We start from the raw sequence: 72,089 nt of genomic DNA on the forward strand, positions 1-72,089 counted from the left end.
TAACTGAGTTTACAGCTCTTCACAAAATTCATCATCTTGTGAAAGTCTCTAGACTGAGGAATCTCCTAATTCACAAGAGCTACAAAGTTGTTCTTTTCATAGATATATCCAGATTGAGACATGATTTTGACTACTGGTGCCATTGTTAGAGAATGGGAAATTTACAGAGAGAATATTTGCTTTGGAGAAGAAAGGAAGTTAGAGCAATTGATTTGAGAATGATAAAAGAGTAGAATAAAAATGAATTATGCTTTTATACTATCTCAAAAATAAACTATCAAAACTAATAAAGTGAAGTAAAGTAACCAATCAAAATAGCCCAAAATAGCTGTTTAAAAATAAATAAAATGTAAAAATTATGTCACTTATCCGTCGTGTTATACTTACAAACTGTAAGTATACCCGTTGGATAACGTTCAGAGTTTTAACGAATAAGAATGAGATAATTCCACGGATGAGGATAAATCAATTATCCTTCGGGTTATAAAATAATCCAGAAAAGTAATTGATTTTTATTAACAAATAATATTCCGACGGATGATCAAACTCGATGGATAACGAACATCCGTCGGGATGTAAATTTTGACTTAACCAAAATTTTATCCATTACAGAAAAATCAATTAAGTTTATGGATGCATTATAACTTGCAAAAATATCTGAAATAATTCAAGAATAATTAAGCATACCTAACTCACTTACCAACCTTGAAAAGGTGGATTCATCAAGTGGCTTGGTAAAGATATCTGCAAGCTGGTTTTCACTTGGAACAAAATGAAGTTCCACAATACCATTCATCACATATTCCCTAATGAAGTGATACTTGATGTCTATTGCTTTGTTCTTGAATGCTATACTGGATTTTCAGTGATGGAAATTGCACTTGTGTTATCACAGAAAATGAAAATTCTATCCACTTGTAGACCATAGTCCAACAATTGGTTTTTCATCCATAAAATATGTACACAACAACTACCAACAACAATATATTCAACTTCACCTATAGAGGTAGAAACTGAATTTTTCTTTTTACTGAACCAGGACACAAGCTTGTTCCCTAGAAATTGACAGATTCATGTTGTACTTTTTCTGTCTATTTTACAACCTACATAATCTGCATCTGAATAACCAGTTAGATCAAAACCAGAATCTCTAGGGTACCAAATGCCAAGTTTTAGTGTTCCCTTGAGATATCTGAAAATTCTCTTAATAGCTACTAAGTGAGATTCTCTAGGATCAGCCTGAAATCTAGCACAAAGACATGTAGCAAACATTATATCTGGCCTACTAGCTGTTAAGTACAGAAGTGAGCCAACCATGCCCCTATAGCTTGAAATATCCATATAGTTTCAGTAATGTTTAATTCAAGCTTAGTTGTAGTGGCCATGGGAGTTTTTGCAGATGTGCAATCCATTAGATCAAACTTCTTTAAAAGATCATGAATATATTTAGTTTGACTAATAAATATTCCATCACTAACTTGCTTAACTTATAAACCAAGAAAGTAAGTTAGTTCTCCCATCATGCTCATTTCATACTTACTTTGCATCAATTTGGCAAACTTTTTACAAAGTTTTTCATCTGTAGAGCCAAATATAATATCATCTACATAAATTTGAACCAGTATACTAGATCCATTAACATTTCTAAAGAATAAAGTTTTATCAATAGTACCTCTTGTGAAGTGATTTTCTAAAAGAAACTTTGATAAAGTGTCATACCAGGCTCTAGGTGCTTGCTTTAGTCCATAAAGTGCTTTCACAAGATAGTAGACATATCCTAAAATATTTGGATCTTCAAAACCAGGAGGTTGACTGACATAGACTTCCTCCTCCAAATCTCCACTCAGAAAGGCACTTTTGACATCCATTTAATAGACCTTGAAATTGGCATGGGCTGCATAGGCTAAGAAAATTCTGATGGCTTCAAGTCTTGCAACAGGAGCAAATATTTCATCAAAATCTATTCCTTCTTATTGGCAATAGCCCTTAGCAACCAATCTAGCCTTATTTCTGACCACTATGCCATTTTCATCCATCTTGTTTCTGAATACCCACTTGGTGTCAATTAGATTCTTTCTTTTAGGTTTGGGTACCAGCTTCCATACCTTGTTCCTTTCAAATTGGTTTAGGTCCTCCTGCATAGCTAAAATCCAATCAGGATCCAACAAATCTTCTTCTACCTTCTTTGGTTCTTCCTTAGATAGAAAGCTGTTATATAGACATTCTTCTTGAGTCCATTTTCTTTGTTGAGGTAGATTAGCTCTAGATGAAGAGACCTCATTATTGTCTTGATGTGTGACTGAGTTTTGATTATAAGAAATTCCCCCTGAGTTTGTGAATCTTTGATTTGAGAAAGGAAAACTTTCTGCAGGTGATCTATTCTGACTTTTAGCTTCTCTCAATGTTCCGACGGATGATGCACTTTGTGTCCCGATGTATGAAGCTGATTGTCTCCCGACGGATAAGGCAGATTGTCTCCCGACGGATGAAGTATTTTGTAACTCGACAGATGTTGAATTATGTGCTTCATTAGTTGTAGATTTTTCTTCATTATCCTTAGTCACTGTTTCTTGATCACTTTCATTATCACTGTCATCATTAACCATCTCCACATTATCAAACTTAAGGCTTTCATGGAAATCTCCATCTTGTAGTCCTTCAATCTTATTATCATCAAACACAACTTGTACTGATTCCATAACAATGTTGGTTCTCAGATTGTAGACTCTATATGCCTTTCCCACAACATATCCAACAAAAAATTCTTCATCTGCTTTAGCATCAAACTTCCCATGTTGGTCAGTTTGATTCCTTAAGATATAACATTTGCAACCAAAGACGTGAAGGAAATTTAGAGTTGGCTTCCTATTCTTGAACAATTGGTAGGGTGTCATGCACTTTGCTTGATTAACCAAAGAAATGTTTTGAGTGTAGCAGGCAGTATTCACAACTTCAGCCCAAAAATATGTTGGTAATTTTGATTCTTCAAGCATTGTCCTTGTAGTTTCAATAAGAGATCTGTTCTTTATTTCCACTACACCATTTTGTTGTGGAGTTCTTACTACAGAAAACTCTTGCGTAATCCCATTCACTTTACAAAATGATCTCATCACAGAATTCTTGAACTCAGTTCCATTGTCACTCCTGATTCTTCTTACTTTAAAATCAGGATGATTGTTGACTTGCCTAATGTGATTGATGATGATTTCACTAGCTTCATCTTTAGACTTTGAGAAATATGACCAAGAAAACTTTGAGAAATCATCCACAAGTACTAGGCAAAATCTTTTCCTTAAGATGGACAACACATTGACTGGTCCAAACAAATCCATGTGTAGAAATTGCAAATGTTCTTCAATTGTTGAATTAAGATTCTTCTTGAATGGTGCTTTGATCTGCTTTCCCTTTTGGAAGGCATCATATAATCCATCCTTAGTAAACTCCACTTGAAAAAATACCTCTAACCAGTTCTTTCTTGACAAGTTCATTCATGGCTTTGAAGTTTAGATGAGACAGCTTCTTGTGCCATAGCCAACTTTCATCTTGACTTGCTTTACTGAGAAGACAAGTGACAGATTCTGTATTTGATGAGTTGAAGTCAGCTAGATATACATTCTCTTTTCTCACTCCAGTGAGAACCACTTTTGTAATAACCCCAATTTTTGAGAAATTTTGAAACCCTTATGAATAGTGTTTTTGCTGAACGAGAAAACTTTTCATGCCACGCTATGTAGGGGTTCTGTTATTGATCTTATGGGATATTATTAGTACTCTATGTGGTATATAAGTGTATGTAAAGATCGTCAGAATCCAATTCCGAACACTTTGATTTTTTCCCAGAAATCCACAAGATACGGAGAGAATTGAGTATAAGGTAACAGGATAAAAAGGATTTAAATTAAAGGATTATAGGAGAGGATCATAAAAGGAATATAATATATTGAGAAAGGTTAAGGGAACCTAAGTAATAAGATCCCGGGTATGATCCCTCAAACGATAAACGAGAACGAAAGATAAGCGAACCGTAAAACAAATAAGTGACCAAGAGACAAGCTTGTACAAGAAGCCAGGGATTGTGACATCATCAAACCACAAGGTGTGGACAAGTGGGAGCATTATGACATGTGCAAGGTGACACAAGCATGACATGGGAAGGAAGGAGGTGTGGTGGCTTTGTAACCACACAAATTCAAGGGCAAGAAGGTAATTGACTAAATCAAACACAAAAGCAAGCCAACCAAGCCAAGCAAAATCATTTTCATCAAAATCAAAAAGAAACCAAGGCATGGTTCATCATGCTCTCGGCTTTTTACTATTGCAAATGGGCAAGAATTCAAAAACTCAAGATCCAAGCCTCCTAAATTGGTGAGTTAATTCCCTAATCATCTTCATGCTTAGTTAGGGCTATATCATGAGTTTAAGCCATCAATTCCTTCTCCATCTTCTCCATTTAATCAAAGAAGAAGACTATGAATAGTGTTTTCAAGTTTTTAACTTGAAGTTTTTCTTGTTTTTCTTGAAGATCCAAGCATTCTTAAGACTTCTCAAAGCTTCTTAAGGCTTCCTAGCTCCTCCCACCACTCAAAGGAAGGTATACCATCTCCAAACCCTAGATTCCTATATATTATAAGATGATTTTGATTAGTAGGATGATATTGTAGCTTGTTGTTGTGATTAGAGTTTGGGATTTGAAATGGTAGTGAAATGGAATGGTAAATGTTGAGGTTTTGATGAAAAGAACTTAAGTATGATTAAAGTTAAGCTTAGGCATAAGTATGAATGATTAAATTGAATTGGTTGGGGTTGTTATGATGTGATGAGGATGGATGTTGGTTTTATGTTGGATTTGAGGTTGATTTGGAATGGGTTTGAATGGTTTAAAATATTGGAAATCGCGTAAACATAGCCGTCGTAACGTCCGATTTTCTTTGGACTGTTTTTGTGCATAACATTAGGATCCGAGAACCCCCTGCTAGATTATGACCATTGCCATGTTTAGATAGCTCATGTTACGAGCTTCGTTTTGATATGTAGTTCGTTCGATTCCGATGCACGGTTTAGGAGAAACGACCGTTTCAAGTAACGGCGTTTCGCGAACGAAACTTTTCCCCTCGCCTTACTTTGAAACATAGGTTAAAGACCAAAAAGGGTTAATAGTGTATGAAACAATTATGGTAAGTGTGTTAGGAAGTTGGTAAGACACTCGCGAAGGAATCGCCTTAAAACTCGTAAAGGTTAAATTATTAAAAATGGTGGAGCCGAGGGTACTCGAGTGACTTAAGAGAATCAGTAAGCGCAAAACAAGCGTTAGAGTCTAAGTTAGTTAAAGTATAGATTTACAAGTGACTTTGGTTTAATTCCAACTTACTTGTTGTTTATAGGTTACCAGACTCGTCCCGAGCCATTCGTAACCCCCAGTTGCTCAGGCAAGTTTTCTACCCGTTATACTGTTGTTGTGATGTAAATATATGTATATGCATGATCTTGCGATAAATGCATATTTGTTATTAGCAAATTCTTGCGATATATTGTATCATGTGATATGGTATATATGCATGCCTGTTTCGTATTCTTTTCATATATATCTGTTGATTCAGTTGTTAATACCTATGCTAGAGAATAACGGTAATTTGCATATACCCTTGGTATAGGGACCCAAAGGTGAAAACATTTTCTAAAACCGGGAGTCGAGGATCCCGAGTAGATTTTATATATATATATATATACTTATATATATATATGGTCATAGTTTTCAAAACTATTAATCGAATAAGGTTTATTCGATAACTTTAACTTTATTTTATTAATGAATATTATCTTGAATATTCATTCGAGGACTTATGACTCCTTTATTTTATTTAATGAATATTATTTCGAATATTCATTCGAGGGCTTATGACTCAGCTTATTTTATTCATTGAATATTATTTGAATATTCATTTGAGGATCTATGACTCCGATTATTTTCTGAGATATATTCTTTATTTTATTAAAGAATAAGGTGTCGATAATCAAACTCACTTTTGATTATTCAAATAAAGATAGTAGTTTCGTATAGGCATATCTTTGGATATTTAATATTCATTTCAAGTATAAGTTTCAAAACTTCTACTTCAATTATTTTTATAAAGATTATTCTTTATGGAAATATTATTTAAATAATAATATTCAGATATTTTCTAATATATTGGGACTGATTTATTTTGTTAAATCAGCATTACTCCAAACATTCTTAAAAAAATGTTTTGCGAGTCTTCAAAATGATTTTTAAAAGTTAGAGCGGATCCCAAAACTCATTTTTATATTTAAGATCCTCCTTTCGAAGGGGATTTAAATACTCGCTCAAAACCTGAGGGATCCGGCTCTGTGGTGTGTTTTATATTCGCAACAAGGTTGCTGTTTTGATAAATGAATTGATTACTTACCCAACACTCGGGAAGTAAAATTCTTGGAAGAAGTTAATCCATTAACAGGCATCGCCTGGGAAATATCGGTGAGTTCTCCTTTCCAACTAGATACGACTTCTTGGTGGAGCCGTATCAACAAGTTTCTACTTGGGGAAAGGGGGAACGAGCTTTACGTTTCAGAGTCATGGATTTCATCTGAACCAGGAGTGGCGTAAGTGGCCGAGTAGCGCCGGCCCAGCCTTATTATATTGGCCCAAATGGCCTGGAAGTTCCGCTAAGGCGGTCCATTCCTTAGGAGTTCAATGTTCGGTTGACAAGTAAATCCGACAGGTTCTCCTCTACATGTAGAAAATGGTGGGGTTGTACTACTACGACTGATCATCGTAAGTGGTCTTCCTGGCGCGGCAAACTCCCGTAATGAGTTCATCATCCAATTGGATAATTTCTGCAACACTACCCAGAGCACTTCGATAGAAAGGCTACGGTTGGGCGATTGTTGAGTGTTGGCAGGGTCAAGTTTTCAAAATGATGTTTACATCAAATGAAGTATCTCGTAACTTCATTTTATTTTGATAATATTTTAAAGATTTAATCTATTCAAATCTTGTCTTATAGTCTCATCTATGTGATGAACTTTTGAAGCTAATTATAACTTGAACGGTGGTAGTTCAAGTAGTATTTGGGAAAGATATAAGTATATTGGGGTATCTTGTAACTTCATCTTTTAAACTTATATCTAATTAATGATTATCTTATGCATGACAAAGATTTTCAGAAAAACGTTGAGACAAGGTTAGATATATGAGATCACCTTGCAACGATATTTTTATAAAGTTATACACTGGAACTCTGTGTATATTATGCATGGAAGAGGACTTCCAATATTTTGAAAAGTATATATGTATATATATACTGAATATTTTGCGACTTCATCGCATTAAGATATCAACTTGGTTCATTTCTTTTGACCAAGACTTTCATGAGTATTATGAGTAGGCTCATATATTGTTAATCATTATACATATTATTTTGGTGGGCTTGCTGCTCACCCTTGCTTTCTTCTTTCATCACACAACATCAGATAGACAAGATGAACAGGACCAAGCTCCCAATTCTTGAGCGGATAGGAAACATTCTGCAGCTTCTTATAGGCATTGAAGTCGCTGTAGCTAAGGTGGGAACTACCAATAGACTAGGCTTCAACTTTTGATGTACCAGATTTATGTATACTTATGAATTGTAATAATGGCAAAGAAAATGTAAATTTATTCAGAAAACCTTTTAAGGTGTATTGGCAGATAATTGTGGAATAAAATGACTTGTGATTATTTTTGGATGTTCATCTCTGAGACTATAACGTGTGGTGTGTGTGTTTATTGTGGGGTCACAGTGCAGAGTAGTTGATTAATTATTAAGATTGGGTGTTATTAAGGGAAATGGAACTCATGACAACCCGGATCCCCGACCCCGGATTTGGGGGTGTTACAACTTTGTTGCTCTTTTTGTTTGTCACAACACAGGCTTCAGAATTGAAGGTTACTGAATTGCCCTTATCACAAAGCTGGCCGATACTCAACAAATTATGCTTAAGACCATCCACTAGGGCAACCTCTTCAATGATGACATTGTCTTTTGAAATCAAGCCATATCCCACAGTATAACCCTTGTTGTCATCTCCAAAAGTAATACTTGAGCCAGCTCTTTCCTTGAACTCAGTGAGCAGGGTAGAATCTCCAGTCATGTGCCTTGAGCAACCACTATCCAGATACCAAAGATTCTTTCTATTTCCCTGCACACATCAAAATTAAATAAAGTTGATTTTGGTACCCAAGTTTCCTTGGGTCCCGCCTTGTTAGCTTTCTTCTTTGGTTTCTTAGGTTTGATCTCATTTGACTTGGGAATATCTGATTCATCCTTAGTCATCTGAGTTGGACCTTTGAAACCAGTCATTAAAACAGAATTGTCATGCACATTTTGATTAACAGGAAAAGGCATGCTATTTATAAACATGTTATTCCAGTAAGGCATGCTAAATGGCATTTGAGGCATACTAAATGCAACATAATAAGGATTAGGTGTGTTAGATATGAATACAACACGGAGGGGGGGAGGGGTGAATGTGTTTTGGCTTAAATGTTTACTTTTTGATCAACTTTGGCTTTAGCAGTTGGTTGTTATCAATGATTGGGTAGAATAGATGTTAAACATAAATAACAATGCAAATATGTAAAATAAAGATCTTCAAAACTCACTTAATTTTATATTAAAAATCAAGCAGTGTTTTGCTACAAAATCTCTAAGTTCTTGGTTTAGAACTTAGCTTCGTTCTTGAGAGAGAATACATGATTTACTATCTAGATTGTTACAACTGACTAAGGACCAGTGTTAACTTTGTAACTCAGTTAACTGCTGGTTTACACAGTGTGTAATAAGACATGCTATTAGCTTTTCTAAACTGTCACTTGTCATTTCTATTTATAGAAAAACAGATCTTCCATTTCTGGCTTAGCATATCTTTAGCATCCCGTGTTCTGACTAAGGACCAGTGTTAACTTTATAACTCAGTTAACTGTTGGTTTACACAGTGTGTAATAAGACATGCTATTAGCTTTTCTAAACTGTCACTTATCATTTCTATTTATAGAAAAACAGATCTTCCATTTCTAGCTTAGCATATCTTTAGCATCCCGTGTTCTCTTTAATCTTCCTTTATCAGTTAATCTTTACCATTAATCTTGCACATCTCTCAAGCTGCTTTTTGTTGACTTGTCAATCCAGCTGTGTGAATTGTTTGTTGATTTGCAACCTTGGATATTGAACAGTTCTGCAATTCTGTACTTAGAGAAATTTCTTCACTTCGAGATCTCCAATTAAGCTGTAGAGAACTCGACATCTCGATAGGCATGTTGGCTTGTCAATATCTCTGAAACTTCATTGTTGACTTGACTTATCGACAACTCTGAGTTCTCTAGTGAATTTTGGTTTATCGATAACTCAGAGTTCTCTAATGGACTTTGGCTTATCGATAACTCAGAGTTCTCTAATGAATGTATACTTGTCGATATCTCTGAGTTCTCGAATGAGTATCTGACTTATCAATATCTCCAATAGCATTTCCTGAGTTCTCGATAGACAATTCCTGAGTTCTCGATAGGTCTTTCTGAGTTCTCGAATGATTTCTCTATAACACTAATTCTGTGACTTGTAGAGATCATGACTTAGAATATTTTTCACCAAACCGAATTATTCAACTCCAAGCTTCTTCATAATTCTTCTGAGGCATGACCTTCTTGATCTTCTTCCAGATAGAATTCTTAGTCTTGACACTGTTTAGGGAAAAATGCTCCAGTCTGCTCCATTTATATTTTATAGACATTGAGTGTTACAAGTATAGATTACAGATTAAGGTTACAATACAACTTACTTAGGGTTAGCCCCAAGCTTAACTGATTGCTAATGACATTGTCAGCATCAGTAATCTTTGACATCATCCATTATATATTACAATCTCCCCCAACTTGTTCATTATGAAATTATGCACAAGTTCTGGTTGATGATGTTAAAACTTTAACTAAATGCAGAAACCAATCTTCCCATCTGGTCTTCTTTTATTGAGTTACATTTAGATTTATTCAACATCCATTAGCTGTTTTGGCATTTATCTCCAGGAAGAAGGGTCCAGCTAGATGCACATTGTTCAAGCTGCTGTCATTGTCCATTTGGAACGCTGTCTGCAGCTTCAAGCTTCAGTGAGATTTATGGTGATGAGTTTATCAAATAGAATAGAAATTTCACTTAGATCTGCAAAAAAAGTCTGTCAACGATAAAAGTCATAAGTTCTCTGTTCTTTTGAATAAGTAGTCTCACTACTTCTCACTGCACTAGTCTCAGGACTTTTGAGAGTCAGAGTTCCCTCACAAGGATTACTAAATCTATACACTCATCTACCTCTCCTTTTGCCAGGAAGGATCATGCCTCTCTTATTCTCTATTTTTCTCTCAATCTGTTCTCTTATTCTCACATGAAAGTCTCAAATGTTGTTTGACCTACAGAAATAAGAGGTGGCTGAGAAGAGTTAATCTGTGATCATATGATTATAGGAAGGCCATATAGGGCTAATCATACTCATTTCACCAGAAAAATGAGTGCATAAGCATCTATGACTGGGGTCACAGTTTGACTCACATATTGCTATGTGGTTGTGATGGTGTGTTGTCCTCCACTTGTAGTGGGAACCTCTAATTGAATTGGAGGGGATTTGACTGGGTTACTGCCATGTGCACCAGCCTCAAACCCTTGTGTGTCTTGCAACACATTGGCACTTGAATGTGCTAAGATTGCCCTTCTTATGACATTGTCATAGGCAATTGTACTTCTAGCTTTGACTGGTAAGACAGCTTCTGCTAGAGTTATGAGGGGAGTTGTTCCTTCTTGAGGAACCTCCAATTGAATTGGAGAGGATTTAGATAGCTCCCCCTCAGGAGTACTACCCTCAAACCTTTCAGTTTATGAAGACTATTTTGCACATGAAGGTGCATAAGGAATACTCATGAAATATTCAGTAAACTGATAAATTTTCATGTTTGGTGGATTCTTTTCTCAAACAACAGAACAATCTGAAGAAAATCATGAAATTGCTGTCCTTTTGTAAAATAGGTGGCTTTTGAGAGTCACCTGAGTGGGATTATGTTTGAGTTTGTGTTTTGTTGCTGCATTTGGGAGTACTGCAGCTTGGTTTAGAGATATTTTAGCTACATTTTAACACAAATACCTGTTGATTGAAACTTTGAGTCTCCTGTTATTGTCTGAGTGGAATGTGTTGAACCTGTAATGCATTGAATATATTTATTTGTTTTGATTAGGCATAACCATTGAGACATATAGTTGCAAGCATTATGACAGGAAAACTAATAATCAATTAATTTGTAAACACAAGGCAATCATGACATAAACAATCAAGCAACAAAAACAAATTGATAAAGAAGAAGATAATTTCATTAATATTAAACATATAGTACATTAAGATTCAGATACCTCAAGTAAATCTTAATCCTAACTACTCTAATTTAGACTTCTTCTTCTCGGCCTTCAACCTCCTTGCCCTGCGCTGGTAAGGTCTGGACATGGAGTGTGCAAGAGAGATGATCCTCTCCTGCAACTCCAAAGCATCAAGGCGTTGCTGCTCAGCCACCCTTGCACGTCTCTCCATCTCCAGAGAGACTTCCTCTTCAAAGAAAAGAATGCTGATTTGATCATTCCACGAGAGTTCGTAAAAGACCTCAAGTGAAATATCAAAGGGGCTGTAAACAACCTCCTTGAGACGGACACGAAGTCCGATAGGATCAAAATAAACTAGGTCATCATCCAAATGATGGACCGGTTGGTAAACTCCATGAATAAGTCTTTAAAAGACTGGGGCATCCATTTGAGAAAGAGAGAGATGAACAAGAGGTGAGTTTGAAAGTGGATGTTTGTTGAGAATAAGAGTAGCGATAAATGATAAAGAGTGAAGCGTTTTAATTTATAGAGGGAGTAAAGATAGAAACCAAGAGACTCTTGAGTTGCCCGGATAATAAGAGTAATAATCACATAAGCATACTTGACAGTTAGAAATTACTAGTTACTATTCCCCATGCAAGTACTCAAGAATATTAGTTTATTTTAAAGAGCAAATAAGCACGTACTCCCTACACAAAAAGTAACTCATCCTATCAACATTTAGTCAAATAAATTAACCACTATCAGTATACTCAAAACATCACAAATAATGTACTAGTCTACTAACATTGGACTAACCTATTTTCATGTAAACAAGAAATCATATAAGCATGTAAATGTGTCAATAAGTCAGAGAAATTAGAGACAAAGTATGTCAAAAGTATTTTTATGAACATAATTTATGAATTAAATTTGTTCAGTTTTTCATAAAAAAAATTTGCTTCTTTTGATCTGTTATTTATTAAGTTCATATACTGAAGATATGAAGTAATAAATATTCAGTTTACTTAGAATTTTAAAAAATTCCAAGTTCAAATTAATCGAGAAGTCTGGGTATTTATAGAAAAAGTAAAATACTTATCGAGAAGTCTAATAAACGGTTGCTATTAAACTTATCGAGAAGTAATTTTGAATTTGAAAAAGGTACATTCGATAAGTCATTTTATTAATTCTTTTCGAGAACGAAGAAATGATTTATCGAGAACTCTGATAAATGCCCAGTTTGTCCGAAAATGGACTAAAAAAGATTCTAATTTATTTGAATTGAATCAAATTGAAATCAGAATAAATTTTCCAAAAGTATTTGTCTAAAATAATTCATTGAATTAAATTATTTTAGTTCTAAGTTATTGATAAGTCTCAAAATATCCTTGTCGAGAACTCTTTGAATTAACACTATTAGAGAACTCTATATGGTCTTATCGATAAGTCATAATAGAGCTTATCGAGAAGTCATTCGAGAAGTCTGTAAATAGACTTATCGAGGACTCACTCGAGAACTCTAGAATGACTTGTCGATAAGTCATCTTGACTTATCGAGAACTCAGTTCTCTATACCTTCGAGTACTGTTATTTTGCCTTGTGTTAATTTTACACATTTAAGATGTAAATTAACAACTAAGCAATTTACTTAGAATTTGAAATATTCTAAGTTAATTTTTGAGTTTTTTTTAAAAAAAAAATATACAGAGATTCTGAAATATTTATAATTCATATTTCAGTTATTTTCCAATTAAATCAAACTAGGTTGATTTATTAGAAATTAAGCTGCTGCAACACATTAGCTGAGTTCTTGCCTTAGAATGAAGAATTGAGCATTCCAATTTCACTCACAAGTCTAGTGAAGGTTGCTTCATCCAAAGGTTTAGTAAAAATGTCGGCTAATTGTTTCTCTGTTGGAACAAAAATGAGCTCAATGGTACCATTTGCTGCATGTTCCCTGATAAAATGGTACCTAACATCAATGTGCTTTTTTCTAGAATGATTAACTGGATTAGCTACTATAGATATGGCACTAGTATTGTCACACATAATATGAATTTTGTATAACACTAGACCATAGTCCATTAGCTGGTTTATAATCCAAAGCACCTGAGCACAACAACTTCCAACAGCTATATATTCAGCCTCAGCTGTGGAAGTTGACACAGATTGTTATTTCTTATTATACCAGGATACAAGTCTTTGACCAAGAAATTGACAGCTTCCACTAGTACTTTTCATATCAACCCTGCATCCAGCAAAATCTGCATCTGTGTATCCAACAGCTTCAAAACCAGTTCCCTTAGAATACCATAATCCCAAGTTTGGAGTTCCCTTTAAGTATATGAAAATCATTTTCACAGCCATCAAATGTGATTCCTTTGGATTGGCTTGAAATCTAGCACATAGACAAGTAGCAAACATGATGTCTGGTCTACTAGCAGTCAAATAAAGCAATGATCCAATCAATCCTCTATAGCTTGAAATATCCACACTCTTGCCTTTCTTGTCTTCATCCAACTTGGTTGCAGTAGACACTGGTGTAGATGCAGGTGAGCTATCCACCATACCAAATTTCTTCAATAAGTCATTCACATATTTAGTTTGGCTGATGAAAATACCATCACTCCTTTGACTAACTTGAAGGCCAAGGAAGTAACTCAATTCTCCCATCATGCTTATTCATACTCACTCTGCATTATCCTAGAGAATCTTTGACAAAGCTTTTCATTTGTAGATCCAAAGATGATATCATCCACATAGATTTGAACTAGGATCATATCTTCACCATGCTTCTTGTACAAGAGAGTCTTATCAATAGTACCTCTGGTAAAACCATGTTTGAGTAGAAATTCTGATAGTGTGTCATACCAGGCTCTAGGTGCCTGTTTCAATCCATATAGAGCCTTGAGTAATTTGTAAACAAAGTTAGGAAATTCTGGATCTTTAAAGCCAGGTGGTTGTTGTACATAAACTTTTTCTTCTAGTTCGCCATTAAGAAAAGCACTCTTGACATCCATTTGATACACCTTGAAATTTGAGTGTGCAGCAAATGCCAGAAAAATTCTTATTACTTCTAGTCTTGCAACAGGAGCAAAAGTCTCATCATATTCAATTCCCTCTTCTTCTGAGTAGCCTTTAGCAACTAGCCTTGCTTTGTTTCTAATATCAATTCCATTTTCATCCATTTTGTTCCTCTACACCCACTTAGTTCCAATTATGCTTCTGTTCTTTGGTGCAGGGACTAATTTCCAAACTTTGTTTCTCTCAAACTGATTCAGCTCCTCCTGCATAGCACATATCCAATCAGGATCCAATAGGGCTTCTTCAGTTTTCTTGGGCTCTACTTGAGATAGAAAACATGCATGTAGGCATTCATTAGCGGTTGCACTTCTAGTTCTCACACCAGCTGAGGGATCACCAATAATAGCTTCTACTGTATGACTCCTATCCCACTTTCTATTATGTGTCTGTTGACTAGTGTCTTCATCATTTTCTTCAGTATTACCATGACTGTCATTTCCATTCTCTCCTTCTCCCCCTGAGTTTGTGCCATCAAATTCAGGTGTCTGAAGAGAGCTTTCATTCCCATGATTTTGTTCAGAGGTCTCTTCATTTGTCATTTGGTGTGCCACAACTTCATCTTCCTCATCAGAATCACTATCAATGGTTAGATTCTCAAATGCAAAGGCTTCAGCATCATTTACATCAAGGCATTCCAAGCCTAGACACTTGTCATCATCAAAAGTCACATCTGTGCTTTCTATAATTTTCTTTTGATCAATCACATAAACTTTGTAGGCTGTTCTTTCCAATGAATATCCCAGAAAAATTGCTTCAAAAACTTTAGAGTCAAATTTTCCCACATATTCAGAGTTGTCTTTTAGAATATAACACTTGCTTCCAAACACATGTAGATGCTTCACTGTAGGCTTCCTGTTAGACATGATTGATTAAGGTGATTTTCCATGAGCTTTGTTGATGAGATATCTGTTTTGAGTGTAGCATGCAGTATTAACAGCCTCTTCCCAAAAACTAGTTGGCAACTGAGCATCTTGTAGCAAGGTTCTAGCAGCTTCAACCAATATTCTATTTTTCCTCTCAACTACTCCATTCTGTTGAGGTGTTCTAGCTGCTGAAAATTCTTGAACAATGCCTTTGCTTTTGCAGAATTCACGTAATGTTGAGTTTCTGAATTTTGTTCCATTATCACTCCTCAATCTTTTCACACTAACTTTTCCTTCAGCTTGCTTCTCAATTTTCTTGATGTGCTCAATTATAATGTTTGGAGTTTCATCTTTAGAGTACATGAAGTCAACCCAAGTGTATCTTGAAAAATCATCAACCATGACAAGGGCATATTTGTTCCTTGAAATGGATAAGACATTTACTGGCCCAAACAAGTCCATGTGAATAAGTTGTAGAGGTGCACTTATAGAATTCACAGATTTTGACTTGTGACTTGATCTTTTCATTTTTCCTTTCTGACAAGCTTCACAAACTTCCAGTTGAGCAAATTCCAGACTGGGCATGTCACTCACAAGCTCCTTTTTGACTAAGGTGTTGATTGCTTTGAAATTCAAGTGAGATAGCTTCTAATGCCACAATTTGCTTGGCTCTTCTGATGCCTTGGTGTAGAAACAACACACTCCATCCTTATTTGTTGAGTCTAAGTCTACAACAAACAAGCTTCCCTTTCTTACTCCTTTAAGATCAATTTCACCAGTCTTTTTGCTAATAAAAGCACAATCTTCTTTGTTGAAAACAACTTGAAAACCTCTGTCTGCAAATTGACTAACACTTAGAAGATTTACTTCTAATCTAGCAACTAGTGCTACATCTTCAATGACAACATTTCTAGAAACAATCATGCCATATCCCATTATGAATCTTTTATTGTTGTCTCCAAAGGTCACCAAAGGGCCAGCCATCTCCTCAAATTGTGATAGCAGGGCCTTATCACCTGTCATATGCCTGGAACATCCACTATCAATGATCCATATTACCTTCTTTCCTTTGCCCTGCACACAATGAGGATTAAGTGTGTTTAGCTACCCAAGCTGTGTTGGGCACTTTCTTCTTGTTAACTGATTTTGCAGAAGTAGAATGAGAAATTTCAGATAAAATGGAATTCATAGACTGTTGAGCATTTTCCCTTTCAGATATAGAACCAACTTTTGATTCTATGAGATCAATTCTCAATTTATGGCAACTCTTTATCACTTTCATGTTGCAGGGAATGCAGTCAAACTTGTCACAGAATGAATAGGGATCATTAGCCTTAGCTTCATTGTACTTGCAGACTCCTTCAGGTGGATTGCTAACAATCTTTTACAAAGGTGAGTTAGGTGATTCATTGATCCATAATTCTCACACCTCTTGCTAGGAGCATCTGCAACATAAGCAAAATTATTGCTTTTGTTTATCCCAATCTTTCCATTTCTATTCTTCTTTTTCTTTTTGACCACTTCAGCTTTAATCTCCTTCACAGGCTCCTTAGTTTCTTGATTGGCTTTTAGTGTTTCAACAGAGATGGAAGACTGGGTTGTCTCATCATTTTTCTTTTCCTTGTCCTCATCAGCTATCTCCTGTTTGATGATCAACTCTTCTTCACTGAAGTTCACCTCACATGCCTTGAACAAAGGTGATTCAACTTTCTTCAAAATAATTGGAACATTCTCAGTTTCAATTGATTTTCCTTTGTCACTGTCAGACTTCTTTTTGTTGTTCAAACCCTCATAATTAAGACCAATGGCAATGTTTACATATGGCCTGTTCTTTTCATGATATTGGCCAATCAACTCAGAAGCATTTTTGAAGGATTTCAGCTTCACTTCATTCTTCTCCAGCCTTTCTCTCAATACTGCTTCAATTTCACTTGCACACTTTAATTTGTTCTTTAAGTATGCATTTTCTTGCTTAGCAGCATCAAGCTCAACAAGCAACAATTCAGTCTCTTGTTTTTCACTCTCAAGTTTTTCATTGATCTTTTTCAATCTGCTAACTTCCTCATTTGCAGCAACCATGCTTGTATGAATGTGGAACATTTCTGTGCTCATCTTTTCAATAGTTTCCGTATATTGACTCACATTTAAATCAATTGTGGTAAGAGTCGGTACCTGTGATTTAGATGATGAAGAATCTCCTTGCTCCAAGGCCATGAGTGCATAGTTTCCAACTTCTTTATTTTCATCATTATCTGAATCATCCCATCTTTTGCCCTCAGCAATATAAGCTTTCCCTTGTTGCTTCTTTAGAAGAGCATCATACTTTGCTTCCAATTCAAGATAGGCTTTGTCTTTCTTTGCCTTCTTGGGTTTCCTACATTCTGTAGCAAAATGGCCCAACTCATCACAGTTAAAGCACCTTATGTTTGATTTGTCAACAGATCCAATTTTATAGCCAGTTTTGCTATCAGGAGTGTACTTTCCTTTTCCTTTCCAGCTGCTGTCTTTGTTGAAGGACTGTCCTTTGCTCTTGAAAAATCTTGGTTTCTTCACTCTAATGTTAGAGAATTTTTTATCCAAGTAAGCCATTGATTTTTCTAGCTCATCAAGCTCATCAAGAGTGTAGAACTCATCTTCTTCATCCAATTCCAGTATGACTTGCTCTTTAGTGTCATTGACTCTTTTCTCACTTGTAGAAATTTCTGGAGTTTGGGATCTTTGCTCATCATTAGAGGTCTGACCATCATTCACAATCAGTGCACTTGAGCCATCCAATACATATCCTTGACCAACCCTTAATGATTTCTTTTGAATCATTTCAAGTTCATAAGTTTTCGAAACCCCATAGAGCGCTTCCAGTGTGATTCTACTCAAATCCCTTCCTTCTCTGATTGCAGAGATCTTTTGTTCCAAATGATCAGGGAGAGTGAGCAAGAACTTCAAATTCACTTCTTCAACATTATAAAATTTATCATGAAGCCGCAAGTCATTTATTAGCTTATTAAACCTTTTAAACACATCAGTAATACCTTCCTTTGGTTTAGCCATAAAACCCTCATACTGAGAAATCAATATCCTTCTTTGATTTGACCTAACCTCCTCAGTTCCTTCACAGAGTATCTCAATCTTTTCCCAGATCTGTTTAGCAGTGTCATAGTTGACAATGTTATTATACATTACATTGTCAAGTGACTCAATTAGTATCAGTTGCAAAGCACTGTCTAGGGAAACTTTCTCTCTTTCAATATCAGAATACTCACAGGCATCTTTGGGAGCAAAATGAGCTGGAATAACCATGTCTCCATCTGTGGTTTCCTCAACTCTAACCATAGGAGTGAAGGGCCCATTCTTGAGGATCTGAATGTAAAGGTGATTGGCCATTCTTATAAACAGCAACATTTTCTTTTTTCCATAAAGTGTAGTGGGCCTTATCAAAGGGAGGAATCTTGATACTACTGATTTTCTGTGTAATCATTTTTCCAAGATCTAATCTGTTTGCTTTCATATTTTGCTCTGATACCACTTGTTAGATATGAATACAACACAAAGGGGGGGGGTGAATGTGTTTTGGCTTAAATGTTTACTTTTTGATCGACTTTGGGTTTAGCAGTTGGTTGTTATCAATGATTTTGTAGAACATATGTTAAACATAAATAACAATGCAAATATGTAAAACAAAGATCTTCAAAACTCACTTAATTTTATATTAAAAATCAAGCAGTGTTTTGCTACAAAATCTCTAAGTTCTTGGTTTAGAACTTAGCTTCTTTCACGAGAGAGAATACAAGAAATTAGATCTCAATTGTTACTCTTAACTAGAGAACCAATGTTAACTTTATAACTCAGTTAACTGCTGGTTTACACAGTGTGTAATAAGACATGCTATTATCTTTTCTAAACTGTCACTTATCATTTCTATTTATAGAAAAATAGATCTTCCATTTCTGGCTTAGCATATCTTTAGCATCTCGTGTTCACTTTAATCTTCCTTTGTCAGTTAATCTTTACCATTAATCTTGCACATCTCTCAAGCTGCTTTTTGTAGACTTGTCAATCCAGCTGTGTGAATTGTTTGTTGATTCGCAACCTTGGATATTGAACTGTTCTGCAATTCTATACTTAGAGAAATTTCTTCACTTCGAGATCTCCAATTAAGCTGTAGAGAACTCGACATCTCGATAGGCATGTTGGCTTTTCGATATCTCTGAAACTTCATTGTTGACTTGACTTATCGACAACTCTGAGTTCTCTAGTAAATTTTGGTTTATCGATAACTCAGAGTTCTCTAATGGACTTTGGCTTATCGATAACTCAGAGTTCTCTAATGAATGTATACTTGTCGATATCTCTGAGTTCTCGAATGGGTATCTGACTTATCGATATCTCCAATAGCATTTCTTGAGTTCTCGATAGACAATTCCTGAGTTCTCGATAGGTCTTTCTGAGTTCTCGAATGACTTCTCTATAACACTAATTCTGTGACTTGTAGAGATCTTGACTTATAATATTTTTCACCAAACAGAATTATTCAACTCCAAGCTTCTTCATAATTCTTCTGAGGCATGACCTTCTTGATCTTCTTCCAGATAGAATTCTTAGGCTTGACACTGTTTAGGGAAAAATGCTCCAGTCTGCTCTATTTATATTTTACAGACATTGAGTATTTCAAGTATAAATTATAGATTAAGGTTACAATACAACTTACTTAGGGTTGGCCCCAAGCTTAACTGATTGCTAATGACATTGTCAGCATTAGTAATCTTTGACATCATTGATCATATATTACAATCTCCCCCAACTTGTTCATTATGAAATTATGCACAAGTTCTGGTTGATGATGTCAAAACTTTATCTAAATGCAGAACCCAAGAACCCAATTTTCCCATCGGATCTTCTTTTATGAGTTGCATTTAGATTTATTCTTCCTTCTCCCCCTATCAGGAAAAGAATATTATTATCTGGCAACATCCATTAGCTGTTTTGGCATTTAGATATATTTGGCGACTTCGCTGTTTTTCCTATTCTAATCTACTTGGTAAACTCATCACTACAGACTTCACTAAAACTTAAAGCTGCTGATAGTGCTCAACATGAGCATTGACAAAAACTTGAACAATGTCATTAGCATCTCTGATCATAGTATGGAGCAAATCAGATGGACATATGATCTGAGTAGAAGATTAATGAACAGTTATCTTCAGTAATCAGTTAAACTTGGGGTTAGTCTTGTTAACAGGAATGAATTTGTGATAAGCAATCTTCTCACAAATTGGGAGAGATTGTTGTGCAAGACATGCCTGTATCATAACTTGACAACCCTAAGATTAGTTGTATTGTAACCTTAATCTGTAATTTATACTTGTAACACTTAATGTCTGTAAAATGTAAATGGAGCAAACTGGAGCATTTTTCCCTAAACAGTGTCAAGCCTAAGAATTCTATCTGTAAGAAGATGAAGAAGGTCATGCCTCAGAAGAATTATGAAAAAGCTTGGAGGTGAATAATTCTGTTTGGTGAAAAACATTCTAAGTCAAGATCTCTACAAGTCACATAATTAGTGTTATAGAGAAGTCATTCGAGAACTCAGAAAGACATATCGAGAACTCAGAAAGACCTATCGAGAACTCAGGAATTGTCTATCGAGAACTCAGGAAATGCTATTGGAGATATCGATAAGTCAGATACCCATTCGAGAACTCAAAGATATCGACAAGTATACATTCATTAGAGAACTCTGAGTTATCGATAAACCAAAATTCACTAGAGAACTCAGAGTTGTCGATAAGTCAAGTCAATAATGAAGTTTCAGAGATATCGACAAGCCAACATGCCTATCGAGATATAGAGTTCTCTACAGCTTAATTGGAGATCTCGAAGTGAAGAAATTTCTCTAAGTACAGAATTGCATAACAGTTCAATATCCAAGGTTGTAAATCAATAAACAATTCACACAGCTGGATTGACAAGTCTACAAAAAGCAGCTTGAGAGATGTGCAAGATTAATGGTAAAGATTAACTGACAGAGGAAGATTAAAGTAAACACGGGATGCTAAAGATATGTTAAGCCAGAAATGGAAGATTTACTTTTCTATAAATAGAAATGACAAGTGACAGTTTAGAAAAGCTAATAGCATGTTTATTATCCACTGTGTAAACCAGCAGTTAACTGAGTTATAAAGTTAACACTGGTTCTCTAGTTATGAGTAACAATTGAGATCAAATTTCTTGTATTCTCTCTCAAGAAAGAAGCTAAGTTCTAAACCAAGAACTTAGAGATTTTGTAGCAAAACACTGCTTGATTTTTAATATAAAATTAAGTGAGTTTTGAAGATCTTTGTTTTACATATTTGCATTGTTATTTATGTTTAACATCTGTTCTACAAAATCATTGATAACAACCAACTGCTAAACCCAAAGTCGATCAAAAAGTAAACATTTAAGCCAAAACACATTCACCCCCCCCCCCTCTGTGTTGTATTCATATCTAACAAGGTGCAAATGGCATATTAGCAAATTGTGCATTCATATTCTGAGCAGACATAGCCTTCATAGGCATGGTAGTCATGTTGGGAAAAGAAAAGGGTGCATAAAGGGGTGTAGGCATGGCAAGTTTGCAATTAACAGACAAATGATTAACACTACCATACTTAACACATATTTTTCTTGGAGCATATTTATCAGGTGTGTAGTTGTTATGTTTGTTGATTCCTACTTTCCCATTTCTATTGTTTTTTTTAGCTTCGGTTTTAACCTCAATCTTTTCTAATCTGTCATTCAATTGCTTGATGGAAAGATCACCAACATTAACTTTCTTTTCCTTCCTGACTTCACTTGATTATCCTGGAATAAAGTTCTTAGAAACTGAGCCACATTTTTCATTTAACTTGGCTAGCTTAGATTTGCTAACTGTGTTAGGTCACACAACACTGTAGAAGGGGGTTGAATACAGTGTTTATACAATCAAATCGATTTCAACACAAGTATGTAACAAAGATATAGTATATTCAATAAACTTTGTTACAATATGAACTGTTGTTCTCTCTCAGTGATGAACAAATATCACTAAGAGCTACTAGGTTACAATGTATAATCTTCTCGAAAATGATAACACTTATTTTGTAAACCCTAAGCTGTGTTTAAATAGTACACAGTTACAAGATATATTCTAATTGATATGGAATACAATTTTGTCTCCTAAAATATATCAATTAGATATCTTCTACAAGTCTTCTAGTCTTCTAGTCTTCTAACTCTTTCCATGTTTATCTTCTGTTGTTTTAGTCTTGATCTTCTCCTGTAAATCAACTTCATTCCTTAACTGAAAGTCTTCCCGCACTTAAGTACTGATATGTATCTTCTAACGACTTAAGTTCTGATATTAAGCTCTGACTTCAGTAAGTCCTGATTTCAGTTAGTCCTGATATGTCCTGTTGTTAAGTTCTGAAAACTAAACACAAATCATATTAGACATGACATCTCAAATATATCTAACAATCTCCCCCAACTTATAAATTATGCAAAATATACAAGTTAATAGATTTGATGATGTCAAAAACATTTAAGTACAAATACAAATAAGAGTTTAACTAGATAGCTAACTACAACTTATAGTCCTTGTAGCTTTTACCAATCTCACTGAGTCAATCTGAATCCAAAATGATTCTTGACAAAGTTTAATATCAGATTTTCTTCTTTATTCCTCATGACTTGAGCTATTATAGTCTTGACTTGCTTTATCTCTTCATTCTAACTTCCAATCTGGTATATTGCAGTCCTTAAAGAAGAGATATGGTTTCTTTCTAAACCATCACCCAGTCTTATTACCCTTGGATGATAAGAATCTTCATTGTAGCATAGACATTTCTCTTTCAGTATCACTTCAAGTTTAGCAGAATCCTTCTTCATTGGAATTTCACTTCCATCATCTTCAACTATGTTTGGAATGAATTCCGTAACCCTTGAACCAGAAATTCATGCTTTATCTCTTATGGTCTTCAATATGAAACTTGACCATCTCCTGGTAATATCAGATTTTATCTCTAAAAGATAATGAAAGAATTGAAGTTCTTTTAGAGATTTGTTCAGCACATCTGATTCTGACATTTGATATGTCCTTCCATCTTCAAGAAATAGAGTCAGATTTTCTTTGACATTGTGCTTGTCATGAGCATCCAGTACCACTGAACAGAGATAACCTTATCAAGGTGTTTCTGTGTAACATCTTTAAGAGGTTTGTCAGTTAGCAAAAATGGATCTCTAGTAGCAACTTCAACTTCTGTCTTGATTTTAGCTTCATCAGAACCTAGTCCAGTCCTGTCTCTTGGTTCTCTAGCATTTAACCTAATAGTCATGAAATCAGACAGCAATTGGCTTTACTTTGGATCTGATGGTTTGACATTTTTCCACATAAGCTTCTTTTTATGAGCCACTTTCATCTTGTCTAAATCAACTTGAGCGATGTCAGAAATTGATGTCTTGATGACTTTATCAGAACTTGCTATTTCTTCTGTAGCTTGCTATTTTTCACTCTGAACAACTTAAGCCTTGTCAGAGGTTGTCTTGGATTCTTCAGTTATCTTCCTTCTTTTCAGAGTTTGAACATCTTCATCTTCAACAAGAGTATCATCATGAACTTGAACCAGTTTGTGCACAGGTTTTATCAAGATTTGAGGAATTTTCATCTCCTGTGGCTTTATTGGTTCATCAACTTTTCCCTTTCCTTTATCTTTGGGATCAATCTCAATCTGTGATCTTGTTTTGGGCTTTGATGCCTCAATATTTGATTTCTCCTTGATCACAATGCCTTTTTCCTTAGGCCTTGGACGCTTCTTTGCAACAGAAGCTTTTGGCTTTAGATTTTTCTTTTCAGCTTTAAATCTAGCTTCTTCCTCCTTGAGATTTTCTAAATCCATTACAGGATTATGCTTCAGAAATAATCTTCTAGCAATTTCTTCATCAAGTGTCTGAATCTTGGGATCTTTGTAGTAGACAGTAGTCTGCTTTCCCTTTAGCTTCAGAGTTTGCAAAAACTTCTGAGAGTCTTGACTTCCACCTTGTATCAGAACATCAGGCTTTGTCATCAGACTTTGCTTATCAGAACTTGATATCAGATTTTGATTATCAGCACTTGCTATCAAATTTTGAGTTTGAGCAGCTTCAAAACTTGTCTTCTTTTGAGTAGAAGATTTGCTTGCATCAGAGATTAGTTTCCTAGAAGAAACCTTACAGCTTTGTTCTTGACCTTGATCTTTTCCATGACCTCTACTCTTATCAGAGTTTCTCTGGTCATCACCTTTGTCATCCTTCTTCTTCAGTATTTCAATATTAGAGTAGGTGAGCATTTGGACTTAACTACCTTCTCCCCTTTTTTGGCATCATCAGGTAGTAGGAGAGAGAGAAGAAGTTCTACTGAAGATTAAATTTCATCCAATTGAGCTTTTTGAGAGGCTTGATTTTGCAGGACCTCAGTAATTTGGGCCTGTTGCTTCTCCTGAACTTTCTCAATTACTTCAACCTTTTCATGTATAGGTCTGATAAGTCTTGACTTGTCTAACTTGAGAGTCATATCTAGCTTTTCAGCTGACTCAAGAAGTTTATCAACCTTGGCATGAGTTTGAGAGTGTAGACCTTGGAGAGTTTTAGTAGATAGAGCTGCGACTTTGAGTTGTGTCTTGAAATCAGAATTTGTGAGCAACTCATCAGCTTTTCCAATATGGTCTGTCAGTACTTTGGAGCTTGGAATGAAATCAGTTTCATTCCACTTCTTGGTCCACTCCACACCTCTGTGAGTATCTTCCCAAGGAATAGGAGCAGCCTGCTCAACAAACTTCTCAATAAGTGCCTCCTTTCCTCGAATGGGAGCTGGAGTATCAACAAAACACTGTCTTCGGAACTTCAAGAAGACTCATTATCTTCTGACAGTACTAGTGTGTGTGTGTTGCTGTTGGAGATTCTGCAGTAGCTTCATCTAAATTCTGATCATTAGAATTTATCTCCAGAATTGGTGTAGATGGTATCTCAGCATTTAAGATTGGAGAGTTGATTGTAGATGGTTGAACTGCTGTAGGAGCTTCAAGATAGAGCACAGTTGGAATGATCAGCTTGTGGATATCAATTTCAGGACTTAATCCTGAATCTTCAACTGTTACATTTGCATAAATTGGAGAGACATGATGTGTGATCACTGTATCCTGAACAGTGTCTTCAGCCTGAGTAGGAGGTGGCAAAGATTCAATCACAATTGGCTTTGAGATCGAGATTCCTGATCCCCTTCCTCAGCTTCAGTAGTATCCTCAGATTGAGGTTGATCCATGTGCCTTCCTGCTCTTTGTTTCTTTGATCATCTTGATAGAGAAGGAGTTTCCTTAGCAGCATCAGAACTTACAGTTCTCTTTCTCTTCAAAGTATCAGAACCCTCAGCTTCAGCATATATCTGATGGGTTAACCCTTCAGCTACTACTTCTTTCTGAAAATTGACATTTTCAGCTTCAATAGTCACAGGTTCTGATGCATGAACCTGTACTTTCTCCTCTTCATTATAAGATTCATCACTGAGAATCATCCTTCTTTTCCTTGGTGGAGATTTAGGAACAGACTTTGCTCTCTTTGGCCTGGAAGATGAAAGTCTAATGGTAGGGGCTGATGGTTGTTGTTGTGAGTATTGTGATGGTTGGAAGTATGTTCTGACGGTAGGTTGAGTTGGTTGAGGTTGAGAGGTGGTTGATTGTGTAGTGGTTGGAGGTGATGATGGAGGTTGGGTTGGTTGTACATCAGTTTAGCAGTGTATGTGTGTAACACCCCTAGATCCGGGGTCGGGGATCCGGGTCGTCACGGTCTTTCTTTCCACAATATCACTTAACTTAATTAATAATAAATAACCTCATGTTGTGACCCCACACTAACACACACCACAACACGTTATAGTCTCAGAGATGAAATTGAAATAAGTACAAGTCCTTGAATCCATAATTTAAAAGTTATTACAACCCAAAATGATTCCTTGATAAGTTTACAGTTAATTGCCATTATCTGCCACAAGTTATAATTATACATAATTGATTCCCAAAAGTAGAATGCCTGATCTACAAATAGATCTACCTCTGCAGCTATAGCAGCTACGATATCAACGGGAAGACGCGGGACGCTTCCCACGCGCTTGCGCTGGGTCTGCTTGAATCTGGCCATCTTTCCTAACTGTTGTTGTGTTATGAAGAAATAAAGCAAGAGTGCGCATTACAGCTCGCAAGATAATATATAGTGTAAACAATAATGCAAGTATCTAAATGGATAACTTACTAGAACCCTTTATCAAGTGTAAGGTAATTACTTACTGGATATAAGCTTAAAGGAAGATGAAGTTACCAATTACTTCACTATACTTATACCATTTTAGAAAACTACTTGAACTACCACTGTTCAAAGTATAATAGGTTTCAAAAGTTCATCCCATAGATAAGACCACAAGTTAAGACTTGAATAGATTCAATCTTTGAAATATTATTGAATGAAGTGAAGTTACGAGATACTTTATTTAGTCCCGATATATATATCCACATATATATCTCTTATACATTTCCTGGAAACCTCTGTTATGTAAAGTATGAACAGAGTTTGTAATATCCAATGAATTTTGGAAAGAAAAGAATTTTGGCATAAACCGATATCTTACTGATCAGGCAAAGATACCAATAAGTAACCTTTTCTACTAGTAGATGGACGAATTCCCCACTGGTCATCACCCTGGCCGCAATAGGACCTTATGCTGGACTGCCCCTCAGCCACTTACGCATTTGATGGACTCCCACTGAGCCACTTACACTTTCATGGATGCCCACTGAGCCCATGTTGCTTATGCCGACTCAATAGATGGACTTACTTCCCGAACGTTGGGTAAGTAATCAATTCATTTATCAAAACAGCAACCTCGTTGCGAATATAAAATACACATAGAGCCGGATCCCTCAGGTTTTGAGCGAGTATTTAAATCCCCTTTGAAAGGAAGATCTTAAATATAAAAATGAGTTATGGGATCCGCTCTAACTTTTAAAATCATTTTGAAGACTCGAAAACATTTTTAAGAATGTTTGGGGTAATGCTGATTTAATGAAATAAATCAGTCCCGATATATTAGAAAATATCTGAATATTATTATTTAAATAATATTCCCATAAGGATAATCTCTATATAAATAATTTGAAGTAGAATTTTTAAAACTCATACTTGAAATGAATAATAAATAATCAAAGTTATACTTATACGAAGTACGATCTTTATTTGAATAATCGAAAATAAGTTTGATTATCGAAACATTATTCTTTAATAATATAAAGAATATTATTTAGTAAATAAGAGGAGTCATAAGTCCTCGAATGAATATTCAAAATAATATTCATTAAATAGAATAAACAAAGTCATAAGTCCTCGAATAAATATTCAAGATAATATTCATTAAATAAAATAAACCGAGTCATAAATCCTCGAATGAATATTCAAAGTAATATTCATTAATAAAAATAAAGTTATCGAATAAACCTTATTCGATTAATAGTTTTGAAAACTATATCTATATATATATATAAATATATATAATATACTCGGGAACATCGGCTCCCGGTTTTAGAAAATGTTCGCCTTTGGGTCCCCTATACTAAGGGTATACGCAACTACTGCTTATCTCTAGCATATGTATTATGCAATTATATGCATTGGAATCAACAGATAGATATCAAGATTCGGAAAAAGACATGCATATAAACCATATCAGCATGCTCCAATATATCTCAAGATTTGCTAATTAACCATCATGCATTTATCACAAGATAATACATATACATATATACATCACAACAACAGTATAACGGGTAGAAAACTTGCCTGAGCGACTGGGGGTGATAAAAGGCTTGGGACGAGTCTGGTAACCTATAAACAACATATAAGTTGGAATAAAACCAAAGTCACTTAAGAATCTATACTTTAACCAATTAGTCCCTAACGTTCGCTTTTGCGCTTAACGATTCACTTAAGTCGCTCAAGCACCCTCGGCTCCATCATTTTTAATAAATTAACCATTAAGGGTTTTAAGGCGATTCTTTCGCGAGTACCCTACCAACTGCCTAATCCACTTTAAATAATTGTTTTATACTCCAATTAGTCATTTAAGGGCCTTAACCAAGGTTTCAAAGTAAGGCGAGGGGTAATTGTTCGGTCGCGAAACGTCGTTACTTAAAACGGTCGTTTCTCCTAAACCGTAAATCGGATTTAAGCGAACCACATACCAAAACGAAGCTCGTAACATGAACTATCTATTAATGTCAATGGTAAAAACCTAAGAGTGAGTACACGGGTCCTGATGTTAAGAACAAAAGCAGTCTAAGGTAAATCAGGCATTACGACGACTATGTTTACGCGATTACCAAATTTTATACTACTCCACATCAATCCACAATCATTACTACAACCAAACTCCATCCATACACTACTACAATAGCCCCAAAATCTCAATATTTCCAATTTATACTACTTCTCAATAATGAACTAAAAGCTTACTTAAGTTCATTAACTAATAATCAAGATTTTCAACTCCAAAAACATTACAAAACCAACCAATCTCTAATTATATAATAATCATGCCTCTCATGAACTATACTACTCATAACAAGCTCTTAACATTCAATAATAATGCTAGGTTAAGAGATTATACCTTCCTTTAGAGTAGGAGTAACTAATGAGCTTGAAACAACCTTGGAAAATCCTTACTAAAGCTTTATCTAAACAAAAACACAAAATCAAAATTTTAAACTCTTGAAAAACACTATTCACTCTCTTCTTCCATGAATTATTGGAAGAGATTGTGAAGGAATTTGAAGCTTAGATTCATAGGATATCTATATCTATGTACAAGGAACCTTAGATATTTACCTCACTAATTAACAAAGCTTGGAACTTGAATTTGAATTTTCTTTCCTTTGAAAAAGAAAAGAGGCTGAGAGCTTCTTCTTAAATAATGAAAGTCAACTTTGTGTTTTGTGATTTTTGATTTGTTTTGCTTGGTTTTTTTGTTTTTATTTTGCTTAATTACCTTTTAACCATGGTAAAATTTGTGTGGATTGTAATCATCCAACAATTCCTTCCCTTTTGGTCATGCTTATGTCATCCTCCTATGTTATCTTCTCACACTTGTCCTCTTCTTGTTGGTGTGATGACTTCATCATCACTAACCTCTTTGATTAACTCCTAATTACTTGGCTAATGATCGCTAATCTGTTATATAGTTTGCTTAACTTTCATTTTTGTTTATCGTTTGAGGGAACATACCCGGGATCTTATTAGTTGGGTTTCCTTAACCTTTCTCAATATATTATATTCCTTTTATTATCCTCTCTTATAATCCTTGAATTTAAATCCTTTTTATCCTGTTACCTTATACTCAATTCTTTCGGTATCTGGTGGATTTTCGGGAAAAGTCAAAGTATTCGAATTTGGATTCTGAAGATCTTTACATACACTTATATACGATATAGAGTACTAATAAGATCTCAGAATAACAATAAAAGAACCTCTACAAAGTGTGGCATGAAAAGTTTTCTTATTCAGCATAATCAGCAAAAACACAATTCATAAGGGTTACAAAAAGTTCAAAATTTTGGGGTTATTACAGTCTCCCCTCCTTAAAAGGATTCCGTCCCGGAATCAAATAGAAAACAAATGGGGGTACTTTTCTAGCATTGCGCTCTCTAGTTCCCAAGTTGATTCTTCCACATTATGATTCTGCCATAGCACTCTAACTAGCTTGATCACTTTGTTCCGAAGCACCTGCTCCTTTTTATCCATAATCTTTACTGGTTTCTCCACGTAAGTCAGATCTGGTTGTATATCCACCTGCTCGTACTCCACTATGTGTCTGGCATCCCGATGATACTTCCTTAGCATCAACACATGGAACACATTATGAACTTGTTGTAGGTTCGGGGGTAAGGCTAGCTCGTAAGCCAACTTCCCAATCCGTCTTAGTATCTCAAAAGGTCCAATATATCTTGGGATTAGTTTTCCTTTCTTTCCGAACCTCATTAATCCCTTCCAAGGGGATACTTTTAGCAGTACTAAGTCCCCTATTTCATACTCCTTGTCCTTTCGGGCTAGGTCTGCATATTTCTTCTGTCTGTCTTGGGCTGCTACCAGCCGTCCTCTGATGAGATCCACTATGTCTTTGGTCCTTTGGACCACTTCGAGCCCGAGCATCTTCCGCTCTCCTACTTCATCCCAGTATAAGGGAGATCGACACCTTCTTCCGTACAGGGCCTCATAAGGCGGCATTTCGATGCTGGCATGAAAGCTATTGTTATAAGAAAACTCAATCAACGGCAAGTGATCATCCCAACTTCCTTTAAAGTCTATTGCACAGACTCTCAATATATCCTCTAGTGTCTGGATGGTCCTTTCACTCTGCCCATCCGTTTGGGGATGGTATGCGGTACTCATATTTAATTTGGTCCCCGCACATTCCTGAAAGCTCCTCCAAAATCTGGAGTTGAACCTGGGGTCTCGGTCTGAGACAATGGACGCTGGGACTCCATGTCGCGTCACTATTTCCTTAAGGTAAATGTCCACCAGTCTATCGACCGTGTATCTCTCATTGATAGGAATGAAATGAGCTGACTTTGTCAGTCGGTCTATAATTACCCATATGGCATCATGATTAGCTTTCGTCCTTGGTAAGCCGACAACAAAATCCATGGCTATCTGTTCCCATTTCCATTCGGGAATCTCCAGGGGTCGTAAAATTCCACTGGGTCTCTGGTGCTCTGCCTTTACTCTTTGGCAAGTCAAACATTTGCCTACCCATTCTGCTACGTCCCTCTTCATGTTGGGCCACCAATAATACTCCTTCAAATCCCTATACATCTTGGTGCTTCCCGGGTGAATGGAATACCTTGAACTATGGCTTTCATCCAAAATCTCATCTTTAAGCTCTTGAACATTCGGAACCCAAATGCGGTAGGAGTACCTCATTATCCCTTTATCATCTCTCTCAGTATGGATCTCTTCTCCAGTCATTGACTCTCTGCCTTCATTCATTACTTTCTCTTGGCACAATCTAATCTTTTCCAATAACTCTGGCTGCATCGAGATCTCAAACAGCTTTTCAGTTCCAGCTCTGGTTACCTTTACTTCTAATTCCATTCTCTCAAAATCCCTTATCAATTCCTCCGAAGTCATTATCATTTTGAGTCTTTTCTTCCTGCTAAGGGCGTCAGCCACCACATTGGCTTTCCCTGGATGATAGAGAATCTCACAATCATAGTCCTTGATTAGTTCTAACCATCTCCTATGGCGCATGTTGAGCTCTTTCTGCGTAAATATATACTTGAGGCTCTTATGGTCTGTGAAAATCTCGCACTTCTCTCCATACAAGTAGTGCCTCCAAATTTTTAAGGTAAAAACTATTGCCGCAAGCTCAAGGTCAAGAGTAGGATATCTAATCTCGTATTCCTTCAGTTGTCTCGACGCATACACAATCACCTTACCGTGCTGCATAAACATACACCCTAATCCTTTGTGCGACGCGTCACTATATATCACAATATCTCCTTTTCCTTCTGGAAATGCCAACACCGGGGCCGTTACCAACCTTTTCTTTAATTCTTGAAAACTGTTCTCGCATTTTTCCGTCCATTCAAACTTCTCTATCTTACGAGTAAGTCGTGTCAAAGGGGCTGCGATCTTCGCAAAGTCCTGTACAAATCTACGATAGTAGTTGGCCAATCCTATGAAACTCCTTACCTCTGTGGGTGTGGTAGGCCTTTCCCAATTTGAGACCGCCTCTATCTTGGAGGGGTCCACCAATACTCCTTCTTTATTGATCACATCTCCTAAAAACTGTACTTCATTCCGTCAGAATTCACACTTCGAGAATTTGGCAAATACTATTCCTCTCTGAGTATTCCTAGAGCTATCCTCAAATGTTCTGCATGTTCTTTTTCGGTCCTTGAGTAAATTAAAATATCATCGATAAAAACTATCACACACTTGTCCAAGTACTTCTTGAATACTCTGTTCATTAAATCCATGAAAGCCGCTGGGGCGTTGGTTAATCCAAAGGACATTACCAAGAACTCATAGTGCCCAAACCTGGTACGGAACGCGGTCTTGGGAATATCTTCGGGTTTAATCTTTAGTTAGTGATATCCAGTTCTCAGGTCAATCTTGGAAAAATAAACAATATCCTTTAGCTGGTCGAACAGATCGTCTATTCTAGGTAACGGGTACCTGTTCTTTATGGTTAGCTTGTTCAACTCTCGGTAGTCAATTCACAGCCTCATGCTCCCATCTTTCTTCTTAACAAATAACACTGGTGCTCCCCACGGAGATACACTGGGTCTTATCATACCCTTATCCAAAAGTTCCTGCAATTGGGTAGCTAATTCCTTCATTTCTAATGGGGCTAACCGGTAAGGTGCCTTTGAAACTGGCGCCATCCCTGGGGCCAACTCAATAGCAAATTCAATCACTCTATCGGGTGGTAATCCCGGGAGGTCTTGTGGGAATATATCTTCAAATTTGTTGACTACCGGAATATCTTGCAAGTTGGGCACCTCCTTCTGCGTGTCCACCACATAGGCTAGGTAAGCCTCATTTCCTTTTCGTAGCATCTTATTGGCCTGGGCCATGGTCAAAAATTTATGTGTCTGCCTCTTTCCTCTAAATGTGACTTCTTTCTTCCCTGGGATATTCAACTTAACTTTCTTCCCCTTACAGTCTATCTAAGCATCATTGCTAGATAGCCAGTCCATTCCAAAAATTACATCAAACTCCCCTAATTTAAAAGGAATCAGATCAACACTAAAAGATTGTTCCCCTATGCCTAACTCACAGGCGGGGTGAATCTGGTTAACATGAATAATTTCATGGTTGGCTATTTCCACTTGTAAGGGTTCTATCAAGGGTTCAGCCTTAAGTCTTAATTTATACGCGAAGTCCTTCGATATAAAAGATTTAGTTGCTCCAGAATCAAATAAAACATTTGCACTGATTGAATTTAGAGAAAGGGTACCTGCTATCACATCTGAGTCTTGCATAGCATCTTGGACTGTCATGTTGAAAGTCCTCGCAGTAGGTGGCTTATTAGAAGCAGCTCTGCTTGCTCCTGAAACTGCTGGTTTGTTCATTGGGCATTCCCTCTTCCAATGACCCGGGCGTCCGCACTAATGACAAGTGGTGGTTGGAATGACAACAGGGGTTGATGAAGGGCACTTAGTTGAATAGTGACCCTCTCGACCGCACTTAAAGAAGGTTACTGGCTTTCCTTTACACTCCCCAGTATGCATCCTTCAACAAGTGTTACAGGCTGGCAATGGGGGTTGAGACTGGTGGAAAAGGACATTCTTGACTTCTGGCCGCTCTGGCTCACATTCACACTCATTGGCCGCTTAAACCCAGTGCTCCTTCCTGGTAGGGACACTGCTCCTCTATTAAATCTATTTGGGAGGCTCCCTCCTGCGGAACCTCCACCCATGCTCATACTTTTCCTCTTTATTCCCTTCTTCTCTCTTTTCTTCTGCATCTGTTCACTTCCGGCTTCTACAATTGTTGCCTTTTGCACCAGAGTGGCATAATCAGTAAGCTCAAGGATTGCCACCCTATTCTGAATCCATGGTTTCAGTCCCTACTGAAATCTCCTAGCTTTCTTTTCCTCGGTGCTCACAAACTCCGGCACAAACCTTGATAACTCAGTAAATTTTGCTTCGTACTCTGCCACAGATAAATTATTCTGATTTAGCTCCAAGAACTTGAGCTCCATCTGGTTCTCCATAAACCTCGGGAAATATTTTCCCAAAAACAACTGACTGAACCTCTCCCAGGTTATGATAGCATCGGTCTCCATGTTTTTCTTGGCCTCCCACCAGTAGTTGGCCTCTCCTTTCAGAAGGTAGGTAGCAAATACAGTCTTATGTGTCTCATCGGTACTCAGAATCTCAAAGGATTTCTCCATTTCCTTTAGCCATGCCCTTGCCTCAACTGGGTCGGCTGATCCGTGGAACTCAAGGGGCTTAAGGGACTTGAAAGCCCTCAAAGAGTTCGCCACAACATTGTTATTTCCTTGAAGGGGTGGGTTGGGTTGACGTTCCAACTTCTGCCTTAATAGTTGCATGAACTGTCCCATGGGATTCATGCCTGGGTTTGGTACTAGTTGCTCAATCTCAGTTTCTCCTTCTTCAGCCTCTATCTCAAATCCTTCAACATCATATGTTTCCTCCTCCTCTTCATACAGGGAGTCATCATGTTCAACATAATCCCCATCTTCCTCTTCACTGTGTTCTTGGTTCCTACCGTCTTGGTTATGGCTTCCCTGGTCCTCAGATCCAGGGTTCGCCCTAGTTCCAATCTTTCTTGGCGGCATGATACTGATAAATTTTTGGGAAATTCAACATTAGGTCACAATCATACATAAAATTGTGCCTTGCACAGTTTCTATAATGGGGAGAATATATCTCACAATTCTATTATATTATGACATTTCTAATAAGAAGTGCAGTAATAATAATGAAAAAATAGTGATCTCGTCACTAAGGAATTGAACTAAAAGGAAACAAATATATACATAATACGAGAAATACATAGTTTGATCTGGTCAAAAGTACAACAGTTCTACAGCCATCTGCCCAAAAATGATACACAAGAGTCTATCTGTCTAGTCAGAGAAAGGGATACTATAAACAAGTCAACTATCCTGGAAAATTGGCTCTTACTATGGCCTCGACTAACTAGACAACTAGACCACCCCATCACTGGTCCTGAATCACACACCGGAGCGGGTCAGCTCCCACACCCTTTCCATCGCACGACGGAAAATGTAGTCAGCCTGCCTTCTAGAGATCCTGCCATGTCTGTCCCCCTGGAGTGATCAGAGTCTCGCACGGGCCGTGAGCTCTATCCCATTCAGCTCCCTCCTCAGGGATCGGGGTATGGTAGCTCTGGCCTCATAAGCTCGGGCACGCCGACCAGCCCTCTCCACCTCCAGCTCCCTCCTGGCCTCATCCATCTGGGCCTCAGCAACAACCACTCGAGTCCTCAGTACATCCTGAACATAGCCGTGAGCTAACAAAGACTGCCTATGGGCAGGGTCGAGAGGTGGTGAATCCGGAGCCGCTGGGGGTGCCTACTCGGTCTGTCTAGGCTCGGGAGTATGGGTCTCAGAGCTGTCATCATAGGGTCTCCAAGATAGTGGTGGAGGGGTAGGAGCTCTAACCACCGGGAGTGAAAGTAAAGGGGTACCAGTGTACTCTACCATAGCTCCGACATGCTCCTCAGCTACTAGGATCTCATCCGGGTCCTCCTCATCTGAACTCGCAATAACCTTCGTCTCTGACTCCTCTGAGGGGTCCTCCTCCTCCTCCTCCATCTCAGGCTCCTCCTGATCCTCGGCATCTAGCAGTGCCTCATCATGCTCACGCTCGAACATCTCTGGGTCCTCTATCTCATGTGCCTACACATTAAACGAGCTAAGTTACTATCCTGAAACTTATAAGGGTTCCCGTAAGGGTTTTAACTGTCAGTGCTACTTTAAGTAGTCCGACTATGAACTTGGCAAGAGTTCTTATTATCTTTGTGAGTTTATTATTATATCGTCGCATCATCTCTGAGGTTTATAACTCTTGGCTCTGATACCATTTTTATAACACCCCCAGATCCAGGGTCGGGAATCCGGGTCGTCACGGTCTTTCTTTTCACAATATCACTTCACTTAATTATAATAAATAACCTTATGAGATGACCCCACACTAACACACACCACAACCCGTTATAGTCTCAGAGATGAAATTCAAATAAGTACAAGTCCTTGAATCCATAATTTAAAAGTTATTACAACCCAAAATGATTACTTGATAAGTTTACAGTAAATTGCCATTATCTGCCACAAGTTATAATTATACATAATTGATTCCAAAAAGTAGAATGCCTGATCTACAAATAGATCTACCTCTGCAGCTATAGCAGCTATGATATCAACGGGAAGACGCGGGACGCTTCCCACGCGCTTGCGCTGGGTCTGCTTGAGTCTGGCCATCTTTCCTAACTGTTGTTGTGTTATGAAGAAATGAAGCAAGAGTGAGCATTACAGCTCGCAAGATAATATATAGTGTAAACAATAATTCAAGTATCTAAATGGATAACTTACTAGAACCCTTTATCAAGTGTAAGGTAATTACTTACTGGATATAAGCTTAAAGGAAGATGAAGTTACCAATTACTTCACTATACTTATACCATTTTAGAAAACTACTTGAACTACCACTGTTCAAAGTATAATAGGTTTCAAAAGTTCATCCCATAGATGAGACCACAAGTTAAGACTTGAATAAATTCAATCTTTGAAATATTATTGACTGAATTGAAGTTACGAGATATTTAGTCCCGATATATATATCCACATATATATCTCTTATACATTTCCTGGAAACCTCTGTTATGTAAAGTATGAACAGAGTTTATAATATCCAATGAATTTTGGAAAGAAAAGAATTTTGGCATAAACCCGATATCTTGCTGATCAGGCAAAGATACCAATAAGTAACCTTTTCTACTAGTAGATGGACGAATTCCCCACTGGTCATCACCCTGGCCGCAATAGGACCTTATGCTGGACAGCCACTCAGCCACTTACGCATTTGATGGACTCCCACTGAGCCACTTACACTTTCATGGATGCCCACTGAGCCCATGTTGCTTATGCCGAATCAATAGATGGACTTACTTCCCGAACGTTGGGTAAATAATCAATTCATTTATCAAAACAGCAACCTCGTTGCGAATATAAAATACACCACAGAGCCGGATCCCTCAGGTTTTGAGCGAGTATTTAAATCCCCTTTGAAAGGAAGATCGTAAATATAAAAATGAGTTTTGGGATCCGCTCTAACGTTTAAAATCATTTTGAAGACTCGAAAACATTTTTAAGAATGTTTGGAGTAATGCTGATTTAATGAAATAAATCAGTCCTGATATATTAGAAAATATCTGAATATTATTATTTAAATAATATTTCCATAAGGATAATCTCTATATAAATAATTTGAAGTAGAATTTTTAAAACTCATACTTGAAATGAATAATAAATAACCAAAGGTATACTTATACGAAGTACGATCTTTATTTGAATAATCGAAAATAAGTTTGATTATCGAAACATTATTCTTTAATAGAATAAACAATATTATTTAGTAAATAAGCGGAGTCATAAGTCCTCGAATGAATATTCAAAATAATATTCATTAAATAGAATAAACAGAGTCATAAGTCCTCGAATGAATATTCAAGATAATATTCATTAAATAAAATAAACCGAGTCATAAGTCCTCGAATGAATATTCAAAGTAATATTCATTAATAAAAATAAAGTTATCAAATAAACCTTATTCGATTAATAGTTTTGAAAACTATATCTATATATATATATAAATATATATAATATACTCGGGAACATCGACTCCCGATTTTAGAAAATGTTCACCTTTGGGTCCCCTATACTAAGGGTATACGCAACTACTACTTATCTCTAGCATAGGTATTATGCAATTATATGCATTGGAATCAACAGATAGATATCAAGATTACGAAACAAACATGCATATAAACCATATCAGCATGCTCCAATATATCGCAAGATTTGCTAATTAACCATCATGCATCTATCACAAGATAATGCATATACATATATACATCACAATAACAGTATAACGGGTAGAAAACTTGCCTGAGCGACTGGGGGTGATAAAAGGCTTGGGACGAGTCTGGTAACCTATAAATAACATATAAGTTGGAATTAAACCAAAGTCGCTTAAGAATCTATACTTTAACCAATTAGACCCTAACGTTCGCTTTTGCGCTTAACGATTCACTTAAGTCGCTCGAGCACCCTCGGCTCTACCATTTTTAATAAATTAACCATTAAGGGTTTTAAGGAGATTCTTTCACGAGTACCCTACCAACTGCCTAATCCACTTTACATAATTGTTTTATACTCCAATTAGTCATTTAAGGGCCTAAACCAAGGTTTCAAAGTAAGGCGAGGGGTAATGGTTCGGTCGCGAAACACCGTTACTTAAAACGGTCGTTTCTCCTAAACCGTACATCGGATTTAAGCGAACCACATACCAAAACGAAGCTCGTAACATGAACTATCTAATCATGGCAATGGTCAAAACCTAAAGTAAATCGGGAATTACGACGACTATGTTTACGCGATTATCAAATTTTATACTACTCCAAATCAATCCACAATCAACCCACAATCATTACTACAACCAAACTCCATCCATACACTACTACAACAGCCCCAATATCTCAAGATTTCCGATTTATACTACTTCTCAATCATGAACTAAAAGCTTACTTAAGTTCATTAACTAATAATCAAGATTTTTAACTCCAAAAACATTACAAAACCAACCAATCTCTAATTATACAATAATCATGCCTCTCATGAACTATACTACTCATAACAAGCTCTTAACATTCAATAATAATGCTAGGTTAAGAGATTATACCTTCCTTGAGAGTAGGAGTAACTAATGAGCTTGAAACAACCTTGGAAAATCCTTACTAAAGCTTTATCTAAACAAAAACAGAAGATCAAAATTTCAAGTTCTTGAAAAACACTATTCACTCTCTTCTTCCATGAATTATTGGAAGAGATTGTGAAGGAATTTAAAGCTTAGATTCATAGGATATCTATATCTATGTACAAGGAACCTTAGATAACTACCTCTCTAATTAACAAAGCTTGGAACTTGAATTTGAATTTTCTTTCCTTTAAAAAAGAGAAGAGGCTGAGAGCCTCTTCTTGAATAATGAAAGTTAAATTTGTGTTTTGTGATTTATGATTTTTTTTGCTTGGTTATTTTGTTTTTGTTTTGCTTAATTACCTTTTAACCATGGTAAAATTTGTGTGGCTTGTAATCAACCAATAATTCCTTCCCTTTTGGTCATGCTTATGTCATCCTCCTATGTCATCTTCCCACACTTGTCCTCTTTTTGTTGGTGTGATGATATCATCATCACTAACCTCTTTGATTAACTCCTAATTACTTGGCTAATGATAGCTGATCTGTTCTACGGTTCGCTTAACTTTCGTTTTCGTTTATCGTTTAAAGGATCATACCCGGGATCTTATTACTTGGGTTTCCTTAACCTTTCTCAATACATTATATTCCTTTTATGATCCTCTCTTCTAATCCTTGAATTCAAATCCTTTTTATCATGTTACCATATACTCAATTCTTTCGGTATCTGGTGGATTTTCGGGAAAAGTCAAAGTGTTCGAATTTGGATTCTGACGATCTTTACATACACTTATATACCATATAGAGTACTAATAAGATCTCAGAATAACAATAAAAGAACCTCTATAAAGTGTGGCATGAAAAGTTTTCTTATTCAGCATAATCAGCAAAAACACTATTCATGAGGGTTACAAAAAGTTCAAAATTTTGGGGTTATTACAATGTGGCTGGGTCAGAGTTTACTAAAAACTGTTTGACTGATTGTGGAATTTGGAGGGGTCTTAGAATAGTTTTCTTATTATCAGTAGATAATAAGTCAGTAAATGCTCTCTTAGAAAGTTTAAATGGTGAAATCAACTCACTTGCTAGTTGGGGTGCATCAGAGTTACAAAAGCTGTAAATAAGTTGACAGAATCTAGCAAAATATACAATATTTCTATCTTTTGTCATCCTATCCCCTATGAATCCTAGTACAGCAGTAGCAGAATCAAAATGAGATTGAGTAATTAGAGCATACCCAATTTGCTGACTTAGGATAGGAATTGCATCAAAGTTTGAACATTTGTTTGCAAAAGTTCTGGTGATGTAGTCAAAGAAGAAACTCCATTCCCTCCTGATATAGGGTCTCTTCAACTGCCCAAGCTTTGACAAACTTTTCTCATAGCCCAGATTGGCCATTAGCTATTGAAGAGATGGCTCCTCAACTGTTGAATAAGTGCAGTTTTCTGGAAAATGTAGTGCTTGGCGAACTGTAGCCATAGTCACCATATGTTCATCCTCCCGTGTTGTGAAAATAATACTATGGGACCCATTTGCTTCACCATCATCATACACACCACTCCTCCAAAACTCCAGCACTTGAGTTCCTAAGAGAGATTGAGGTTGGGTCAGTGCATACCCAATCTCGCTGTTAGCAAGGAAGTCCTGAATGAAATGAAGATCTGATGGAGGTTCATCCTTGCTGAGAATAGCTAAGTAATTGTTAGGAACAAACTTAGGTCCATTGAAAACAATGTCTTTTGGTGCCATTTCTGTAAGAAATAAGTGAGAGAATAGAGTGTACACAAGGTGTTTGATAAAAGGCCTGTATGAAAGTAGCTTCAGAGAATATTAGAGAGAGAGAATAAGAGAGATTAGAGAAAGAAAAGTAGGTAAAAGATTATAAAATCTTTTAACTCCTATATATATGCTCTCTTTTTGACAACTGTTATGATTGAAGCAGAACAGACTTATAGTGTTTATACAATCAAATCGATTTTAACACAAGTATGTAACAAAGATACAGTATATTCAATAAACTCTATTACAATATGAACTATTGTTCTCTCTCAGTGATGAACAAATATCACTAAGAGCTTCTAGGTTACAATGTATAATCTTCTCGATAATGATAACACTTATAATGTAAATCCTAAGCTGTGTTTATATAGTACACAATTATAAGATATATTCTAATTGATATGGAATATAATTCTGTCTCTTAAAATATATCAATTAGATATCTTCTACAAGTCTTCTAGTCTTCTAACTTTTTCCATGCATATCTTCTATTGTTTTAGTCTCGATATTCTCCTGTAAATCAGCTTCATTCCTTAACTGAAAGTCTTCCCGCACTTAAGTACTGATATGTATCTTCTGATGACTTAAGTTCTGATATTAAGCTCTGAATTCAGTAAGTCCTGATTTTAGTAAGTCCTGATATGTCATGTTGTTAAGTTCTGAAAATTAAACACAAATCATATTAGACATGACATCTCAAATATATCTAACAAACTGGTTTACTCACAGCCGACGGATGTGGCTCCTTGTCACTCGACAGATAATCTTTTTGATTATCCGACGGATGATTTTCATCATCCGTCGAGTCCACATCTGTAAGCAATATTTCAACCTAATTGGACTCAAGCTTTTCTTTACTCTTCTTCCAGGCTGCATCGCAAAAAGACTCAATACCTTGAACTTTAGTGATTTGAGCATGGACATCTCTGGATGATTTCCAGGCTTTAATCACTCCTTGTACTCGTTCAAGCTGCTTCTTTAAAATCTCTTCTTTCTTCAAGGACTCAGTTAATTCATCCTTAGCAATCGTACACTCAATTATCAATTTTTCAAATTTAATAAACTAAGACTCTAGCACATTATTCCTCTCACTTAAAAAAAAATTATTTTCTTTAATTTTAGCATTTTCCTTAGTGAGGGACTTAAGTGTAACACGCAAGTGATATAATTCTGTGGACATGTCATTGATTGCATCATTACACTCAGCTTTAGATAAATGTGCTAGGTTAGTGGTGATTACCTGATTACTTGAAGAACTTGTTTCTGTTTCATCAGACTTGGCCATCAGGGCTAGGTTGACATAGCTTGTTTCTTCATCTTCATCCAATCCATCTGCAGCCCAGTCATTTTCATGTGTGATGAAAGCCCTTTCCTTTTATTTGAGCAACTCAAAGTATTTCTGTTTATAGTCAACATGCTCAAACTTCTTCTTGTTAGAATCATACTTTCTACACTCACTGGCAAAATGCCCTGCCAAGCCACATTTAAAACATTTGAATTTGGATTTATCCACCATGTTTCTATTTGGCTTGGCTGCTCTGAAATTCTTTTTGAATTTGAGCTTAGAAAATCTTCTGGATAGGAATGCTAGATGTTCATGAATATCATCCATATCATCTTGGCTCAAGTGATCTTCATTTTCAGCTACCAGCCCTTTACCTTTGCTTTCACAGACCTTTGATGTAGACTCAACAGTGTCTACCTTCATCTCTTTCTCCTTCTCTAACTCAACAACCAGTGTTATAGACCCTCCTTTATTCCTTCCTTTCTCCATCCTCTCATCTTGCTCTATTTCAAGCTCATAAGTTTTTAGGATGCCATACAGTCTCTCCAAGGTGAACTCCTTGTAATCCTGAGAATTTCTCAATGAAACTGTCATTGCCTTCCACTCTTTTGGAAGAGATCTAAGGAACTTGAGGTTAGAGTCTTTTGTTTGATAGACTCTTCCATGGAACTTCAGAGCATTTAGTAGCTTTTGAAATCTACTAAAAATATCAGTGAGAGACTCACTTTCTTCATAGTGGAAATGCTCATATTGCTAAATCAATAGCTGCATCTTGTTCTCCCTTACTTGCTCAGTACCATCACAAATAATCTGGATTGTGTCCCAAACCTCTTTGGTTGTTTTACAGTTAATAATCTGGATTCATGCCTAGGTTTGGGAACAGATGGTTCATTTCCAGTTGCAGCTCTCATTGGTAAATGAGGACCTCTCTTTATGCAATCCATATAGGCCTCATCTTGGGAAAGAAGATGTAGGTGCATTTTCACCTTCCAGTGGTGATGATTATCTTTGTCTAGAAATGGAATTTTGACTCCAACATCCTTCTTTTTCATCTTGCTATTTGTTGTGATCTTTACACTCTTTGTACTTCAAGAGCTTGCTTTGATACCAATTGTTATTCCCTAATAATACAACAAGAATTACAAAAGGGGGGTTGAATGTAATTCTGGCTACTTTTTCAAGATTTTAAAAACTGTTCTAACTAAATATATATAAGTGTTTGATTTGCAGAGTGCGGAATGAAAGAATTATATAAATCAAAATACAAAGTAATAAAAATACAAGCTTTTAAAACTTTCTGGTGGATTTGAATGTATCCACCAGATATATATATATATATATATATATCAGTTTGAGAACTCTGTGTAGCTTAAAATGGCTTATAGCTGCTTTACAAGTAGAACAAACAAACTACAGAGAAATTATTGACAAGTACAGCTTTTTCTATCTCTCTTTAAAATGTGTTTGCTTAGTTAAATGTTCTACTAGCTACACTTGATTTATATATCACCAAGTTTACATGACAATAAGACAAGATAATAAAACAAAATATATCTAGTCTAACTTCATACTGCTTCACTACTCTATTCCAGTATCTTTGAATATCTTCACAATTGCATGGAAATGGTAATGCTTTTTGTTCTCAAATTCCTGCTTAACAGGCTGCCACATTCCTTTTGCAAACACCCAACGCATGTGACTGTGTTGTCACTGTTAACAGATATTTGAATTTGATCATCCGTCGAGTACATGTTTATCATCCGTCAGGAAGCTTTGTTGATCATCCGTCGGGTAGCTTTGTTGATCATCCATCGGTTAGCTATTTGTCACTTGACTCCATTTCACTTATACAGAATTACAAGACATCTCATATTTACAATTAATCAACCTATTCTATATATCCACTAGTAGTCAACATGACTCATATACTCCTACAGAATCTACACAAATTTATTTGCGGAAGTGTTCTACAATACTTATTTGTTACGTAAGCTACTCACCCGATGGATGTCAAATTGTCATCCGTCGGGACTATATTAAATCATCTGTCGGGACTATATTTCATTATCCATCGAGTGCTACAAAATTCACTAAGTTAAATCTACTAAGGTGATTTGTTTAACTTATCATCAAGTTCACAACATATTCCTAACACATCTCTTACTCCTTGATTTCCTGTTTCTTCTAAAAAACACCAAGTCTTTTTTAGGGCATTCAAAGCTTTCTCCGGCAATCCAGCTCAGCTTTCGGTCCACTTCTTCAAGTTTTTTCAGGTATAATCGACATTCTATTTCTATATTTCTAGTTCTATTTTTAAGTCCTGGGTTGTTATATGAGTGTCTTGATATGATTTCTGTAATTTTATGCACAATCCATGGCTTTCCAAATTTTTACATTATATGTATCAGTTCGTATTTGTCTGCGCCTAAAACGCATGATCTTCTGTTTTCCAGATGGCAGATAAGAAATCAGCTCGATTAACTAAGATGAACGTGGATAGGAAGTCGAATGAATTCCCCATTCGATCAAGGTATTCTTCCCTGATCGATATGATCAATACTCGGGGGGATGAATATCCATCTTGAAAGAGATATGTCCTAAGTCCAATCATGTATGAGGATTTAGGAATAACTTTTATGTAATCTGTTTTGATTTCATTGATATTAATAAAAGACTTGTTTTGTTTTTATTGGGGGCTTTATCTATTTAAATGTTTAAATAAGATATATCACAGTTTAGAGTAAAGCTTTTTATGGATTGTGATGAGATCATAATAATGAGACCTAAAAGATGATAACTCTAAACTTAAATAGTTCCTGGTCGTAGGATTACTAACTGGTAATTAATAATCCGCAAAGATCGGTACATATTATGCTTGCTTCATTATGAAGGATGTCTGTTCTCATAGACATTTGTGTGGTGACACTATAGCTAGTATGTACATGCTTATTATAGAATAAGTTCACTGAACATGACTCACACAGCTGAACAACTGATGGAGTTCACTCACATGTCAGCAGTTGTTCACATAGTGATAGTTGTATAAGTATCCTTAGACTTGAGGTCATCATAGTTATCTTGTGTACACTGAACTATGCTTTTGTTTAGTTCCTAGTCTCAAGGGACAATTATAAGGGCTCTACTGGGTATAGGAATTTGTACACGAAGATAGTGTATGATCAATAAAGGATCTACCCCTTCCAGTGTAGGAAGAAAATGTTCAATACTGATCCACTTATGTTAGTTCAGAAATCTCTGGCCAAAGTTAATAAAATTAGAAAGGAGTTTCTAATTTACATTAAATAGAACTAAGCATAGTGAATGGGAAATCAAGTGATTAAATAAGATAGGCTTGACACAAGTTCCATGCCTTGTATTTAATCGTGACATTGCAGGGTAGAAGGAATTAATTGTATGGTAACTACTCACTAAATAGGTTCTTGGTATTCTAAGCAGTGAATTCGTATTATCCGGATAATCGCGATATGTTGAGAAGTATCCATCACGATGTAGAATAAATATGATTAATTAATTAATCATATTTAATGAATTAGAGAATTTATATAAATAATGATAAAATAGTTTTATTATTATTTATTTCTACTACCGGCTTAATATTGAACCTACAGGGTCACACCATAAAAGAGAATGATTTAATGGTGGAGAAATTAATTAATAATGGCTGATAATTATTTATTTATGAAATAAATAATTAATTGACAAATTTAATAATTGATTAAATGAGATTTAATTGATTATAAATTAATTAAGAAAAAGTTCTTAATATTTTTAATTAAGAATTTAATTTTTGGAAATTAAATCAAGTGAGAGAATTATTTCTAAAGTGTTTAGAAAAAGGATTAATAATTAAAAGGTGTTTTAATTATTAGTGAGAATAATAAAGGGTTAATAATAATAATATTTTATGGGAAAATTTTCAGCTAAAAATTTTGCCTATATATATACTATTATAGACCCTATTTTTGCCTCAACCAAAAAGATTTACAAAACCCTAATTCTCTCCATCTCATCCTCCTTCATTACATTGTTTTCTTGGTGGATACCGGTGGAGTGATTCACACTTGAGTAGCAGCTGCTAAGGATCTCCGTTCATCGTTTTTGGATCGCCATTAAAAACCTTCATCTTTCCATTAACGTAAAGCTTCTTAAGGTAAACATACTGAACTACAAATTAAATATTATTTTTTTGCATGGATCATGTGGAGGGTTTCGGGTTTTTTTTAAGATTTAAATTTACATTTTCGTTGCGTTTATGTTGTAAAAACCCTTCAATGGTATCAAAGCTACTTGCGAAAAGTTTTTAATTTGTTTATTTGTTTAACTGTTTTCGATATATGAGCATGTACGTGATTCGCCATGATTTGATGTTGATATAATATGCTTATATATGTATGGTTTTGAATATATGATATTCATGTGAGTTTTATAATCATAAGATGATTATGTAATCTGTATATATATTGATATATACATGATTTATGTTTGTTCAAATTATGAGAATCATAGTAGATACGGATTCTGAATTGGCTGCTGCAGATTTGCTGAAATCTGGGTCTGGTGTCCGATTTACGCAAACGAATACCCTATTCCATAGGTAAACGAGCGCCTGAACAAAACTGATAGATAAAGCTATCAACGACTCGTCTGTAATGCATTTGACGTCGTTTACTGCCCGTAAACAGTGATTCTTGTTTTTCTGATTTGATTCTGATTTTTCTGATTTTTGTCATATTTTCTTTTTATGATTAGATCATGGATAATATGATATGTTAAGATCAGATTATGTGTTTTAACATGCTTTTATGTGGTGTATGATCATGGTGGATGGTTATGGCCATTCGACCTTAGTGTAATGGTTTTGGTTTTGGTTTTAAATACGACTTGCATGTCGTCAATCTTTGTAATCATAAATCTCGAATGTAACTCGAGTTATTCTTGTAAGTTCATTAGATTAGTTTTACTTTCAATCATGTAATGTAATTGAAGACTCAAGAAGGCTATCCAATGGAGGTGATACAAAGAAGAAGACGAGGCATACAAGAAGTCTAAACAAAGAAGAAGACTTATGTAATAAGTAGTTGTATTTATTTCCATCACCATATTAGATTGACCTTGATCTTTATCATGAGCTTGATAAAGATCACATAGGATGGGGCCATAACCAAACATATTTACTTTATTGCACTTTACATTTACTTGTTTATTTAATTTTATATATGAGATATATGCCTATGTTTACCATGCGATGATAGATTTAGGTGAACTTAAATCAATATAAGGCGTGCTCTAGAAAATCTAGAATATGAATCATTTCTTGCCTTAACAATAAATATTATGAATACGATCATGAGATTCTTGTGTTTATAAAACACGTAATTAAATATGAAGTTTCAATATTGAGAGAAATGATGATTCTGTCAACAACAGATTTCTATCTGTAGGAAAGGGTTATTAAGTGACGCCTCTTGACAATGCTCCACCCGATCTGGGAATCATCTGATTATCGATTATTGATTTGAAATATTTAATTTAAAAGGAAGAATCTCTTTATAATATGATTATGATTGTAACGTAATATAATCCCTCTAAAATTAAATAATATCAAGTAGTAATTGGCCAATGACACAACGGGCTTGTGTCGGTCATAGCCTTCCAACATGGTAGAAAGTGGTTCTTATTTTTAAATCATTGTCGTTTCGTGCTACAGCCGAGGGCTTTGATTTCGAAATAAGAAATACTTGTCTAATGCATAGAGATGTGTACATTGAATTAGAATCTAAAGGTCGGTACATCCTACAGCCGTGGGCCGTTGGAGACTGATTCAATTGCACGAAATGTTGGGTTGGACTTGACTTAAAATATTGGGTTTGTCGTGCCACAACCGTGACTCAATTATTCAAGAGGCTAAACTTATATTAGGGAATAACATAAGATGTAATTGACAAGAGTTGTCTGCCTATTGAACATCACATGACGTTTCGTGCCACAGCCGAGGTTGTGCGATGGAATGTTGGATCCCTATTCCCACTAGCATTATGAATGCTTAATTTTCACTTAGGGGGTTGAAAAAAATTAGATAAACTAGTGGGAGACACTTATGAATAAAGACCCGATTTATATAGTGTTTTGAAATGAAATTGAATATTTGCTAAGTGTTGTTATGTGTTTATCATTTACAGATTTACTATATTTGTCATGTCTTCTGCACTATCACTCCGGAGCATACTAGATGCTCACAAGTTGACTGGTCCTAATTTAGCTGTTTGTTTTCACTGTAACAAGTTGGGGCACTGGAAGAGGAACTGCAAGGTTTACCTTGTAGAATTGAAGAAGAAGAAGGGTGGTAAGACTACCGCTTCTGATTCAGGCATGTTCATGATCGAAGTTAATATGTCACTAGGTCAAATTTCTACTTGGGTATTAGATACCGCCTGTGGTTCACATATTTGCAATTCGTTGCAAGGACTAAAGGGAAGTAGGACTCTTGAAAAAGATGAGGTGATTCCACGTATGGGCAATTGAGCAAGGGTTGCGGCCATATCTGTAGGATTATTTAGTTTACATATGCCTACGGGCAAGACTATTATTTTGAAGAATTGTTATTACGTTCCCTCTATTGTGAGGAATATTATTTCTATTCCTATGTTGGATGTGGATGGCTTTTCATTTATTATTAAGAATAATGAATGTTCTATCCTTAGAGATAATGTTCTTTTTGGACGTGGCATTTTAAATAATGGTCTGTATGTATGTGACGTAGAGCATGATTTACTTCAGATTGAACAAACTAATAAAAGAAAATGAGAAGATGAAAATCTGACTTATTTATGGCACTGTAGGCTAGGTCATATTAGTGAAAATAGACTGCGGACATTGCATAAGGAAGGGTTACTTGACCCCTTTGATTTTGAATCATATCCTACATGCGAGTCTTGTCTATTGGGTAAAATGACCAAATCTCCATTTAGTGGACATGGAGAGAGGGTTGCAGATTTTCTAGGATTGGTACACACAGATGTATGTGGAAAAATGTCTACGCAAGCCATGGGTGGATTTTCGTACTTCATTACTTTCATAGATGATAGATCTAGATTCGGATATGTGTATTTGATGAAACACAAGTCTGAAGCCTTTGAAAAGTTCAAAGAATATAAACATGAAGTGGAGAAACAAACCAAACACAATATTATAACTCTTCGATCAGATCGAGGTGGTGAATACTTGAATGGAGAGTTTCTAGATTATCTCAAAGAAAATGGTATAGTCTCCCAGTGGACTCCTCCATATACTCCACAGTTAAATGGGGTATCTGAAAGGAGAAATCAAACTTTGTTAGACATGGTTCGGTCCATGATGAGCTATGCGAATCTTCCAGTATTCTCATGGGGTTATGCATTGGAAGCCTCAGCATATTTACTGAATAAGGTGCCTTCCAAATCTGTTCCTCAAACACCATATGAGATATGGAAAGAAAGGAAACTGAGTCTTAAACACGTTAAGATTTGGGGATGTCCAGCTTATGTCAAGAAAGTTGACCCAGATAAGCTGGAATCTCGATCCGTAAAATGTAATTTTGTGGGATATCCTAAAGAGGCTTTGGGGTATTACTTTTACACCGATCATCGGGTGTTTGTCTCCAGACATGCTACCTTCTTTGAAAAGGAGTTTATCCTTGAAGGAAATAGTGGGAGCAAAATTGAACTTGATAAAGTTCAAGAAGCACAAACTACTACGGATCAAGTGGAAACACTTGTTCAGACTGAACAACCTTCTGTGGAACAGCCCATTCGTAGGACAGGGAGAGTGTCTCGCCAACCTGAGAGGTATTATGGCCTTGTCATTAAGAATGACAATGAGTTGTCAATCATTGATGATGACGACCCTGTGACCTATAATGAGGCTATGAGTAGTGTTGACTCAGAGAAATGGCATAGTGCCATGAAATCCGAAATGGAATCTATGTATACCAACCAAGTATGGACTCTGGTTGAGGCGCCTGAAGGTGTTAAGCCTATTGGGTGCAAGTGGGTATACAAAAGAAAGATTGGAGCAGATGGCCAGGTGGAGACCTATAAGGACAGGCTCGTGGCAAAAGGATTCAAACAAAGGCAAGGGATTGACTTTGATGAAACTTTTTCGCCTATAGCCCTATTAAAATCAATTCGGATTTTGCTTGCGATTGCTGCTTACTACGACTATGAGATCTGGCAAATGGACGTGAAAACAGCCTTCCTCAATGGGGAACTTGAGGAGAAAGTGTATATGACACAACCAGAGGGTTTTCTTTCTAAGGGAAATGAACACCTAGTGTGTAAGCTGCTGCGAACCATATATAGTTAAAGGCAAGCTTCTCGTAGATGGAACATTCGTTTTGATGAGACAATCAAAGAGTTTGGTTTTATCAAAAACATAGATGAACCATGTGTCTACAAGAAGGTTAGTGGGAGCGCGGTAATATTTCTTGTATTGTATGTGGATGACATACTTCATATAGGAAATGATATACCGATGCTACAATCAGTCAAAGTATGGCTATCAAAGAACTTCACCATGAAGGACTTGGGAGAAGTATCCTACATTCTCGATATGAAGATCTATAGAGACAGATCTAGAAGAATGATAGGTCTTACCCAGGGTACATACATCCAGAATGTGCTTAAAAGATTTAGCATGGAAAACTCCAAAAGAGGTCTCATACCGATGAGCCATGGAGTGTCCCTTTCCGAAAAAAATGTCTCCTAAGACACATGAGGAAAGAGAGCGTATGAGTAAGATTCCTTATGCTTCAGCAATAGGATCTATCAAGTACGCGATGTTGTGTACAAGGCCTGATATTGCTTATTCAATTAGTGTGACGAGCAGATATCAGTCCAATCCAGGTGAAGACCACTGGAAAGCAGTGAAAAACATCCTTAAGTACTTGCGAAGGACTCAGGACATTTTTCTTGTTTTTGGTGGTGAATCTGAGTTGAAAATAGAAGAGATGTCAACGTTGAGAGAGTTGACACACATAACAACGTAGCAGACCCACTCACAAAGCCGCTTTCTCAGAGTCACTTTGATCATCATAAAGACAAGATGGGTATTAGATACCAGAGTGATTGGCTTTAGTACAAGTGGGAGATTAAAAGAGTTATGTCCTAATTCCAATCATGTATGAGAATTTAGGAATAACTTTTATGTAATATGTTTTGATTTCATTGATATTAATAAAAGACTTGTTTTGTTTTTATTGCGGGCTCTATCTATTTAAATGTTTAAATAAGATATACCACAGTTTAGAGTAAAGCTTTTTATGGATTGTGATGAGATCATAATAATGAGACCTAAAAGATGATAACTCTAAACTTAAATAGTTCCTGGTCGTAGGATTACTAACTGGTAATTAATAATCCGCAAAGATCGGTACATACTATGCTTGCTTCATTATGAAGGATGTCTGTTCTTATAGACATTTGTGTGGTGACACTATAGCTAGTATGTAGGTGCTTATTATAGAATAAGTTCACTGAACATGACTCACACAGCTGAACAACTGATGGAGTTCACTCACGTGTCAGCAGTTGTTCATATAGTGATAGTTGTACAAGTATCATTAGACTTGAGGTCATCATAGTCATCTTGTGTACACTGAACTATGCTTTGGTTTAGTTCTTAGTCTTAAGGGACAATTATAAGGGCTCTACTGGGTATAGGAATTTTTACACAAAGATAGTGTATGATCAATAAAGGATCTACCCCTTCCAGTGTAGGAAGAGAATGTTCAATGCTGATCCACTTATATTAGTTCAGGAATCTCTGACCAGAGTGAATGAAATTAGAAAGGAGTTTCTAATTTACATTAAATAGAACTAAGCATAGTGAATGAGAAAGCAAGTGATTAAATAAGATAGGCTTGACACAAGTTCCATGTCTTGTATTTAATCGTGACATTGCAGGGTAGAAGGAATTAATTGTACGGTAACTACTCACTGAATAGGTTCTTGGTATTCTAAGCAGTGAATTCGTATTATCCGGATAGTCGCGATATGCTGAGAAGTATCCCTCACGATGTAGAATAAATATGATTAATTAATTAATCATATTTAATGAATTAAAGAATTTATGATAAAATAGTTTTATTATTATTATTTATTTCTACTACCGGCTTAATATTGAACCTACAAGGTCACACCATAAAAGAGAATTATTTAATGGTGGAGAAATTAATTAATAATGGCTGATAATTATTTATTTATGAAATAAATAATTAATTGGCAAATTTAATAATTGATTAAATGAGATTTAATTGATTATAAATTAATTAAGAAAAAGTTCTTAATATTATTAATTAAGAATTTAATTTTTGGAAATTAAATCAAGTGAGAGAATTATTTCTAAAGTGTTTAGAAAAAGGATTAATAATTAAAAGGTGTTTTAATTATTAGTGAGAATAATAAAGGGTTAATAATAATAATATTTTATGGGAAAATTTTCAGCTGAAAATTTTGCCTATAAATATACTATTATAGACCCTATTTTTGCCTCAACCAAAAAGATTTACAAAACCCTAATTCTCTCAATCTCCTCCTTCATTACATCATTTTCTTGGTGGATACCGGTGGAGTGCTTCACACTTGAGGAGCAGCTGCTAAGTATCTCCGTTCATCATTTTTGGATCGCCATTAAAGACCTCCATTTTTCTATTAACGTAAAGTTTCTTAAGGTAAACATACTGAACTACGAATTAAATATTATTTTTTCGCATGGATCCTGCGGAGGGTTTCGGTTTTTTTTAAGATTTAAATTTACGTTTTCGTTGCGTTTATGTGCTAAAAACCCATCACATCTGACGCTCATCTGGATGCATTTGATCACATCAGCACGTTCGATGCTAAGGAGCTGGATAAATTGACCAATGTGTTCAAGATTCAAAAGCCCTATAAGTTGATCTTCGCAGGCATCACGGACAGGGCTTGCCATTGAAAGAAAGATGCTTTATATGTCTTCAAGGACACACTCAAGGCTGAAATCAGGTTTCCCTTCCACCCTTTCATTCCAGTTCTTCTTGCAGATGTTGGGATCAACCCCTGCCAGCTTCCTCCCAACGTTTGGAGGTTAATCCTTTGTTTCTTGTCGCAATGCGCCAAGCACAATGTGCCCCCTCCGTCGCAGTTTTCAGGAAGTTTATTCAATTCAAAAATAGCTCCGACCAGAATCCATGTTGGGTTACCTTGAATCAATGCCCAACCATCACTCATATCGTTAACGGGAAGTCTATTCCGGACAACAATTTTCTGAAAAAAGGAATTTGTTTATCTGTTTTGGGAAGGCGGCGATTGGGGCACGCTCTTTCGCTGATTCTTCGGGCAGGTTGTTGATGGAAGCCCTAATGACATAATTTTGTCTGAAGGGAGGAAAAGGCCTTCAATATCCTCACTCGGGACAGCGGGACATCCCATTCCTGGGATTTTATCAGGGAGACAGTCTTGGTTGAACGCGGTCTTTCTCCCATCTCTATGAGGAGTAAGTTTCAAATTTTTGTTTTAATTTATTTCGAAGTTTCTTCTTTCTAGCATATTCAACTGTTTTTCCTCTTTTTGTATAGCTGCTGAAAAAATAGTAGAGGCGACTACGCCTAAGGACTTCAAAACCACCAGAATGAAGCAGGTGAGGAAAGACTTGAAAGATCCGCATCTTGGGGCTCGCTTCCCTGAATTTCTGCTCCAGGCAGGAGAAGTGGATGAAGAAGGCCCCAACCAACCCCTGCGTACAAAATAAAAGCCAGGGGCCTTCTTTCATCCAGCATGGGGAATCCAGGGAAAGGACATGATTGTTGGAAACACGAAGCATGCCAAAGAATGGTCGCTTCAGTCCATTTCCTCGGTAGACTACAAAGATTTTGTCCTTCAACAGGATTTGGAGGCTAATGAGCTGTTTGGCGCTCAGGCCCTGGCGACGGTAACTTGTCTTTGCCATACCTTTTTTATTTACTTTCCTTTTCTTAGGCGAAACTTATATTTTTCATTCCTTTCCTTATTTCAGGAAAACATTCATTTCCAAGGGGCGCTTCACTAAGATAAGGCTTGGGAAGTGGCTTATGATGACACCACTAAGAAACTTGAGGAGGCCAACCAACAGATCGAGAGCCTCAAGGCCCAGCTTGCCTCGTCAACTTCTGATTTGGAAACTGCTCGGGCCAAAATCGTCTTAAACGATGAAAAAGAAAAAGGTTCGATGCCTGGATGGATACTCAAGAGTTTAAGGACCTGATGGAGGAGCATGATGCTCTTACTCACCCTATGAGCTAAAAGGAAGGCTGGGATGCTGCGGTTGAGGCCATTCAGGCTGAATACCGGGAAATGCTCGAGGCAGAATCCTTTCCTTGCCCTCTTAAGATCCCAAGGCTAGGGAGAGTCACAGACAGGGTTGTGGACCTTATTCGCGAAGAGGAACGATCCATCCCTTCTCCTGACCCCAGAGCTTCTTCATCCAAAGCACTAGTCGAGAGCCAGGGTCAAAAAAGGAAAGAGCTCGAGTCTAGATCTGGAGAAGAGGAATCCTCCTCCGAGGAAGAGGCCAAGCCTAGTGTGAACAATGTAACATCCGAGAAATATCGTATAATTATTTTTATCAATAAATAATTATTATGTGATTATTATGTGAATTTTGGTGAATTATTTGATGATTGATATTAATATTTGGGTGTTTATGTCTGATAAAATTAGGATTTTTCAATTTTTAATCATCCAAAATAAAATATAGATAATTTTGGTATTTTTGTGGGAATATTTGGATTGTTATATGATTTTATAAGGATTTATAAAATTAATAATGATTATTTTTACGTATTTATAAAATTACTTTTTAGCATCGGAAATCGTCCCACTTCAACCATTTTTGCGTTTTTACAACCCGAAACTCTTCGGAAAACTCCTTCCTAACCTAATTTGATGATTCTGAACACTTTCCGTGTTTCACTTTTTCGATCCGGGGTACGGTTTGACCTATACGAGTCCCGATATAAAATTTTGATACGCTAATCATTTTATAAATCGATAAAACCCGTATTCTCGGAAGGCGAGGTATTATTACTTTATTTTCGTATAAAGTGTTTTAGAAGAAGCTCGGTTTTCATAATTATCCAAATCTGGTATTAAATTGTATACTTTGACCTATACGAGTCCCGACATAAAATTTTGATACGCTAATCATTTTATAAATCAATAAAACCCGTATTCTCGGAAGGCGAGGTATTATTACTTTATTTTCGTATAAAGTGTTTTACAAGAAGCTCGGTTTTGATAATTATCCAAATCTGGTATTAAATTGTATAGTTTGTATAGTTACTTAGCGGCTAAATAATCTATTTTCGGATCCAGTATAAACCTGTAATTATGGAATTATTAAATAAATAAAATACTTGATGGTTTCGTCAGCTGTGCGTTGCTTTATTATTAATTGTGTGAAATTTGGTGGGTACGAAGATTATTTGTATAATTAATTATTTAGTTGTATGAGTTTGTTTCTTCTTTTAAAAGTGATTTAATTAAAGATTTATTCTCATAAATGTTAAAAAAATTTCTATAATTATTTTTATGCTTTTATAATTTCAATATTTATTTTTAAGAATTTATAAAATTCAGAAATCAATATTTTATCAATTATTTAACTCAAAATGATTTTTTGATTGCATTTAAGTATAAATTCCGTATTAAATTCCAGAATGCTTTAAAAATCATGAAATTCATATTTCCTTAAGCTTGGAATATTTGGAAAATTTTAAAATTATTTCGAAAATTTTCTGGATTTTATCACCCGCGCGTTTATTCGTTAATTCATTAAAATGGGGGTCTGCTGCGCGTTTCAAAATTACTTTTTTTTTAAAACATTACATTATTAGTTTAAATTTATTCCAAGATTTTTAAAACTATTTTCGTAATATTTCGGGTTATTTTTACCCGTAAGTTGTTCGTTAATTTGACAAATTTCGGTGTAAATTCAGATTTCGGAATAATTAAGCAGATATGTATACAATTTCTTCTCATTTTCCCTTCTTATCCCCTGTTCATTACTCTCTCACGCGTCTTATTCCTCCCTCATCGAACTCTTATCTCTCTCCCTCTTCGGTCTTTTCTCTCCCCCGTCTCTCAATTTTGTTTATCTTTCTTTCTATCTCTCATTTTCTTTTCTGCACCTTTGTTTTTGCTGTGGTGTTGCCGCCTTATTGCCTGGTAATCTCCGCCCTGTCTTTTCTTTTTCCGGCGGTTGTTCGCCGCCACCTCCTGTTGTGGCGCGTTTATGCGTGTGCTTGAATGTATGTATATGTGTTGTATATATATATAGTCGTGTGTGTTGTTGTTTCAGTTGTGTTGCTGCTCTGTGTTGCCGCCTGATTTCTCTATTTTTCCGGCCTGTTTTCCGGCGATGTGCCGTATTTTTCCGATTGCTTTTGTGCACATATTGATTTCAGATTTTCGTATTTTCTGCTGGAAAATTTCTGATTAATATTCATGAAATAAAAATAATTACGAGCGGGAAAAATTAATATTAACTGGTGGAATTTATTTGGAAACCCGAATAGTATCGGACATCAATAGATTTTATCGCCGTCGGCGATGAGCCTCGGCAAGCCGACGGTGGACGGTGATGATTTTTATCCGAGTCCTACGTCTATAAATTAAATAAATTAGTTCGAGAAGTTAGGTTCGAAATGAAAATGATTGTTTAATTTTGAAAATGGTATCGGTGGTTGGAATTTACGAATGTTGGGATTGGTGGTTGTGAGTTGTTGTTGTTGATTGTGATTGACGTCGAATTGTTTCGACAGGTAGGCCGATAAACAAAGGAAACGATGCCCGATTTTCGGGAAATTAATTCCAAAAATACGGGAACGTAACCTATAATTATCGGAGACGTCGAACGAAGAGATATAATTATATTATACAAAACCTAATTACGTGTTGTGACAAGATTTTTATAAATAATTGATTACCCTATTTTTTCAAAATGACAAATATACGTATTTTCCGAAAATAAGTACCGAAACGCATTTCGAAGATGTAAACCATAATTGTTATGTGTATTTCAATAATATATATAAATACGAGTCAGGATATGAAATCATATGGGTAGAAGTGATAGTGATATTATGTTAAGCTTAAACGATTATCTGAATTAGGGTATTTCAACCCTGTAGGTCCTAGTCGGAAGACCCGAGGATTGACATTGGACTAAGAATAGCCTATTGGTCAATCGTCAGGCTCAACAAGATTCCAATCAAAGAACATGGGGGATAAAATCGTATCCAGAATAGACTATGTTAATGTAAGTGCCCTAGAGGCAATACATTATTCTTTTAAATCTTTATGTCAGTTGATCATTCAATAAATGTATTTATTATGACCTTAATTACTGCGATATTTTGTTTGCATAATAAATGTCCTTAGAATCATGATACACATTGTATAGTTTCAGAACATGACTTGAACTTGAGATTATATAATATATCATATTCTTAAAGGTCCCTAGTCGAGTATTATTATATAGGACAATAATACATAGATAGACTAGTATATTGTTTGACAAGATAACCACATCTCATTGGTTATAAGTACGGGGATACTAAAGTCAATACATAGGTACATATGAGAGAACATGGTACTGGACAGACCTACAGTGAGATTCTTCATGTTTAACAAAGTCATAAGAAAGACTCGCAGTGATAATGGTGTAACGATCCTTTGACTTGAAATCATTATATTTCTATACGAGGATTAATATACTTTGACTACATTAAAAGTTACTTTTGATCGGGTGATGATAAAAGTGGACATCGGGTATATCATGAGTCGTATGAGAAATATGAATGATAGTTAAAGGATTTAACCCTCCTATAATTAGGAGAGATATTATTGGCCTCTTGATTGAGTGAGATTATAAAAAGCATGGCCATGCTCAAATAATAATTTGTCTTGATAGTCTACTCATGGATCAAGTAAACCCGGATTAAATGTTGAAGAGGATGACTAAATACATGCCTTGAGTTTAATCTATAATATGTATGGTTAAAGGGATTATATTACACGAAAAATATTAATCACGAAAGGTTTTATCTAATCACGATTTAATTATTGTTTAATTGGATAACAATGATGTATTACTAGATACCGCTCATTGTTTATAATTTTATTAGAGAATAAAATTATTGCCAATTAAATAATAGCCTATAGGGTCACACAAATAGAGCACTTAATGGAATAGTTAATTTAAATTGTGGATTTAAATTAATTGATGATTATTTGAATTTTATTATAATTAAGTAAGACTTAATTAAGATAATATAAATTTGAATTAAAGGGAATGTTTTTGCCCATAATAATTAAGTATGACTTAGTTATTAATTAAATCATAGAAATTCATTTTTATTATTTAATCATATACCTACTAGGGTTGGGCTTTGCTGTTATGGGCCTTTTAATCAGTCATTATAAATAGATAATGATAGGTTAAGAGGTCAGTTACGTTTTGGAGAAAACCCTAGCAGCAAAGAGAGGCAGAGGCAATTCGGATCGTCAAGAAGGAGGCTAGTACATCCATTCTGTAGTCAAGTTCGTGAGACGTTCTTCGAGGTGCTCGTATGAATACCATAGAGTTGTTTCTCCGAGAGGTAGACACAAAGCATGATAGCTAGGATCTCCGTTGAGTTCGTGAAAGTTAAGCTCTTGAAAGGTATGATTCGTTATCTCCATAATCTGCCCACAATTATACATGGATCCTGTTCTTGGGTTTCGAAATTTTTTGTTTTATTTACGTTTATGCGCTGCGTTTTGTGCCACGGAACCCAACAATGGTATCAGAGCTACGTGTATAAGGGGCTGATTTGGTTACGTGTTTACTGTATTTTTACAAGTATGCATGTGTGATGAGTCTGGCATGATAACAGTTATGTTATATGAGTCTGCCATGATAACAGTTATGTTATATGAATGATATGATGAATCTGTTAATGATCTATATAATGATACTAGTATGTTTAAGATCTGCCATAACTCATATGTATGCGATTTCTTATAATATGTATACTGATACATGTTTTTTGGTAACTGGGATATGGGTCGTGTGTATACTGATACATGTTTCTGGAATAGTATTCTGATACATGTTTTCCTAGTATTCTGATACTTGATTTTGCAAAAATTTCCGCGGTTTAGGGTTTCATTTTAATTTGTGCTTATGACATATGCTTCACTTATTTATTATTCTTGATTGGATCATGATAAGTGATAAATAGTATGTCATCTTTATATGATCTATCATGTTCTTTAATGGTTACTTGAGCATGGTGCATAGTTATAGCCTTAAGACCTTAGTTGTAATGGTTTATTCTTTTGGTTTCTAATAAATACGACTTGCATGTCGTTTTCTGTTTGTAGTTGTTTTATCTCGAATGTAACTCGAGTTCTTTTGTAAGTTCATTAGTATAATTCTTAATGTAACATCCAAGAAGGACAAGGGAACAAGGAGGCATCCTATGGAGGCCAAAGAGACAATGGAAGCAATAGAGAAGACATATGTAATAGTTATTTTTTACACCATAGATTGACCTTGATCTTTTCATTAGCCTGAAAAGATCATATAGGATTGGGCCATAACTATTGCACGTTTACTTTACGCACTTTTCATATGATGTATAAATAGTATATGTAGAGTAGAAAAATGCATGTTTTAATTAGATTAATGATGCCTGTATATATTAGATACATCACCCATGCCATGCCTTTTAACAAGATAAAATCTGTAACGACTCAAGATTTAAAATTAACAAACGATCATGAGATTCTCGTGTTTATGAAACACGGAATAAAATACGAATTTTCTTTATTTCTGACATGGGGCGATTTTGTCAACAACGGGTTCATAGAACTTGTAAGGCTGCGGGTTTTAAGCGAGACCGTTGTGACTCCTCCACTACCTGGAAATCAAACCATTGATGAGTATTGATTTGAAGTATTTTATTCAAGGAAAAATTAGGAATCTCTTTATGATGGGATCATGATCGTTCTAAATTAAAAATCCCTAAGTAAAAATATTAAGTTTTAATAAGATGTTTTCCAATGAATGAACACTTATTGAATCCTAGATCGATAAGGGGAAGGGCTGCCAGTGGCAAGGGACTCCTATCTATCATGGTGAAATGCGACGAATATAAATGGTTATATTCGGACGTTGTATCATTGGGTCTAACTTAACTGAGTCATCATAATAAGGTGAATATAAACGGTTATATTCAACTGTTATGAACTTAGAAGCATAGAGTTTGGTTAAAAATTTATTAGATAGATCAGATCAATTGTTGTTCACCAAACTATCCAAGAATTATATATGATATAATTGACAACTGTTTTCTACCTAAATAATCATGTTTTAAGGATTACCAGTGGTTGACTTAGGACATGACGAAATATGGATCTTGGCTCACTAGAAAGATTTATGGGATCTACTTTCTGAATTAATAGTTAGGGCTATTAATTTGATAAAAAAATAGTGGGAGATATATTATGAATATATCATAATCATATGAACATAAAATTTTAACTCAGACAATCTAATGTTTATTTTGCGCTTTTATTATTGTAGATACTAAGTAATGGCAAACAACACAAACAGACTATCTGTATGTTTAGTCCTTGAGAATGACAAGCTGGCAGGAGGAAACAACTTCCTAGACTGGCAGAGGAATTTGAGGATTGTCCTCAGGTAGGAGCGCAAGCTTCATGTCATTGATATTCCTCCTCCAGGCCCCCTTCCTGTGGGTGCTACTGCTGATGAATGAACAGCACGCACAAGGGATGAAAATGATACAAATGATATTGCATGTCTTATGTTGGCAACTATGAGTGCTGAGCTTCAAAGACAGCATGTGCATATGGATGCATATACTATCAATGAGCACTTGCAAAGCATGTTTACAAGCCAAACTCGTCAAAAAAGGTTCAACACGAGTAAATCACTTTTTAATTGCAAACAAGGGGCAAGTGAACTAGTTGGCCCACATGTTCTGAAGATGATTGGTTACATTGAGTACCTTGAAACTTTGGTTTTCCCCATTGGTCCGGAAACTAGTATTGACCTAATCATGAATCATTTGAACAACAAATTCACTCAGTTTGTTGTGAACTACAATATGAATGAATTTGACAAAACACCTACTGAATTGTTGCATATGTTGAGAACATATGAGACCAACATGAAGACAGCTGAACCTGCTCTCATATTGATGGTGGGTAATAAAGGTAAGGCCAAAGGGAAGGGCAAGTGGAAGGGTAAGAAGAAGATTGGATCTGATTCTACACCCAAGCCAAAGTCAGGTCCCAAACAGGCTTTAAAGCCTAAAGGTGGTGTGGCCAAGGGTGAATGTCACTACTGTAAGAAAGCTGGTCACTGGAAGAGAAACTGTCCAATTTACTTGGAGGATCTGAAGAAAATGAAAGCAATTCAGATTTCTGGATCAGGTATTTATGTTATAGAAGTCAATTTGTCTATTTCTACATCTTAGGTATTTGATAATGGATGTGCTTCTCACATTTGTATAAATGTGCAGGTCTTGCAGAGAAGTAGGACTTTGGCTAAGGGAGAAGTGGACCAAAGAGTAGGCAATGGAGCAAAAGTTGCTGCTTTAGCTATAGGGACTTATTATTTATCTATGCCCTCTGGGCTTGTTTTAGAATTAGAAGACTGTTTTTACGTGCCTGCAATTCACAGAAACATTATTTATGTTTCTTGTTTGGACAAGAAAGGTTTTTTGTTTACAATAAAGAACAACAGTTGCTCTTTTGCTTTGAATGATTTAACCTATGGTGTTATGCGTTTATTTAATGGTTTATATGTTCTAGATTTAGATAATCTTGTCTTTAATATAGAAAACAAATGACTTAAATTCAATGACTCAAAACAAACATACCTCTGGCATTGTCGTCTAGACCACATAAATGAGAAACGCATATCCAAATTACATAAGGATGGATACTTGGATAAGTTTGATTTAGAATAATACCAAGAATGCGAATCTTGTTTACTTGGTAAGATGACTAAAGCCCCTTTCACTGGTAAGGGTCAAAGGGCCACTAAACATCCGGAGCTAATACATAGTGATGTATGTGGCCCAATGCGTGTGATGGCTAGAGGAGGCTACTACTACTTCATAACATTTACTGATGATTTCAGTAGATATGGATATGTATATCTTATGAAGAACAAATCCGATTCTTTGAAAAATTTAAAGAATACAAGGTTGAAGTAGAGAAGCAAATTGGTGGAGATGCAAGTATTAAGATCTTACGATCCGATCGTGGGGGTGAATACTTAAGCACCGAATTTAGAGAGTATTTGAAAGATTATGGTATTGTATCACAACTCACTCCGCCAGGAACACCTCAATGGAATGGAGTTTCAGAGAGGAGAAATCGCACCTTGTTGGACATGGTGCGATCGATGATGAGTCATGCAGATCTTCCAATAAGTTTTTGGGGTTACGCTCTAGAAATAGAGGCTTTCACACTTAACCGTGTTCCTACTAAGAAGGTTCAAAAGACTCCATATGAGATATGGAAGGAGAAACGGTCAAGCATGAACTTTATAAAAGTTTGGGGATGTAAGGCGTTTGTGAAACGTCAAGAATCTGACAAGCTTGGACCTAAATCCGAAGAGTGCATTTTTGTGGGATACCCTAATAAAATAAAGGCGTATTTTTTTTATAATCCTTCTGAGCAGAAAGTGTTTATTGCTCGAGATGCTGTCTTCATGGAAAGAGATTTTGTTTCCAAAATAAATAGAGGGAGAACTATAGATCTCGATGAAGATCGAGAACCACAAAATAGCATTGAACCTGAAGTGGAACAAGAGCAGAATAATGATAATGCTCAACAAACACAGGTTGTTCATAGATCTGGTAGAATTCGCCATGAGCCAGAGATATATGGATTTCTCTTGACTCAGTGTGGTGATTTGATGCTCATAGATGAAGATGACCCTCTCACATACCAAGATGCTATGAATAGTCCAGACTCTAAGAGATGGCTTGAAGCCATGAAATCCAAGATAGATTCCATGTACGAAAACCAAGTATGGACTTTGGTTGATCCACCTGAAGGGGTAAAACCCATAGGGTGCAAATGGGGTTTTAAGAAGAAAAAAGGCATGGATGGAAATGTTCAGATCTATAAAGCTATGCTGGTTGCAAAAGGTTTCAAACAAATTCATGGTATTGACTATGATGAAACTTTCTCACAAGTGGCTATGGTCAAGTCCATAAGGATTTTACTTGCCATTGCAGCATTCCATGATTATGAAATCTGGCAAATGGATGTCAAAACAGCCTTCCTTAATGGAAGCCTTGAAGAGGATGTGTACATGACACAACCTAAGGGTTTTGTCGATCCAAAGAATGCTGGCAAGGTATGTAAATTGCGTCGATCCATTTATGGATTGAAGCAATCCTCTAGGAGATGGAATATCCGTTTTGATGAAATAGTCACAGAGTATGGCTTTATTCAAAATAAAGATGAACCGTGTGTTTACAAGAAGGTCAGTGAGAGTTATGTGGCATTCATAGTAATATATGTTGATGATATACTACTAACGGGGAATGACATACCTTCTCTAAAGGTTGTTAAGACTTGGTTAGGGAGAAATTTCTACATGAAAGACTTAGGAGAGGCATCCTACATTCTAGGAATGAGGATCTATAAAGAAAGATCTAGAAGGATGATCGGTGTAAGTCAGAGCACATACATTGATAAGGTTTTGCATCATTTTGGAATGCAAAATGCAAAAAGGGGATATGTCCCCGTGTCTCAAGGGATAACGATCTCTAAGGACCAGTGTCTGAAATCATTGGATGAGAAGGACCACATAAATAAAGTTCCATATGCTTCAGCAATTGGATCTATCATGTGTACAATGGTATGTACTCGCCCAGATGTCTCGTATACTTTGAGCATGACGAGCAGATACCGGTCTAATCCGGGTGAAGGTCACTGGACGGCAGTCAAGAATATTCTTAAGTACCTGAAAAGAACTAAAGATTCATTCTTGGTGTATGGAGGAGAAGAGAAACTCGTTGCAAAAGGTTACACCGATGCAAGCTTCCAAACAGACAGAGATGATACTGTATCACAGTCTGGTTTTGTGTTTTGTCTAAACGAAGGTGCTGTAAGCTGGAAAAGTTCAAAGCAAGAAACAGTAGCTGATTCTACAATGGAGGCTGAGTATATTGCAGCTTGTGAAGCAGCTAAGGAGGCTGTTTGGATTTGAAAGTTCATTTCTGATTTGGGAGTGGTTCCATCGATCGCAGATCCCATTGATCTATACTGCGATAATAATGGAGCCATTGCACAGGCTAAAGAACCTAGATCACACTCCCGGGCCAGACATATACTCAGGAGATTTCACCTTATTCGAGAGATTAATGAAAGGGGTGATATACACATATGTAAAGTGCACACAAATGATAACATTGCAGACCCAATAACCAAAGGCTTGTCGCAACAGAAGCACGATGGTCATACTAGTTCCATGGGTATTAGATGATTGGCTCTAGTGCAAGTGGGATATTGTTAGTGTAGGTGCCCTAAAGGCAATACATTATTCTTTTAAATCTTTATGCCAGTTGATCATTCAATAAATGTATTTATTATGACCTTAATTACTGCAATATTTTGTTTGCATAATAAATGTCCTTAGAATCATGATACACATTATATAGTTTAAGTACATGACTTGAACTTGAGATTATATAATATATCATATTCTTAAAGGTCCCTAGTCGAGTATTATTATATAGGACAATAATAATACATAGATAGAGTGACTCACCTATGGGGTAGACTTTCTTTCTAGTATGTTGTTTGATAAGATAACCACATCTCATTGGTTATAAGTATGGGGATACTAAAGTCAATACATAGGTACATGTGAGAGAACATGGTACTAGACAGACCCACAGTGAGATTCTTCATGTTTAATAAAGTCATAAGAAAGACTCCAGTGATAATGGTGTAACGATCCTTGAACTTGAAATCATTATTTTTTTACGAGGATTAATATACTTTGACTACATTAAAAGTTACTTTTGATCGGGTGATGATAAAAGTGGACATCAGGTATATCATGAGTCGTATGAGAAATATGAATGATAGATAAAGGATTTAACCCTCCTATAATTAAGAGAGATATTATTGACCTCTTGATTGAGTGAGATTATAAAAAGCATGGTCATGCTCAAATAATGATTTTTCTTGATAGTCTACTCATGGATCAAGTAAACCCGGATTAAATGTTAAAGAGGGTGACTAAATACATGCCTCGAGTTTAATCTATAATATGTATGGTTAAAGGGATTATATTAGACGAAAAACATTAATCACGAAAGGTTTTATCTAATCACGATTTAATTATTATTTAATTGGGTAACAATGATGTAAAACTAGATACCGCTCATTGTTTATAATTTTATTAGAGAATAAAATTATTGCCAATTAAATAATAGCCTATAGGGTCACACAAATATAGTACTTAATAGAATAGTTAATTTAAATTGTGGATTTAAATTAATTGATTATTATTTAAATTTTATTATAATTAAGTAAGACTTAATTGAGATAATATAAATTTGAATTAAAGGGAATGTTTTTGCCCATAATAATTAAGTATGACTTAGTTATTAATTAAATAATAAAAATTTGTTTTTATTATTTAATCCTATACCTACAAGGATTGGGCTTTGTTGTTATGGGTCTTTTAATCAGTCATTATAAATAGATGATGATAGGTTAATAGGTTAGTTACGTTTTGGAGAAAACCCTAGCAGCAAAGAGAGGCATAGGCAATTCGGATCGTCAAGAAGGAGGCTAGTACATCCATTCCTAGTCAAGTTCGTGAGACGTTCTTGGAGGTGCTCGTGTCGATACCATAGATGTGTTTCTCCGAGAGGTAGACAAAAAGTGTGATAGCTAGGATCTCCGTTGAGTTCGTGAAAGTTAAGATCTTGAAAGGTATGATTCGTTATCTCCATAATCTGTCCACAATTATACATAGATCCTGTTTTTTGGGTTTCGCAAATTTTTATTTTATTTACGTTTATTCACTGCATTTTATGCCACAGAACCCAACAGACTAGTGGTTTGACGATAAAGTCGAACGTTCAAATCAAACCAAAGTCAACCAGTATTAGTGGTTAAAGCTTATAGAGGCAAGTATTCCTAACTTTTCTCATAATATATTGCAAACACTTCATTCCTATTCTAAGTTCAGAATAGTTAACTGTTTTATATTTCGCTATAATTACTCTTAATTATGTAAGTTCCTTTCATTATTGTTCCTATATTTTCGATTAATCTCTCGAGAAAATACCTATTCTTCTGGGTTATTTGTGAACCCTGAACTGGGATGTTTTGAAATCAAAATGATTTGACATCAAAATACTCTACGGGGTGGATGGTTACTGTATGGGCCAGTGATGAGCTGGACCCTATGGGCCGGGGATGGACCAGACCCTTGGGCGATAGTGTCTGGGTACCCGAATGGATCTATATAGTGAGATATAGATCTGCACTGTATCCTGGATGATCAACAGGATATAGGTGCGAACTAGTGTCTAGTCTAATTTATTGTTGATCGTCAATAACGACATTCTCTCTCTAAAAGTTTTATGATTTCAAAACCGGACAAAACCCTGATTCAGGTGATTAATCTGGGAATTGCTTGTCACTTTTGATTTATAATTATGGGCTAGTAACATCCAATGTTTATTCGCTCAACTCCCTCAAATGAATAGAATTGTCTAAAATTATTTAAAAGATTTTTTCCGGAAATTTTCCTTTGATATTGATGCTTGGAACTCAATTATATACTTGCTGGGCATTTTTGGCTCACTCTTGCTTTGTAAATTCTTATTTCTTTCAGAAATAAATGAGGATAAAAGTAAATAGCTTGAATAGACAGCAGGAGTTAGAAAGATCTCCGTTGCGAGAGGATGAAGATGTTAGAAAAAAATTAAACAAGGGAGTTAGTACAAAGGTACTTAAACTTGTATTTTAGTTGTTGTGAATTATAGAAGGTTAGATTCTTGTTTTATACCATAACCTGTAAAGATCTGGAACTAAGGGGTCATTGTATATTATTTTATATTATGTAAAGATTATTTAGTGACACCAAATCTTGACCCCGGATTTGGGCTGTTATAAGTTGGTATCAGAGCAACAGGTTATTGGTCCCTGAAATAAGAATAGGTGAGAGTAAGATAGGAGTGATAGGCCTTATAAGATAGGAAAGACCTAGACATACTTGGTTTGAGTTTCAATTGAGTATGAATTAGGATTAGCGGATTCGATATGGATTTAGTAAGATAGGGTATTGCTGAGAAAGGTGTAAGGCGAATATAGCAACGCTATAGATATATTGAGTTCTTAGACCCTATGGTAATGAAGAGTCGACAGCTCGATGGAGACTGGGTATGTTACCCTGCTTTTCATGTGGTTTTAAAGAAAAATACAATTGAGTCTTGTGAGAACTTCGTGTAAGGGAAGCTAGGTGAGTTTTAGTATAATTTAACTTGGAATTAGGTAGTAGGGAGAGCTCCATGCCGGAGGAAATGAGTTGATGGAAGCTGATGAAGAGCCAAAGTTGCAAGCTACAAAGGCACCACTGTTGCGAGATAGTTCTTATCACTTATCGGGTGCTGCGCGAGGAATGGTATCTACCTTATTAGGTATAGGAAAGACTAGCAAGGAGATGCGACCTTATCTGCAGACAGAATGTCGAATTGCATTAGTGATTGTAAGTATAACATCAAGGACGATGAGGAGAACATCAAAGAAGTATCAGACGTCAGCATTGGGTTGGAATTACGAATCAAATTATATACAATGGTAAATGAAGTTTCGTCGACTAATAAATGCGAACGGAATCCAAGGAGAAATAGAGAATATACCGAAGTGGAGAGACCCGTACATGGGCATTCCTTTAATTAGATATATCATTAGCGGATTATAAGAATAGCGAGTAACTTATATAGTAATGACGACCAAATGCCTTATTTTCAAAATTTTGAATCAAATTTTCGAAAAAGATTTCTCTTAATAAACTTTCAGAAGATCCTTGTATAAAATAAGTTTCACAACGTGGTTGTTGAATTACTACTTAAGTTCTTGTATTATAAGTGGAGAATGACCTAAAAGAATAATGGATCTAGATTCAGTGTTGTTAGTTTGGAGGACCAAGTAAATCCACTACCAGGAAGAAAGTTTAAAGTTTTCCCGTGAAAGACAAATATAAACTTTGTTTAATAATATCAACATGTAAAAACATTATTTACCGAATTCATGAAATTATTAAATTCAACAAGATTCGTGATTCGAATAGACAGAGGATGATTGAAGGAAATGGAAGAACTTCCCGATGATTGGAGAAGAATAGTATTCCTATCGACGAAATTGAGACGGTGCGTGGTCGATGGTTATTCTACGCGGCATAGATGAAATCGGAAGCAATGACTATAAATTTTGTAAGGACGCAATTATGATCGAATTATTAAAGCGCTTAATGTAGAGGTATTTCCAGACGACATTCTGAAGTTATGATGTGACCTGAATTGTGAAGTTGTTATTCAAATAATTCCTGAAGACATCCGTAAGTAAAGTGTAGACGGTGACCTACAGTGTCATTCTTTTCCCTAATACGATAGCAAATGTTTTTCTTGATTCGTGAATACGTTTGAGCTCCTCTTTATTAATAAATTATATGAGGTGAGAACGAAACAAATTTTCTTATATTCCTTCCGAATTATTTCTCTTCTCAAAATATTGCTTCCTGATTGAGACAAAAAGTATTGCGATGTGACGCTTTGCCGCAATGACGAAGAGTCTGGTGGGACACCACCTAATCATGTGTTGTATGCCATATAGTAAGAAAGACTGGCCATCTTGAGTACAAATATGGTTGTCTCATTCATATCTAAATCCTTCCTTATTCTTCTTCCTTTAATTTATTGACTTAACAAATTCTCCCGATTGCTTTGTTGCATTATTGTTCTTTAGCCAGTTTTTCAATCAAAATCATATACAAAAACTCTCCTTTTACGTAAAATCTATACTTTGACGATTTTAAAAAAATGAAATAGTCCCATGTAGCAGGAAGAATTACATGTCAAATATAGAACCAATGAAGTGAAACGCCGATAATTGGAGATAGGAATTTCATTCAAAGAATGTGCGTAAATAGGGAAGATTAAACGAGGATATTGGTGGGCATTGCATAAGAACATAAATGGATGGGCCTGTAAGTAAATGTCAAATTTGCTGAAGAACCAAAACAACAGCAAGGAATGAGTATGATACTGTAATGATGTCAAAATGAATAAAGTTCGTTAAGGAATGTTATAATAAAATCACTTGAGAACCAGAGATGAAGAAAGAGTTATTTGAATTTCTAAGACTTCAAGGAGATAGTAGCTTGTTACTAGATTCAAGTATAAATTGTAATTAATCGATTTGATTAATATGTTGATAGAAGTGTGGGAATTGCTATGAATTGTGTAGTTACAAAAGGAGTTATACCATTCATGAATAGATAGACATGAATAAGGCAGAAAACAATAATATATATATATATAAAATAAAATAAATAAATAAATGGGATTTGGTTAAAGCGTGGCAACTCGGGAAATTCAGTTTACTCCAGTTATCTGATACAAAATGTAATAACCCCAATTTTTGGAATTTTTGAAACACGGATGAATAGTAACTTTTGTTGATTAAGGAAAATTATCAGACCACACTATATAGGAGTACTGTTATGAAAATTCTAAGATCGTATTAGTATTCCATAAAGTAAATAAGTGTAAAGATCGTCAGAATCCAAATTCGAACACTTTGATTTTTACTGAAAATCCACCGGATACCGAAAGAATTAAGTATAAGGTAACATGATTAAAAGGATTTAAATTCAAGGATTATAAAAGAGGATCATAAAAGGAATATAAAATATTGAGAAAGGTTTAGGGGAACCCAAGTAATAAGATCCCGGGTATGATCCCTCAAACGATAAACGAGAACGAAAGTTTAGCGAACCGTATAACAGATAAGCGGTCATTAGCCAAGAAATTAGGGGTTAATCAAATAGGTTAGTGGATGATGATGTCATCACACTACAAGGAGAAGACATATGGAAATTGGATGACATAAGAATGATGACCTAAGCATGACAAAAGGAAGTGTGTTGTTGGTTGATTCTTGGCTATGCAAAAGTTACCATGGTAAATCCAAAAAAAAAAATTATCCAAGCCATAAACAAAGAAACAAAACAAAAATCATCACACAAATACCTAGGCAACCAAGCAAGAAGCATTTCTTCTCCCCATTTTCATCTTTGCTCTGGGCCTTCAAGAAAAAAAAGCAAGGAAGAAAAATCCAAAGTCCAAGCTCCACTCAAGCATAAATTCCATGGTTTGTTTTTATGGATTCTACATTTCATAACTTAGCTTTGGTATGATTTTAAGCTCTTGATTCAAATGGATTCATATCTAATTAATTCACCAAAGATTAGGGTTAATAGTGGTTTCAAATTATAACTTTGTGTTTCTTGATTTCATTTGCAAGATCAAGGTTATATAAGGATAGATCAAGGTTATTTGAGGCTCCCTAGTAACTTTCCACCCTCCAAGAAAGGTATAAATCTTCACACCCTTTATTAATAAGTTTGAATGTTGAAGTTTTTAGATGGTTTGGATGGATGAGTAGTAATTTGAATGATAAGCATGATTTGAGCTTAATTGTTAAGTAGTTTAGTTGAATTTGGAGATGTTATAATATTTGATTGGATTGAGATCCTTGAGCTTATTTTGACTTAAATCAGTAGCCTATAAATAGATCTGAAGTTGTTATTGATTGGTAGTTGGTTTGATGTGAATTAGTATAGTAAAAATTTGGGAATCGCTAAAGTATAGCCGTCGTAATGTCCGATTTACCTTAGACTGCTTTTATTCTTAACATCAGGACCCGTGAACTCACTGTTAGGTTTTGAACATTGCCATGATTAGATAGTTCATGTTACGAGCTTCGTTTTGATATGTGATTCGCTTGAATCCGATGTACGGTTTAGGAGAAACGACTGTTTTAAGTAACGGCGTTTCGCGAACGAACCATTACCCCTCGCCTTACTTTAAAACCTTGATTAAGGCCCTTAAATGACTAATTGGAGTATGAAACAATTATGTAAAGTGTATTAGGCAGTTGGTAGGGTATTCGCGAAAGAATCGTCTTAAAATTCTTAATGGTCAATTCATTAAAACTTGTGGAGTCGAGGGTACTCGAACGACTTATGTGATTCGTTAAGCGTAGAAGTGACCATAAGCGAACGTTAGGGTTCAATTGGTTAAAGTCTAGTTTCTTAAGAGATCGAGGTTTAATTCCGACTTATGTTGTTGTTCATAGGTTATCGGACCCACTCTAAGCTTAAGTCTATCCGGGAACACTCAGGCAAGTTTTCTATCCGTTATACTATTGTGGTGATGTATATACGTATATGCATTATCTTGTGATAGATGCATGATTGTTACTAGTAAATCTTGCGATATATTGGAGCATGTTGATATGGTTTATATGCATGCATGTTTCATAATATTGATATATAACTTTTGATTCAAATGCTTATAAGTTGAATAATACCTATGCTAGAGATAAGCAGTAATTGCGTATACCCTTAGTATAGGGGACCCAAAGGTGAACATTTTCTAAAACCGGGATGTTCCCGAGTATATTATATATATTTATATATATATATATAGTTTTCAAAACTATTAATCGAATAAGGTTTATTCGATAACTTTATTTTTATTCATGAATATTACTTTGAATATTCATTTCGAGGACTTATGACTCCGCTTATTTACTAAATAATATTCTTTATTTTATTAAAGAATAATGTTTCGATAATCAAACTTATTTTCGATTATTCAAATAAAGATCATACTTTCGTATAAGTATATCTTTGGTTAATTATTATTCATTTCAGGTATGAGTTTTAAAACTTCTACTTCAAATTATTTATATAGAGATTATCCTTATGGGAATATTAT

The sequence above is a fragment of the Apium graveolens genome, chromosome 5 (assembly GCF_009905375.1).
Source record: "Apium graveolens cultivar Ventura chromosome 5, ASM990537v1, whole genome shotgun sequence".
NCBI classification, from domain to species: domain Eukaryota; kingdom Viridiplantae; phylum Streptophyta; class Magnoliopsida; order Apiales; family Apiaceae; genus Apium; species Apium graveolens.